The sequence below is a fragment of the Pelobates fuscus genome, chromosome 1 (genome assembly GCF_036172605.1).
Source record: "Pelobates fuscus isolate aPelFus1 chromosome 1, aPelFus1.pri, whole genome shotgun sequence".
Lineage (NCBI taxonomy): Eukaryota > Metazoa > Chordata > Amphibia > Anura > Pelobatidae > Pelobates > Pelobates fuscus.
The window spans coordinates 27,261,261-27,321,293 of NC_086317.1; the positions used below are offsets into that span (position 1 = coordinate 27,261,261).

At 41.5% G+C, this 60,033-nt stretch overlaps 1 protein-coding gene across 1 annotated transcript; it reads left to right on the top strand.

Annotated features, from left to right (window-relative positions):
• Positions 1-5,031: 5,031 nt before the first annotated feature.
• On the top strand, positions 5,032-48,652 carry PRDM15 (PR/SET domain 15). Its single transcript, XM_063447001.1, has 25 exons — positions 5,032-5,092; positions 12,622-12,670; positions 13,304-13,397; positions 13,777-13,930; positions 14,712-14,943; positions 15,417-15,542; positions 17,034-17,132; positions 17,721-17,957; positions 20,996-21,164; positions 24,321-24,502; positions 27,026-27,120; positions 27,416-27,503; positions 29,437-29,604; positions 30,855-30,949; positions 31,433-31,564; positions 32,651-32,785; positions 33,566-33,729; positions 34,438-34,517; positions 35,311-35,430; positions 36,682-36,813; positions 37,733-37,816; positions 38,838-39,013; positions 40,984-41,064; positions 43,247-43,447; positions 47,177-48,652. The coding sequence occupies exons 2-25, from the start codon at positions 12,634-12,636 to the stop codon at positions 47,684-47,686; spliced, it is 3,591 nt and encodes a 1,196-aa protein (XP_063303071.1). The 5' UTR covers positions 5,032-5,092; positions 12,622-12,633; the 3' UTR covers positions 47,687-48,652.
• The last annotated feature ends 11,381 nt before the right edge of the window (positions 48,653-60,033 follow it).

Here is a 60,033-nt window from a genome sequence, read left to right on the forward strand (position 1 = left end):
TCTGACTGTGCCACTAGCTCCTTGCGACGACCTCCCCCTGCTTCCAACTCGTCTCCTCCTCATCCTCTCTGTCTCCCCATCTGAACTTTCGCCCTGTTCTTCTTCTTGCCGAGCGGGCACCCACGTGACATCCATGGACGCATTGTCATCATCAACCGCTTCACTTGTATCTGACAACTCAGCAAAGGAAGCAGCAGCGGGTACAACATCATCATCATCACACCGTACGTCCATGTGTGTAATGCTGCATGCCTGAGACATATCCCTGTTATCTACATCCTCTGGCAATAATGGTTGCACATCACTCATTTCTTCAAACGGATGTGTAAATAACTCCTCTGACATACCAAGTGAAGCGGCTGTGGTGCTAGTGTTGGTGGTGGCGGCAGGCGGGTGAGTGGTATCTTGAGAGGTGCCCGAAGCTAAGCTGGAGGAGGATGGTGCGTCAAGGTTCCGAGCGGAAGCTGTAGAAGATTGGGTGTCCTGCGTTAGCCAGTCAACTATGTCCTCCGAACTTTTCAAGTTCAGGGTACGTGGCCTTTGAAAACTGGGCATTATTCTAGGGCCAAAGGGAATCACAGCACCACGACCACGATGGCCCCTGCGGGGTGGCCTGCCTCTGCCTGTCATTTTTTTTTTTATTAGTGGTACTATGCGTGCAAGCTACTGTGAGACCAGATATGAGTGGCACTGTGCAGTGGCAGAGGTTGGCAGAGTACACGCTGTAGGCCTGACACACCCGCTTGAAGACAAGTAACTGCTATTCAATCTATAACAGTGAAAAAAGTTTTTTGGTTTTAAATGCACGCTATTGTGACACCAGATATGAGTGGCAATGTGCACTGGCAGAGGTTGGCAGAGTACACGCTGTTGGCCTGACACACCCGCTTTAAGACAAGTAACTGCTATTCAATCTATAACAGTGAAAAAAGTTTTTTGTTTTTAAATGCACGCTATTGTGCCACCAGATATGAGTGGCACTGTGCACTGGCAGAGTACACGCTGTTGGCCTGACACACAGACGCTTGCAGACAACTAACTGCTATTCAATCTATAACAGTGAAAAAAGTTTTTTGTTTTTAAATGCACGCTATTGTGACACCAGATATGAGTGATGGCACTGGGCAAGTGGGCACAGTATCCACTGTGAGCCTGACACACAGACGCTTGCAGACAACTAACTGCTATTCAATCTATTACAGTGAAAAAAAAGTGTGTGGGTTTTTAAATGCACGCTATTGTGCTACCAGATATGAGTAGCACTGTGCACACTGGCAGAGTACACGCTGTTGGCCTGACACACAGACGCTTGCAGACAACTAACTACTAATTAATCTATTACAGTGAAAAAAATGTTTTTGTTTTTAAATGCAAGCTATTGTGACACCAGATATGAGTGGCACTGTGCACACTGGCAGAGTACACGCTGTTGGCCTGACACACAGACAACTAACTGCAGACAACTAACTGCTAATTAATCTATTACAGTGAAAAAAAATGTTTTGTTTTTAAATGCAAGCTATTGTGACACCAGATATGAGTGGTGGCACTGGGCAAGTGTGCACAGTATCCACTGTGAGCCTGACACAGAAGCTGGCAGGCAGGCAGGCAACTGCAATTAGATTACACAGGAAACAAAAGCAGACTGATGTTCTAGCCCTAAAAAGGGCTTTTTGGGGTGCTGTCCTTACAGCAGAGATCAGATGAGTCCTTCAGGACTGTAGTGGACACTGAATACACTAGCCTAGCTATACATTTCCCTATCAAATGAGCAGCAGCTACACTTTCCCTCCTCTATCTAAGAATGCAGCTTCAGAATGAATCTAAAATGGATGCTGTACAGGAGGTGGGAGGGTCTGGAAGGGAGGGTCTGCTGCTGATTGGCTGGAATGTGTCTGCTGACTGTGAGGCACAGGGTCCAATTTCAGTCAATGATGATGAATAGGGGGCGGATCGAAACGCGCATGTGTTCGCCTGCCGTGGCGAACGCGAACACGCTATGTTCGTCAGGAACTATTCGCCAGCGAACAGTTCGGTGCATCACTAATAGTGATATATTAATGAATGTAAGTGACAATTTTTAGTTTGCAAAATATCATCTTCATCGCAAATGTCTTTGTGGTGCAAGAAGGTCTTTGGTGCCAGCTTACCACAAGGGGTTAAACTATTAGTGAATGGTTTTAACACATTTTATATGAATGGGTAATGAGTTGCTACAGAAAGGATGAGAGCATCACTTTCATTAGTTCCTGTTTGAAACCTCAGATGAAGATAGTAGTGCTGACATGCTCCAGACTGAAGAATTTGGAGTTAATCCATTTGTTAATGGTTTCCAAACCAGTCATCAGGGCACTCCTACCAGTCCAGGATTTAGGGATTACCCAGTTGTGTCAAGATGTTTTTTCTTTTCTTTCTAAAAACACCTTAGACACAACTGGGCAATCCCTAAATCTTGGACTGCAAGGCGTGCCTTGAGGCCTGATTTGAAAAAGCACTAGTTTAACCCCTTGAAGTAAGCTGACACCCAGAACCTCCTTACATTTCATTGAAGTTATTATGGTCCCTTTAATTCTTAGTTCCATACTTTGAATTGTCTTTTTACTATACGTAGCTAGCTGTTAGTGACACAACCATCCTGCAACTCTACTTTAATTTAACCCCTTAAGGACACATGACATGTATGACATGTCATGATTCCCTTTTATTCCAGTTCGGTCCTTAAGGGGTTAAAGGGGCTCTGTCGGCATTGTAACTGCTTCATCTTAATTAAGAAGTTATAGTGTCTTGAGTTAACAGGCACCGTTCTTCCATTCAACATTTTATTGCTAAATGAGAGTCCCGAGCAGCTCGTTCTCTCTGTGCTACTTGGACTAATGAGAAAGCGTTAGACTGAGGATGTGGAATTTGAATCGTGCTAACGTCATCTCCATGGTTGGAACATGGACCACCAGGGTCCAGGAAAGTTACACTGGGTGGAGGGAGTGCAAAACAGAGCACCACACACCATCATACCTCCCAAGTGTCCCTAAAAGGGACAGTCTCTCAAACCCTGCCCATTGAGGTAGGTATGTCAGCACTTTTCCTGCCTTGTCCATCAGTGGTAGGTCTGGCAGCACCTTTCCTGCCCTGCCCATCAGTAGTGGGTCTGTCAGCACTAATAATGGCCTGCCCATCAGTGTTGGGTCTGGAAGCTCTTTTCCTGTCCTGTCCATCAGTGATGCGTCTGGTAGAACTATTCATGCCCTGTCCATCAGTTGTAGGTCTTCCAGCATTTTTCATCTCAAGCCCATACGTGGTGGGTCTGGCAGCACCTTTCCTGCCCTGCCCATCAGTGGTGGGTTTGGCAGCACTTTACCTTCTCTGCTCATCAGTGGTGGTTTTGGCAGCACTTTTCCTGCCCTGTCCATCAGTGGAGGGTCTGGCAGCACCTTTCCTGCCCTGTCTATTAGTGGTGGGTTTGGTAGCACCCTTCCTGCCCTGTCTATCAGTGGTGGGTCTGGCAGCACCTTTCCTGCCCTGTCCATCACTGGTGGGTCCGACAGCACCCTTCCTGCTCTGTCTATCAGTGGTGGGTCTGGCAGCACCTTTCCTGCCCTGTCTATCAGTGGTGGGTCTGGCAGCACCTTTCCTGCCCTGTCCATCAGTGGTGGGTCTGGCAGCACCTTTCCTGCCCTGTCTATCAGTGGTGGGTCTGGCAGCACCTTTCCTGCCCTGTCTATCGGTGGTGGGTCTGGCAGCACCTTTCCTGCCCTGTCTTTCAGTGGTGGGTCTGGCAGCACCCTTCCTGCCCTGTCTATCAGTGGTGGGTCTGGCAGCACCTTTCCTGCTCTATCAGTGGTGGGTCTGGCAGCACCTTCCCTGCCCTGTCTATCAGTGGTGGGTCTGGCAGCACCTTTCCTGCCCTGTCTATCAGTGGTGGGTCTGGCAGCACCTTTCCTGCCCTGTCCATCAGTGGTGGGTCTGGCAGCACCTTTCCTGCCCTGTCTATCAGTGGTGGGTCTGGCAGCACCTTTCCTGCCCTGTCTATCAGTGGTGGGTCTGGCAGCACCTTTCCTGCCCTGTCTTTCAGTGGTGGGTCTGGCAGCACCCTTCCTGCCCTGTCTATCAGTGGTGGGTCTGGCAGCACCTTTCCTGCTCTATCAGTGGTGGGTCTGGCAGCACCTTCCCTGCCCTGTCTATCAGTGGTGGGTCTGGCAGCCCCTTTCCTGCCCTGTCTATCAGTGGTGGGTCTGGCAGCACTTTTCCTACCCTGTCTATCAGTGGTGGGTCTGGCAGCACCTTTCCTGCCCTGTCCATCAGTGGAGGGTCTGGCAGCATCTTTCCTGCCCTGTCTATCAGTGGTGGGTCTGGCAGCACCTTTCCTGCCCTGTCTATCAGTGGTGGGTCTGGAAGCACCTTTCCTGCCCTGTCCATTAGTGGTGGGTCTGGTAGCACCTTTCCTGCCCTGTCCATCAGTGGTGGGTCTGGCAGCACCTTTCCTGCCCTGTCTATCAGTGGTGGGTCTGGCAGCCCCTTTCCTGCCCTGTCTATCAGCATGGTGGGTCTGGCAGCACCTTTTCTGCCCTGTCTATCAGCATGGTGGGTCAGGCAGCACCTTTCCTGCCCTGTCTATCAGCATGGTGGGTCTGGCAGCCCCTTCCCTGCCCTGTCTATCAGTGGTGGGTCTGGTAGCACCTTTCCTGCCCTGTCTATCAGCATGGTGGGTCTGACAGCACCTTTCCTGCCCTGTGCATCAGTGGAGGGTCTGGCAGCACCTTTCCTGCCCTGTCTATCAGTGGTGGGTCTGGAAGCACCTTTCCTGCACTGTCTATCAGCATGGTGGGTCTGGCAGCACCTATCAGCATGGTGTCAGGCTGAGTGCGAGCTGTAATACGGAGATTGGGCTCACTCACAGCAGTATGACCCAGGTCCCCGCCCACTGAATAGAACCCACTAATAATTCCCAGCCAGAGGATCCAGTCCTCAGCCTCATCGAACTACATCTCCCGGCAGGCTGTGCGCGCGGAGAGCGCCGTTTCCGGTCCTGCGTGATTTCCGGAGCGGATCGGAGCCGGAGCCGGGGTTCGGTGTCCGCCGGCGGGTGGCTGAGCAGGTAGCGGGGCCCGGGCGGTGAGGTGGCGGGCCGGGTCGGGGCGGGCCGGGTCGGGGCGGGCCGGGCGGGTGGGTGGCGGGGGAGGGCGGTGCGGGGCTGGCTGGGGCTGCGATCCGGCTCCCCCCGCTCCAGCTGCCAGGCCGATTGTTCCTTCCTGCAGGCAGCCGGGGGATCCAGGCAAAACCCGGCTGGCTCTCTGCTGGGGCCGGGGATCCCGGAGGAGCATGGCTCCATTAACCCCGCACTGCCCGGGCCACAGCGACCGGCACTCATAATAATAATAATACAGGGTGTATAATAATACAGGGTGTATAATAATAATAATAATAATAATACAGGGTGTATAATAATAATAATAATAATACAGGGTGTATAATAATACAGGGTGTATAATAATAATAATAATAATAATACAGGGTGTATAATAATACAGGGTGTATAATAATAATAATAATACAGGGTGTATAATAATAATACAGGGTGTATAATAATAATACAGCCCGGGCAATAATAATACAGGGTGTATAATAATAATACAGCCCGGGCAATAATAATACAGGGTGTATAATAATAATACAGCCCGGGCAATAATAATACAGGGTGTATAATAATACAGGGTGTATAATAATAATAATAATAATAATACAGGGTGTATAATAATACAGGGTGTATAATAATAATAATAATAATAATACAGGGTGTATAATAATACAGGGTGTATAATAATAATAATACAGGGTGTATAATAATAATAATACAGGGTGTATAATAATAATACAGCCCGGGCAATAATAATACAGGGTGTATAATAATAATACAGCCCGGGCAATAATAATACAGGGTGTATAATAATAATACAGCCCGGGCAATAATAATACAGGGTGTATAATAATAATACAGCCCGGGCAATAATAATACAGGGTGTATAATAATAATACAGCCCGGGCAATAATAATACAGGGTGTATAATAATAATACAGCCCGGGCATTAATAATACAGGGTGTATAATAATAATAATAATACAGCCCGGGCATTAATAATACAGGGTGTATAATAATAATACAGGGTGGGCAATAATAATAATACAGGCTGGACATCAATAATACAGGGTGTATAATAATAATACAGGCTGGGCATTAATAATACAGGGTGTATAATAATAATACAGGCTGGGCATTAATAATACAGGCTGGGCATTAATAATACAGGGTGTATAATAATAATAATACAGGCTGGGCAATAATAATAATACAGGCTGGGCATCAATAATACAGGGTGTATAATAATAATACAGGATGTATAATAATAATACAGCCCGGGCATTAATAATACAGGGTGTATAATAATAATACAGGGTGTATAATAATAATACAGGCTGGGCAATAATAATAATACAGGCTGGGCATCAATAATACAGGGTGTATAATAATAATACAGGATGTATAATAATAATACAGGCTGGGCATTAATAATACAGGGTGTATAATAATAATACAGGCTGGGCATCAATAATACAGGGTGTATAATAATAATACAGGATGTATAATAATAATACAGGCTGGGCATTAATAATACAGGGTGTATAATAATAATACAGGCTGGGCATCAATAATACAGGGTGTATAATAATAATACAGGGTGTATAATAATAATACAGGGTGTATAATAATAATACAGGGTGGGCAATAATAATAATACAGGCTGGGCATCAATAATACAGGGTGTATAATAATAATACAGGGTGTATAATAATAATACAGCCCGGGCACTAATAATACAGGGTGTATAATAATAATACAGGGTTAATTTAATGCAGAGTATAATAATACAAGGTGTACATCAATGGGTTAATTTAATACAGGGTGTATAATAATGGGTTAATTTAATACAGGGAGTACAGTATACATTAATAGGGGTATTTAATACAGGGTGCACATTAATGGAGGGTATTTAATACAGGGAGTATAGTATACATTAATGGGGGGATTTAATACAAGGAGTATAGTATACATTAATGGGAGTATTTAATACAGGGAGTATAGTATACATTAATGGGAGTATTTAATACAGGGAGTATAGTATACATTAATGGGGGGATTTAATACAAGGAGTATAGTATACATTAATGGGAGTATTTAATACAGGGAGTATAGTATACATTAATGGGAGTATTTAATACAGGGAGTATAGTATACATTAATGGGAGTATTTAATACAGGGAGTATAGTATACATTAATGGGAGTATTTAATACAGGGAGTATAGTATACATTAATGGGAGTATTTAATACAGGGAGTATAGTATACATTAATGGGAGTATTTAATACAAGGAGTATAGTATACATTAATGGGAGTATTTAATACAGGGAGTATAGTATACATTAATGGGGGGATTTAATACAGGGAGTATAGTATACATTAATGGGGGTATTTAATACAGGGAGTATAGTATACATTAATGGGAGTATTTAATACAGGGAGTATAGTATACATTAATGGGAGTATTTAATACAGGGAGTATAGTATACATTAATGGGAGTATTTAATACAGGGAGTATAGTATACATTAATGGGAGTATTTAATACAGGGAGTATAGTATACATTAATGGGGGGATTTAATACAGGGAGTATAGTATACATTAATGGGAGTATTTAATACAAGGAGTATAGTATACATTAATGGGAGTATTTAATACAGGGAGTATAGTATACATTAATGGGGGGATTTAATACAGGGAATATACTATACATTAATGGGGGTATTTAATACAGGGAGTATAGTATACATTAATGGGGGTATTTAATACAGGGAGTATAGTATACATTAATGGGAGTATTTAATACAGGGAGTATAGTATACATTAATGGGGGTATTTAATACAGGGAGTATAGTATACATTAATGGGGGGATTTAATACAGGGAGTATAGTATACATTAATGGGAGTATTTAATACAGGGAGTATAGTATACATTAATGGGGGGATTTAATACAGGGAGTATAGTATACATTAATGGGAGTATTTAATACAGGGAGTATAGTATACATTAATGGGAGTATTTAATACAGGGAGTATAGTATACATTAATGGGGGGATTTAATACAGGGAGTATAGTATACATTAATGGGAGTATTTAATACAAGGAGTATAGTATACATTAATGGGAGTATTTAATACAGGGAGTATAGTATACATTAATGGGGGGATTTAATACAGGGAATATACTATACATTAATGGGGGTATTTAATACAGGGAGTATAGTATACATTAATGGGGGTATTTAATACAGGGAGTATAGTATACATTAATGGGAGTATTTAATACAGGGAGTATAGTATACATTAATGGGGGTATTTAATACAGGGAGTATAGTATACATTAATGGGGGTATTTAATACAGGGAGTATAATATACATTAATGGGGGGATTTAATACAGGGAGTATAGTATACATTAATGGGAGTATTTAATACAGGGAGTATAATATACATTAATGGGAGTATTTAATACAGGGAGTATAGTATACATTAATGGGGGTATTTAATACAGGGAGTATAGTATACATTAATGGGGGTATTTAATACAGGGAGTATAGTATACATTAATGGGGGGATTTAATACAGGGAGTATAGTATACATTAATGGGAGTATTTAATACAGGGAGTATAGTATACATTAATGGGGGGATTTAATACAGGGAGTATAGTATACATTAATGGGAGTATTTAATACAGGGAGTATAGTATACATTAATGGGAGTATTTAATACAGGGAGTATAGTATACATTAATGGGGGGATTTAATACAGGGAGTATAGTATACATTAATGGGGGTATTTAATACAGGGAGTATAGTATACATTAATGGGAGTATTTAATACAGGGAGTATAGTATACATTAATGGGAGTATTTAATACAGGGAGTATAGTATACATTAATGGGAGTATTTAATACAGGGAGTATAGTATACATTAATGGGGGTATTTAATACAGGGAGTATAGTATACATTAATGGGAGTATTTAATACAGGGTGCACATTAATGGGAGTATTTAATACAGTGAGTTTGTATACATTAATGGGAGTATTTAATACAGGGTGCACATTAATGGGAGTATTTAATACAGGGTGCACATTAATGGGGGGCATTTAATATAGGGAGTATTTAATACTGGGGGGCATTTAATACAGTGAGTTTGTATACATTAATGGGGATATTTAATACAGGGTGCATAGTAATGGGGTGATTTAATACAGTAAGTAATGTATACATTAATGGGGGGTGTTTAATACAGGTTGCACAGTAATGGGGGCTACTAATACAGGGTGCATAGTGTACATTACATTTAATACAGAGTGTACATCAAAACGGGACATTTATTACATGGTGCACTGTGCCCATTAATGGGGGGCATTTAATAGAAGGTGCACAGATCATATTAATAGGGACAATTACTACAGGGTTCACTGTTCATAGTAATGGGGGCATCTAATAAAGGGTGCAGTGTATATCAATGGGGGCATTTTATACAGGGTATAGTATACATTAATGGGGGCATTACATTGAGGGTGCGTTGTGCGCATCAATGGAGGGTAATTTAAAGGTTTTGCAGTGTATATAAAGGGGGGTTAATAGATCGTGCTCATTAATGGGGGGAATTTAATAGGGGGTGTGTATGAGTTGGAAACATATATATATATATTTCTTTTTAATATTTTATTTGATTTTCAGTGTTACTGCAGTAATGTAGTTACAGAAGTACAATTGCAATATAATAGTAAAAAAAGAAACAATGCACAATAAATGATACAAGTTACAATACTAATTGCAATACAATTTTGATACTGCTTTTTAGACAAGTTTTCACCTGTTCAATGTCTGTGTACCTCTGTAGATGCTAGTATCTGTATAAACATGGGGGGAAAAACTGGGGGGGGGGGGGGGGGAGGTCAGTCACCTGTCCGTCTTCATCTATGTCCCTCCTCGTGAGGGTTATTTAGGAGTATTTAACCGTGCGGTCCACTCTTCCCACCTTTGCCATGCTGTTAACCAGTATTTTTTTGGGGTTCTGAGCTTTCGAGCTTCAGTTTCGTACTTCTTAGTTACGTGGTGCATGGCTAGGAACGTGGATCCCGTTGAGTTGGGAACATTTAATAGTGCATTGTGCACATTAATGCCGGTATTTAATAGGGGTGCATTATGGAGAAGTGTTCAAATGCGTTTCAGCTTGTATGAATATAACTATTCGTTTTAATCTACATTCAAGCAAATTGACCTGTCTGGTATTTGCCAGTGTAGTTTTATTAATGAATGATTTCACATGCATTTCATCATTTCACCTGAAATCTAATTCCTGAAAACATTGCCACCCCTCAGGGCACTCTGCATCAAATTTTGGAATGTATATTGCTGCACCACAAAAAGGTGTGTCGGTCCACCTGTTCTCGCGCCTCTGTTTAAAGACACATTCCAAGCACAATTATTACATCTTCTTTGAAGGGAGCTCTCCTATCTCAATGGATAGCACCTCTGTGCTTTGCTCTAGGGCACTCCATAACAAGTGTTGCCTTGTTGTATGTAGAATTCAAACGCTGCAGGTGGGAAATCCATTCCTTTATCTAATCCTGTTTATGGGGGATTCACCAAAGTATTAGAGTGACTAGTGGTTGATTTTCCATCTGCAACTTATAAATGCTACATATGAAAGGGCCACACATTCTATGTGTCTTCATCAATAAAGTCTCTTGGGATTTTTAAAATAAATATTACATAAATTTGTTTTGTTTGGGGAATCCGAGTACGACCCATAAACCATGCAGTAGTTTATGGGTCGTACTCGGATTCCCTGAACAAAACAAATCGAGAACTAGACTTGGCTGAAGACACCCAGCCAGGGATCACTAAAGAACAAATTTGTAGCAAGCACTATTTTCAGAATCCATTGGGCTTTTGACTGGAGTGACGTCCCTTAAGGACCAAACTTCTGGAATAAAAGGGAATCATGACATGTCACACATGTCATGTGTCCTTAAGGGGCTAAACACGGAACTTATCATCCTGTCACCATACAAGCTGTAACTCTTCTGGGTAGGCATTCCATTAGAACACTGCTACAGGGATTCTCTTCCAGTTAGGTACATGCACGTTATTGATTAGTTTTAGTTTGTAGTAGGTGCTTTATTCCAGATCAGTGGAAGACCATCTTACCAAGTTGGCATCACAGAGTCATTGATAAGGTTAGTTACTATGGTGAGAATTAAAAGTGAATTTTAAATTTAAGGTAAAACTAGCCAAACTGGAAAATTCTCTATGCCACCTATGCTGTCAGTTCGGCTACTCCGGCATTCTCTTTCACTTCTCACGTTCGTAAATAATCCTGCATGTATATCATTATATAGGTTTAAGGAACACTTGATATTTTACACCAAACATCGCTTATAATGTCTGATGGGAGCAGATGCCTTCTGTAGTGATGTATTGCAAATCCCTATGGAGATTCCCGCTGTCTGTTGTGATTTTCAATAGACCAACATCTTTAACTTTCATGTATGTTTAAGAGTTTAACAGTGACACAGCTTCTGCCAGGTTTATCTGCCACTAGCTGGTGATTTCCTGGAAGTGCGGGGTGTAGAAAAGGGAGAGCTTCAGGTATGTAGATCACCCCTCCACTATTCTTTTTGGCCAAAAAAACCCCACTTTTTTGGAGCTAAATGTTATCATTGTTGTCAGGTAGGTGCCCTGGCATCTGCCAGACCTGGTATCATCCGTCAGACTGCCAGGTGGTGAAGTATGTTTCATTACCTGAGAACCATGGCGATGAGGTTTTAATTAGTCAGGTGACACTTGGCATTGTGCGTGGTACCCATTCCCATAAATGTCCTGATACACAGGTTGAAACTCAACTCCTAAGCACCAAAACACCTAACTTAATCAAGCAGTTTTGGTGTGTTTTTTTTATCATATCCAGGCTGGTCAGTGGGCAGCCAGGTATTTGATAAAGATAAAATCTGTAAAAAGATGTATTAAGACAAAGTGTCCAGCACACCTGCCACAGAGCTAACTGAAGCGGAATATTGCTATCTGATTTTCAGGTTTATGTTTGTGGAGTGTTCCTTTAAAAAAAATGTATATACTTAATTAATATACATTTTGGTTTTTAGAGTGTCCCTTTAAACGAGAGATTTTTCAATAATGGAAACAACTTTGGACCTTGGTGAATAAACCCGCTACGAATAGCAAAATAATTGTTTTCTCCCTACGCAAAGAGACGCATGCATCCCAAGCTATCGGCTCAGTCTCCTTGTGTCACATGATTACATGTGAAAGGGCGATATTTTTTTGCGAGAATCAGCAGACGTTATTCTAACAATGTTCTGCGCCCTTCCTGCTTGTGACTTTAATTTAGATATTACCATTACATAACTATTTCTTGAGTGTGATGCAGTCAGTGTGTGTCTAGGTCAGTTAGGTGGGTTTACTCCCACTCAGAAAAAAGTTTGACCTTTTTTTTTTTTCCCCCATTTTCAGCACGTGGGAATAATGGCGCAAGAAGTAATGGATGAAGCTGTATTCATATGTAAGTATTTCAGTTCTACTGAGGAGGTGGGCCGCCAGGAATACTCGATATAAGAAAATATGTAATCTATTTAAACAAGGGGTTTAATCACTGCGCGGGGAACAAAGTTTTATATACCGTATGTTTTTTCATGAGTCCGATTAGTATAGAACAGGTTTCATTCGTGTACTGTTAAAACATGTATAATATTGTAAAGCACTGCGGAAGACGTTTAGCCCTATAAATGATAATAATAATCTGCTTTGTTCTCAATCAGAAACTTATCCCGTTACGGGAATCTTTTTTTTTTTTTTAATTGAATGAGTGTTTCTGCCACCTGGCAACCATAATGAAAGGGGGGTTCATTTCCTGAAAAAGGTTTGAAGAACTGACGAAGAAGTAATTGCAAGTTTTATGCAAAAATAAAGTATTGATAAAGTTTTCCTTCTGTATTTTGGCTTAAATATTGCAATTTCTTTCTCAGTTCACCATAGTAGTTTACTGAATTACAAAGTATCTTCTGCTAATTGAGACTGCACTATAGACCCAGACCTGTACACTAAGTATGTTGTGTTATCTTGTCTAGTAAAGTGATTACACTATTGTTACTTTTTCATGTTTCCGTTTAAGTTAATATTTTGGTTTTGTTTGCAGGGTGTGACGATTGTGGCCAGTATCACGACTCTGAATGTCCCGAGCTGGGGCCCGTAGTGACTGTACAGGACTCCTTTGTGTTAAGTAGAGCAAGGTGAGAAGGAGTTTGGGCCATCAATCATTCTCCTCATTCTAGATAAATACTGAATGTGGTGTATGGAATATAAAATGAAATGTCCACCCTTTGCATGACACCGCAATGAGAATCCAGTATTATTTAGATAAATAACAACTGTGGTCATGGAAGTGTGGTGATACACTCTCCTTCCTCACCTTATTTATGCTGAATTGATAAAATGAAACTTGTAATATGAATCTGCAAGTTTGGGGTTTGCTTTAGTGTCTTGCCAACCTGTACTGGATGCACCGTAGGTGGGAGTATTCCTGACCATGTGCATCCTCTTCCTGTATTGGATACCATAATGCTTTGCTATGAGCTTTCCGACGTGCCTAAAATTATACCTCATTCCTAGGTCCTCTCTTCCCACCAATCTGGAGATTAAGCAGTTGGAGGATGGCGCAGAAGGGGTGTTTGCCGTGACGCCACTTGTTAAACGCACCCAGTTTGGCCCATTTGAATGTAAGAGAGTTTCCCAACTAGACAAAGAACCAGCATTTTCACTGAAGGTAAAACGTTACTACTTGTATTACGCAGTGGCTTTTGTAAATCAAAAAGAAACATTTGTTTTAGACTCCCTTGACACATGTACAGACCACAACCGTACCTGCAACTCCAGGTCCACACAGGTGGAATAAAGATCTTTTTGTTATTTATTCAGGTGTTGCAGGTCTATTATTGATTTTGTGCATTTGGAGGAATATTCAGGGATACCTCCCGAAGCCAGTTGTTATAGAGTGCTACCTCCCCCACTTTGCATACATCCCAGTCAGGTCCGGGAGTTTCGCAATTTGTCTGAGGCAGCTGGTTGCAAATACAGTGCTCCTTCGGGAAAACAAAGCATGTTGTTATGGCAACACACCAGAGTAGCAAGTCTTGTATCGCATTTACCTGAAATGTAATTTTGGGTGGGCTATAACAAAGGCATGTGATGCTAACTGTGAAATCAGGTAATGTGTTATTTATGGATTTGTGATCTGAGCTTGTATACCCCATTTCCCACTGGGTTCATAGGGGACTGAGACTTTTTTTAAATTCCCCTCACACCCTCAAATATTTAGTTTGGAGCAGGTCCTCATTCTTACCTCAGAAAAGCTGTTTGTGTTGGTTTGTACTATTGCACTAGGCATTATCGACATTCAGAGAAGAAAACAGGACTTGAGGAATCTTGTGTTGCTACCTCTAATGTTCATTTATTTAAGTTCTTTACCAGAAAAAAAATTATATATATATTTTTTCTCATTGTAGGCATCATGCGATCCTCTCATTCTCTGCTCTTTTCCCACATAGGTCTTTCAGAAAGATGGGTTGACTGTGCTCTTTGATACCTCTAACGAGGATGAATGCAACTGGATGATGCTAGTGAGACCCGCCACAGACTTCATCCATCAGAACCTAACCGCCTTCCAACATGGCAGTGAAATATACTTTACTACATCTCGGGATATTGCTGCAGGCTCTGAGCTGCGTGTATGGTATGCAGCATTCTATGCAAGAAAGATGGAGAGACCTTTGTTAAAGGGTAAGCAAGTCTTGTAGATGTCCACCTGTAGAAGACATAGGAAGCCATTAATATGTCTTGTACACATTCACACACATAAGACATATAAGAAGCCATTGATATGTCTTGTAGATGTCCACCTCCATAAGACATAGGAAGCCAGAAATATATGTCTTGTAGATGTTCACCTACATAAAACATGAGAAGCAATAAATATGTAGAACTTGCAGAAGAGAAGGACCGAGTTGACATGATTTAAACAGAAAGGAACAAGTAGGTGAAACATAACATATTGTTGAGCGATGGTTCACTCCATAGGGTTAAAGGTCACCAATAGTGTGTGACCGTACGTAAATCTTCTAAAGCAAGGTATGGCAATTCAATTCAAGTTCCTGAGTATATCCGTCCGATTACTCTGCTGACTATAGGTTTTTATAGATGGATCTATGGGGCTCAGAGGGGATGTATCTAATTGTTTGCCTTGTACTCTGTAGAAGTGGGCTTCTTGGCAACCGAAACTGACAAAGAGGTGAACCCAACTTCCTCAAAGTCCAGCCATATGGCGGTAATGACACACAAAAAAATGAAAATGATCCGTGCTTCTGCTGCCTACACTTCAGGTATGCAAACCCTTGGGCATTATCCTCTTATGGCAATTCTAAAACTTGGTTCGCATTTAGAACAAAGAAACTTCCTTCTCCTTCATAAGAACAAGTTTGCAATAAAAGCCTTTTCCCTGCCACAAAGTTCTGCCAGTTTACTTTTGGAAGATTGGCATTATTCTAATAAAACTAAACACACTGGTTAATAGTTATAAAGGTTTTTTTTTTTGAAAGTCTGGGCTTTTTTCACCAACAACTTAAAGAGTATAAAAAGTTCTAAAATACATATACATGGGTGAAACAAGAATTATTTTAACGTCTAGAGTCACTAGATCAATCTATCTACGTAGTTAATTTGACAAGTTTCATACATTCCCAATTTGAGCAATAACGTTTTATAGAGCATTAGCAGAAGTTACCTTACTCTTAGCTGTTAGCTTTCTTATTCACTCTGAAGCTGCTGTAATTGATGTAGTGGTTTTTGTTTTTATGTTTTTGTAATGAATGTTCATCCATTGTACAGCGCTATGGAATCTGGTGGTGCTATATAAATAATAAAATAATAATGTAACAAGTCTAACAAAGCAACTTTGCACAGCGGGCAGCTGGTCAGTCATAGTTGCATATTTCTTTGATGCTCTTCCATAACTAACATTGTTTCAATGTGCACTTACATGATACAACCTGGTTTTTATTTATTTGTATGAAAGATGACCTGCCGTGACCCGTTGATAATAACTGAATACAGGTCTATGCGCAAGGAGTGTATTATTTATCAGAAAGACAAATGATTTATTGAATTGCTTTAGGAGCTAGTTACCCAATAACCAGTTCTGGTTTTACATGCTGCTTGTTGGTGCTACAGTTATACAACATTTACCTTTATCTAATTCACCTGTACCTCTGACTTCCTTTGTAATGAGTGGGGGGAAGCAGAATACACCTCCCCAATGCTGGTTTCTTTCATAGCATAGCAGCACATGAACTGAGTAAAGTCGTTCACTCAGTTTCTGTCTTCCTGGATGTACTCACTAAAGGAATAATTACTACAACAACAACAGAAAATGCTATGTAGTTGCAGTGACAGAGAGCAGAAGAAGGATGCAATATTTTATTTACAAGTCTCAAGTTATTTTACTTTAGGTATTTACCAAAATAATGATCTGATTTGATTTTGTTTCGAGTGGTTAAATAATTATTGTATTATAAAGGGAATGTATTAGATGTGTCAAATATATGACCTGTACAAATTCTGATGCGACCTTTTAAAAAAGGCACTATCCATTACTTTACTGTACAATCATATGATGGAATATTGTAAACTGCAGAGGTTATAAGGGAGAACCGTACTTGGAGTTCTGTATAGCTGTTGGGAGACATGTGGAAGGTCATATTCTACGGGAGTTGTCTGTCTCCAAATCAGTCGGTTTTGTGAGCTGTCCTAATGGTCAGACCTGCCGGAGAACTGTTTATTTATATTGTATCTGTTCTTTTGATTTCCTCCAAAAGTTTCATGCCAGGACAACAGTGACATCATCCATGTGGAAACCTGCGAGTGGACGTGTAAAGTGTGCAATGCAACATTCATCGAACCCAACCTTCTAACAGGTACAAGACCTATCATTCTGTCTCTAATTAAATGGTAGCTCATCACGCCTTTTAATGTGGGATAACATGTTTAGAACCCCGAGGCAGCGGACTGTTGGCTTCTTGTGGGTGACTGTTTAACCCCTTAAGGACACATGACGGAAATATTCCATCATGATTCCTTTTTATTCCAGAAGTTGTGTCCTTAAGGGGTGAATCTTAGGAGCCTGGATTCTATCTACAGAATCGCTATAACAGATATATTATATCTGAGATCCTACCGGACTATTGTCCTCTGTTTGTAAACCTGTAATGTTACTGGTATTGTTGGATAAAGTGTTGTATATTTTTATTATGTACCTTTTGGTATTTGCTAGAGATTTTATTTTTTAATGCTTCCCATGAAATTGTTACCTGTACGGTAACTAGTAGCTATCTTTTTTGTGTGTTGTAGTCAAACATTGGGTCTTAGTGTAGCAAACCTTACTCTGATAGGGTTAAAGGACTGGAAATGCATATTGTAACTATTAACTACTAGAACTCAATCGTTTTGAGCAGAGAAGTGGCAAAGCATATTGAGTTGTAACTGTACCGTTCATACCTTTGTAGAACATTTGTTAAGTCACCTTGAGCAAGCCAAAGGGATTTCAACGTCAGCGCATTGTGAGAGCTCTTACATGGAGAGTGAGCCGGTCGTTGTGAACTCAGATCCGGCAGTGATCAGCACCGGTATGGCCAGTAACATAGAACTGAAGAAGAAAACAAGGAAAGGTCGCAAGTCCAAAGCTGTGAAAGGAGACATACCATTAGTAATTGTGGAGGATGATAGCCCACCAGAAGAGAGAGGTAATTCATTAACCACAATCCAGTGTTTAAGAGCTCCCTTTAAACCTCTTGAAATAAAATCTGGAGAGTATGGAATTAGGACCAGCACGGCTTAGCTTAGACAGAGAGCTTCCGGTTGTCTGTCAAATGTATCGGAGGGAGAGAGTGATGCCCAGCAGACCCCAAAAAGGAAGTCACGTCATCATGAAATGGTTTGACTACTTGCAATGAGCGGTAATGTCAGGGCACTCCTGGGCACCATAATCACTACTGTGTGCGGGAGTAAATATGGTGTTTAAAGTGTTCCTTTAAAGGAGTTAAAGATCACCCATTCTCTGAAACTCTATCGTCAATTCTGCATGCTGTCAGGCAGGGCTGGAAAAGCATGTACTTCCAGGGTGAGAAATCAATAAGTTGATGATGAAATCATTAAGCTATAAACCCACCCTTTCTGCACATCCCTCCAACCTGTAGTATTTCTCTCTTCTTGCTTCCTATATAGTGCCGTACATGAGACCATGCGCACATCCAACTATTATAAAACTTTATTATATCCAGACTCGAAGAGCATCATGCATTCACTGCATGAAAATAATAATAATATTAATGCCTAGTGGGGCAATAACAAAAGTCTTGTTACCTGCCTTTTGCATTTTGGCATTTGGCCACTACACAATTCCCATAAACCTTTGTGGTTTGCTAAAGCTGATGAGGTTCAGCATGTTGTAGAACGCTAAATGAGCTCCCTACAGATGAGATTTGCAACAAATGCTTTAAAGGAACACTATAGTCACCTAAATTACTTTAGCTAAATAAAGCAGTTTTAGTGTATAGATCATTCCCCTGCAATTTCACTGCTCAATTCACTGTCATTTAGGAGTTAAATCATTTTGTTTCTGTTTATGCAGCCCTAGCCACACCTCCCCTGGCTATGATTGACAGAGCCTGCATGAAAAAAAAAACTGGTTTCACTTTCAAACAGATGTAATTTACCTTAAATAATTGTATCTCAATCTCTAAATTGAACTTGAATCACATACAGGAGGCTCTTGCAGGGTCTAGCAAGCTATTAACATAGCAGGGGATAAGAAAATCTTAATTAAATAGAACTTGCAATAAAGAAAGCCTAAATAGGGCTCTCTTTACAGGAAGGGTTTATGGAAGGCTGTGCAAGTCACATGCAGGGAGGTGTGACTAGGGTTCATAAACAAAGGGATTTAACTCCTAAATGGCAGAGGATTGAGCAGTGAGGCTGCAGGGGCATGTTCTATACACCAAAACCCTTTAATGGGACCCTGCACAACAAAATCCAAAAAAAAATTTGGAGATATAGCCCAAGTGAAAACATAAATGCTTTTAATGATAAAAAATATATATATTTAATCGGGATAAAACAGCTTGCAGATTTCTTGTCTGCAGCTTTTGCAAGCCCTCCCTGCCCAGACTTTCTCTGGCTGTCCAATCATAGACATCCCAATGCAGCTCAATGAGCCGTCTTTAGAAGGCAGGTACTCTGGGCAACTGCTGCCTCCTGAGTTTAGCTTCTCTGAGGTAGCCAAACCAGAAGGTAACAGGACCTGCTGTGTAACAGACAGAGGGTTGTAACCAGGTTAATTTATAAAAGTGTAAATTTCTATTAAAAGCTGCATTTAAAAAAAAAAACAACAACAATTGTTTGTAAAATGAAAAAAAGAAGAGGACACGCTCTTCACACAATAAACATTGTGTCCCTTTAAATGCGAGCATATTCCAAGCTGTGCCCAGCAGCCCACAGAACAGAGCAATCATGGTAATCTGGAAACCCTAATCAGCAGTAGCAGGTCAGGCTTAACTGTGCTCAGTGTTTTCAAATGGAATGCCTTTTTTCCCCATTTAAAGAAGAGTTAAGATAAATGTCTCATTAACCCTACCTTGTCCAGTTGATAATATGATATTTACTAAGCCTTCAATCCATTAAACACATTTCTGCATGTCCATAGAGCGAGGTTGAGGGCAGATTTTGGGAGAATTAAGATTAACACATTCGATGTGGGCTTTTATTTGGAAGATTGACCTGCATTCTTCATCTATTTCACAAAGCATATCTTTCATGAAATTCTATGCAGGTTTTAATTAATACCAATTATAGTGCGTCACATACTATCACTCATGTACACTGTGCCATCCATTCAGTAAATGTTCCAGATTCTGTTACATCCTGTTCTAAACAGAAAAAAAAAATGGCTTAAATTGGATATAAAAACAAAGCTAATTAAACAGATTTTAAAATGCGCCAAAGCCCTGATGGTGTAACTGTGGAAACTCGTGCAGTTTGGTCATAAAGGTACGCATTGTTGGACCTGCACATGTTTACACAAAGATTTCTCTGCTTGAAAAATTCTCCAGCTCATCCATTTTTGCATACGAACTGCAAATATATTAACAGTTTCTACAATTACAGAGACTATTTGGTTAATAATATACATTTTTATGGACCCCAGAGTTTTTAGAGCACTCACAGTAATATAACCTCTTTTGCTCGGTGCAGTGGTTATGTTGCTTAGAGTATTTGTGTCCCGGCACCTTGTTTTATAGCATAAAAACTCCACCGCAGCCACTTTATTGGGAATTAACACTGACAAATTATCAATGTCCTTTTTGCCCGTCCTGATTTACTGAGAGTACAGGGATCTAGCACTATCAACCTATCACTGCCATCTAGGTAGGAATTGGACGGACATTGATAATGGGGGAAATGTTATTTCCCTATAAAACGGCTGAGAACAGAGTGTTCTCTGGGTTCCAGGGAAAGCCCCTTTCTTTTGTCAAACCACTTCTGAGTCATATGACCTAAAACCAGGGCGAGTGTCTAGATACACCTGGCAGCATAATCCCTGCACTGAGAGACAATGGTTATGTTTGCTAGAGTGGCCCTTTAAGATACATTTTCTCAAATGTGTGTTCACAGGGTAAGAGGACTCTTTTTGATATGTTTAAACGTAACCTGTGGATGGGGGATGGAACACAGATGTTGCCTTTGTTGTTTCTGAACGGTCTGAATCTTGCTTCTTTTCACGTAGAACACAATCCCATCTTCTACAACCCAGTTTACCCAGAGAGAGTGGCTGAGATCGTCACAGAGATCCCACCAGATGAAGTTCCACTGTCACATGACTCCGAGGACAAGTTCATGGAGCTAATGCTGGGAAAAGTACCCAACAGCAGTAACAGCTTGACCTCTGTCACTAAGTAAGTTTAAAAGACATTTTCTACAGTTTTGTTTAGACCAGGGACGGAAAATTTACCAATCGTCAGTTGTTCTACCATTACAACACATGGGGTGTATAGTTTGGTTATCCCTTTAAGAGACCTTTTTTTTTTTTATTTGTTTGTTTTTGTTGCATCATGTTTGTTTTTGGTTTACCATAAAGTCCAGCATCACGGCTATCATGCTGGGTATTTACAAGGAAAAGTTAAAGGAACTTAACATGTATAGCTTGGAGGAAAGACAAGAAGGGGGGGATATGATAGAAACATTTAAATACATAAAGGGAATCAACACAGTAAAGGAGGAGACTATATTTAAAAGAAGAAAAACTACCACAACAAGAGGACATAGTCTTAAATTAGAGGGGCAAAGGTTTAAAAATAATTTAAGGAACAATTAGTTTACTGAGAGGGTAGTGGATGCATGGAATAGCCTTCCAGCTGAAGTGGTAGAGATTAACACAGTGAGCGAGTTTAAGCATGCGTGGGATGGGCATATGGCTATCCTAACTATAAGATTAGGCCAGGGACTCATGAAAGTATTTTTAAAAATTGGGCAGACTAGATGGGCCGAATGGTTCATATCTGCCGTCACATTCTATGTTTCTATGTATTAGCTGCACAAAAATATTCCTGGTGAACTATTTAAAGGTTAATTCTCTGAAAGTTTTCTGTGGCTTTTCACTCTTGGTGAATTACTAAGTGTGAATTAAGATATTATTTGTATGTTTATTTTATGCATTTGTTTAAAACATGCACAATTTTGTTTTGTTAGGTAGTTTCCTTAGAAACCTGCTACTCCTGTGTACTTGACCTCATCTCCCGTCTGCTATAAAACTTAAGGCATTAAGTGTTATCGGGGTCTAGATTTTATGTGATGAAGTGTTTTTGAGGAGACCGTAAAGTCAGCCATAGTAATAGCCATGACCGCTTTTAACTCTTCACAAATAATCACGTATATTATTAGGTTGATTACATTGCATGTCCAATAATATAAACAACACAAATCAAATACTGTACATCAAAATACCTGTCACTACTGATCGTGCGTAGCGGCTATTAACTGACTGCAAAATTTCACCAGTAGTGACAGCACGTTTGTGATTGCCTAATCAAAACCATTCTCCATTATTCTCTTTGGGAGCCTCTAACTGGTTCCCATTCCTGTCGCTACCGCTAACGCTCAAAGTGTAACAACCGCCTCTGCCCTAAAATTCACAGCTAAATCCCTTTTCATCCTGCAGGGGAAAAAAAGCCGTCAGCTATATGGCTTATACACTGAAACACCAAAGCATATTAAACCGTATCAAACTGCAATAAAATGAGAGAAATGGCCAGATACTTGTTATAGGACATACAATTATTTTTTATGTAAATAAAGTAGATGGGTCATATAAATGAACAATTCATATTTACCTCAAAACACCCGTAGATCTGTACCTGTCATAGAACAAAACCAACAATGTAATAAATTTTATACACTGTCACTATGTCCCTGTCTTCTGCTTTGGCTAATCATAGAGTAAAGTGTGCATGCTCATGGTGAGACATTTTGTTACCAGTAAGTTATGGTTGCTATGCTACTAACTTACACAGCATGTATCTCTGTGCTTTGCTGGCAAGTGGATAATCTGAGTGGTCGGTATCTTAGGAAGCAGGCATTACTGGCAATTACCTGTTAAAAATTGAAAAATACATGGTGGGAAACCTGTCTGTAATCAGTAGTTGCTGGTAAATAGCAACCTCTTATGGCAGCTATTTATTACATACAGGCAGGGCCAGATTAAAAACCCATTGGGTCTGGTGCTGACAATTATGATGAGCCTATTTACAGAATCTTATCGACAGAAAACACTAAAACAGTAATACCTCCCAAGCGTCATGGATCTGGCTGAGGTGCTGCTGGAGAGAAACTCACAGGATATAGCGATCAGAAAACACATACCCTATGCTAATCTCTTGCTTTCATCTTACAAGTAAATCCATTCCCCCTAACAGCAGTGTCCGGTGAAGCAGGATTTCGGTGGGCGGGGAAAAAGGATGGGCCACTGATGTGAATCACGTAACCAGAACCACCCAAAGGGACAAACATGCCCAAAAAGGGGACGTGTCTGCACGAACAATTAGATGGTCAGCCTGGTGTGAATGCACATGAGGCTGCCTGCCAATCATGCAGGATGACCAACCAAGGGCATACTGTGCAGACAGCACCCTGAGCTTGGCATTAATGAGTCTAATGATGCGCTAGCTCTATGCTTCCTAAGGACTGTCCCCTAGCACTCGTTGGTCCACTCCTCTCCTAACCTTCTTACTGGCAGGCAGAAGCTCCTGGTAGACAGTCTGGGACAGCGAAAGAAGTGTATTTAGTGAGTGTAGAAGAAAGGGAACATGCCACAGTGTTAGAGAGACTGAAGCCTTAAGTAAGAGCATTTGCAGTAAGTCAGCTTTACCTTAACTAATTTCATTGTCAATTGGTCTACACAAGTTGTGTTCCATTACATCCCTTTTAAGTTTCCCTACTTAACCAAGAGCACGTGGTTATTTTTTTTTTTTTTAAATAAATGGGCCAATTCCATAGGCATGGGCCTGGAGCTGTGGCTCCATCAGCCCCTATGTTAATCTGGCCCTGGAGACAGGGTTGTAAATGAGCCCCAGATGTCCAGTGTGCCCTGAAGTAGTCTTTATAATATAAATAGCCATGGAAGAAACAACCACTCAGGCATTATATTATGTAGAATTATTCAGCAATTCCAATCAAACAGTTTTTTAGCATTGAATAATATTAAAACAGACCTTTCATTCTCTATGGTTACATTATCTTCATTTAAAAAAAATTTGATTTATATTTGCTTTTGCTATTCTGATTTCAATCTGTTGTGTTAATGAAGGGGCAACGTTATAAATTGGGCTTTTCTTTCTGAAGTTTTTCGAAGGCTGACAAAATGTTTTGCAACTTCCAGTGCTGATTCGTTTATTATTTTTTTTCCTCTACCCAAAATGCATATCGCGAGCTGTTCATCAAGTTATGTAGAAGGGGATGCCAATTTATATATTGTAACGTTAAACCTTCCTGTGGATGTCTGGGCCGGTCATTGTACAAATCCCTGTTTTATTATTGTTTGTATTTTTCCCAAGCAGGTATGCTTTCCACCAGGGGAATAGCTCCTTGAAGAGGGCTGTGATGCTCTCAGGAAGTCGACATGGCATGAGACGGAAGTTTGTACGACAGCTCGGAGATCATAAGCGTATTTTCCAGTGCAACATTTGTACAAAGGTTTTCCGGAACAGCAGCAATCTGAGCAGACATGTCAGATCCCACGGTAGGATATTAAATGTATCCAAACCGAATTAATGTGGAATGTTTAAAGGGACACTATAGGAACCAAAACAACTTTAGCTGAATGAAGCTGTTTTGGTGCAATGATCAAGCACCAGCAGTCTCACTGCTCAATTCTGACATTTAGGAGTTTAATCACAAGTACATGTGCACAACCTTTCTAAATGCTTCCTGTGAAGTGAGATTTAATGTTTGTGCTTCCTTTATTGCAAATTCTGTTTAATTTAGAATACCTTATCTCCTGCACTGTTAATAGCCTTTTAGATCCTGCAGGAGCCTCCTGTATGTAATTAAAGTTTAATTTGCAGAACAGGAGATACAAACTTCTAAATTTTCTGATATAAAATGAATACATTTATTTCATGTAGGCTGTGTGAGTCACAGCCTGGGAAGGGCTGCATATACTGAAACAAAATCATCTTACTCCTAAATGGCAGAGAATTGAGCAGACTTCAGAGTCATGATTTATGTAGTAAAACTGATTAATTAAGTTGTTTTGGGGGTAGTCGAAGTAGTCTTTAAAGGGGTGGAGTAAGAAAATGCATGGACAACTTTTGCATTACTTTTCATATATGTGTCAAATGTAGCTTGCATGAGCTGATATCCCAGATAGTTAGTTTGATCCCATCCGATGTCTGTCTCTCTCTGACCATTTCCAATGTGATAATTACATGATTTTGCTATTACATGATGAAAAGTCATGATTTTATTAAAGACATGGAGGCGAGTATTGCATATCCATTTCTTTACTGTCCACCAATAGCAACAAAGAATACAAAACATAATGAAAAAATAATGTATACATAGTAACATAGCCACTCCCAGCCAAGTCCCAGCATAATAGCAGGCACCACCCTAATATCTTCCTCTTTCTTGAAGATGTGACACACCATAACAGAAAAAAAGTCCACAAACAGGAAACCAGCAGACCAATCCATCAGCAAACGAAAAACGTAGAAGTCCATAACTCTTAACACAAGACCCTTGAATCAAGAACGGGAGACCAATCTGGAACATCCACAGACCAGCTCCAACCAAGAAATGTTTTTCCTAGGTAGATGAAAAGAACATCCAACGGGTCCGGATCAGGCTGTGAAAACATAAAGAACAGGAGCCCAAGGGTTAAATCGGTGCTATAGACAAACATCAAGGCCAAAGAACTTACAGACAGTAATCTACATCCCAAAATGCAAAACAGCCAATCCCAGAACTCTAAATTGGTATAATCAAAACCAACATTTCATCAATACAATGCCCCACTTACCATACCAACAAGTCCAATCACTAATAACGAGCAACCAGGGTGGGAAAAACATAAAATTATATAGACTAACATATTTCCTATTGGGTGGGACAATACTCTCCCCCCGTGTCTTTAATAAAATCACTTTTCGTCATGTAATGGAAAAATCATGTAATTTTTATATTTACATAAGTTTAAAGCTTATCAACCACTGCAGAAAACACAAGTAATAGTTTAAAAATAAAATTCACGAAACATCGATTCCCATGACTAGTCGGCCATCCTCATAAGATCCTCCAAACGTGCACCCGATGCCATAATCGAGGAGACAGAGGCATCCCGAACAGAATGTGCTCCAAAACCGGAAATGCTGATACCAGCTTTATCTGAAACCCATTTCAACCATCGAGATAACGTAGCGCTTGCTACTGGAGCAAAAGTAGGTTGAAAAGACAAGAAAAGTTGGGGTGTAGCTGCAGAGCGATGTGGCCTGGTATGATCCTCATATTCACGTAAACACGCTACTGGACATAAGGCCGACGTCGAAGGGAAAGCTTGGTACGACACCGATTTAATAGAAGTCTTAGTACGCCTGGAAATATTGAAAGTCACACCCTCCGGGGTATATGATTTGGCATCGAAATCCAAAGCACGAACATCCGACACCGTTTTGCAAGAGATGAGGCACAAGAGACAAACCAATCTTGCCGACAATTGGCACAACGAGAGATCTTGGTTAGAAGGCCAGGCCATGACAAATGACATAACAACAGAGACATCCCAAGTAGATGAATAACGTGAAAAGCGGACGCAAAGAAGTCGACATACTAAAGGATGTTGGCCTGCGGGACATCCAGCAAAACCACGGTGGGCCGAAGATATAGCCGACCTGTATAAATTGATGGTACGGTTAACCCTGCCAGCTTCAAATAGAGAAGTGAGTAATTCCAGAATTGCTGTCACAGGAGCTTAAACAGAATCCATGTCCCTAGCCAGCCTGCTGTTATACTGGGATTTGGCTGGGAGTGGCCCATGTTACTATGTATATATTATTTTTTCATTATGTTTTGTATTCTCTGCTGCTATTGGTGGACGGTAAAGAAAGGGAAATGCAATAGGAGCCTCTGTGTCTTGCAATAAAATCTGGAATTAGTGGACAGAAATTTGAATTGATTTTAAATAATTTTGAAGTCACATAGGGGTAAAATATGCACCTCCTTTCTAACATTAAAAGAGTGTGTTTGTTTTTTGTTTTTCATGTAGGAGACAAACTCTTTAAATGTGAAGAATGTTCTAAACTGTTCAGTCGGAAAGAAAGCTTAAAGCAGCATGTGTCCTACAAACACAGCAGGAATGATGTAAGTCCCATATCAGGAGTAGGAACCTCCATCTCTAAGGATGTTGTAAACTACAGCCCCCATGATGTTCTGCAGTCCATAAGTGTAGTTCATAGCATTTGGAATCGAAGAAGTAATCTATCCCTATTCTAGATCACAGTTTCTGAACCTAAAGTCCTCCATTTCAGGAATTTAGAAAGTTTAATGTGATTTAGTAAAATCGTATTAATTTGTGGCCTGGTGAGTTTTTGTTTTTTTCCAGCAGACATTCTGTCTGGGTAAAGTGGTTTTCACTGATTTTCTAACTGACTTTCAGATCGATGGGGAGTACAGATATCGCTGCGCTACATGTGAAAAAGCCTTCAGAGTTGAGGCATTTCTGGAGTTCCACAACTGCAGAACAGGTTGGACTGAGTCATAAGAGACATAGTTAAGGGGAACAGTCACTGCTCTGGAAATTACACCATTGAAGAAACCACTAAACATCACCTATAACTTTATATATATATATAAAAAAAAACAGTTCAAATTCGTATCTTGTAATACCTTCTTTATTGGACTAACAGAATTTTTTAATGACCTCTACATCACTGGACTAATACGGCTACAATCTCTACTTGAACACTATGGAAGATATATATATATATATATATATATATATATATATATATATAAAATGTTGTCTTTTAAATTAATATTAAATATTTAGCGGTGGGAATCACAATCCAGTTAAGTAGAGGCACAGCCAGGGCACACAATGCAAATAAGAAAGCAAAATTGAAACATTGTTCACTTCTCTGCATGCTTTCTCTATGTCGACTGTCGGGTGTAAAGGACAGACCTTAAAGCACTTCGCAAATAAATATTTGTTAAATATAGAGTATTCATAATTATAACATTAAATAGCCGGAGAAGTGACAGTTACCCTTTAAGAAGAATGTGATTGGATGTGTTTAGATATAAATGGTGCAGTCGTCATGGAAACCTTTAGAATCTTTCTTCTAGGGATCGACTGATTATCGGTTTTACCAATATTATCGGCCGATATTCGTTATTTTCGGCAATATTGGTATCGGCCAATATAGATATCGATATTGCCGATAATACCTCATAGGACCGCCAGGCTCATTATAAGCCCAGTGGTCCGGAGGGAGGGGGGGGGGGGGGGCGCCCAGCAAGCCCAGCAAGCCCTTACTTACCTTCCCAGCAGCTCACTTCAGCTCCCTGTGTAAATCTCGTGAGTCCCGTGGCCGTCAGAGCGTTGCTGCGGGTTACCATGGCCACGCTCCGTGCGGCATGCAGACCGTGAGATTTACACAGGGAGCTGCTGGAAAGGTAAGTAAGAGCTTCCTGCGGGCCCCCACTGCTCAGTACAAGCCAAGTACTGAGCAGTACAAGCGACAAAAAAAAAATCAAACATAAATATTAAAAATAAAATTACAATAATTTTACACAAATTACATTTTACACAAATTACATCCCTTCAGAAACACACACACACACACTCTGCATTATACACACACACACACTCTGCATTATATATACACACACACACACACACACACACTCTGCATTCATTATATACACACACTACACAAACACACACTCTGCATTATACACACACACACACTCTGCATTCATTATATACACACACTACACAAACACACACACACTGCATTCATTATATAGACACACACTACACACACTGCATTCACTTTACGCACACTACACACACACTGCATTCACTTTACGCACACTACACACACACTGCAATCACTATACGCACACTACACAAACACACACTCTTCCTTCACTATGTATACACACTGCACAACCACTCACTGCATTCACTATATATACGCACACTACACAAACACACACACACTGTATTCACTATATATACACACTACACAAACACTCACTGCATTCACTATACACACTACAGAAACACACCCTGCCTTCATTATATACACACTACACAAATACACACTGCATCCATCAGACAAACACACACAGCTCCCGTGTCTAAACACACTGCATCCACTACGTGTGGCATGGGTATTTTGTGCATTTACCTTTAGAAATAGTCTATTTTTTCAAAATGGTAAATGTACAGAATATCGGGAAATTATCGGCCATCGGCCTGAAAGTTCACAGATTATCGGTATCGGCTCTAAAAAATCAATATCGGTCGATCCCTACTTTCTTCTGATTGTTTTAATTATTTAGAATGCCTGCTATCAATGGACATGAAGTTTGGAAGCATTGTAATTTTGACATGTCCATAGTGAGTGTACTGATGGCAGTATTTATAAATATCTGTGTTTTTATCATCAGATGACAAATCATTCCAGTGTGAAATGTGCTACAGATTCTTCTCGACCAACAGCAACCTGTCCAAGCACAAAAAGAAGCACGGAGAGAAGAAATTTGCCTGTGAGATCTGCAATAAGCTGTTTTATAGACGCGATGTGATGCTGGAGCATCATCGTCGCCATTTAGAGGGTGAGAAACCCTTTCAATTTTCACCTAAAGAAACAGCCGTGTACGGTGACAATGTTTTAATTTGGACACCAAGCACAGCGTAGTGACGATCACATGGGGCATCGAGAATAACATGAATAATACATATTGTGTATCCATCTGTGCTGGCTCCCATTTGCAATCTAAGCTGTTTTGTGTTTAACTTGTGTGTGTGTGTGTGTGTGTGTATACTTTTTTATGTGTGTGTGTATTTATTATAATTTTTTTCATTTCCTTCTATCACCAAACTCCCCTTTACGTTTGCTGAATTTATTTCACCTTCTGTTACTCACATGGTAATCACATCTTATAGCTCTGTCTGACACTCCCTTTTACCCCCTGTCTCTTCCAGTCTTACCCATCCATCACTGTCACTCTATCACCTCTTACCACTTACTCTATTACCATGTCCTCTTGTGCTATAGTAATGCATTGTCACTCTGTTGCAGAATTCACCCTCCCATATGTAGTCTCTCACATCACCATCCCCCAATCACAGCCAACTGCCTTAATGGAACCCTCCAAGCACCATAACCAATAACCTTGCACTACAGTGGTTATGGTGATAGGAATGCCCTGCTAGCCATGAAAGTAGTCAAACCATTGACTACTTGGGGTTCGCTGTGTGCAGGTCACTGCCACTGGTGGACGTTCTCTTCTCTGCAACGAGCCAAAGCAGTGACTTTGTTTTTTGTCCGAGAGAGATCATCTGATGTTTGCAGCCAATGAGCAGGCCAGGCACAGCGAGGTTTAGCTCTGGAGAGCCAACAGAAGACAGCTCCAGGCAGAAGTTTGCAGCTCTCCGTAGAGACAGTGGCCAGCGCCCAGCAGACCTGGGTGAGAAGGCAGACCGTTAACAGTTTAATTACCAACTTTGATGGAGAGGCGGGCGCTAGGGCATTCTTGGCACCATAACCACTACATGGAGCTGTTGTGGTTATTGTGTTTTTAGACTTCCTTCAACACTCACACAAAACTTAACACTGTCACGGTGAACCAACCCAAATCAAGACTGGGAGAAAACGGTGACAATGTGCAATGTACTCCATAGAGGCTAGCATGGATATAAAGGTTGACTCTGTCTCTGTGACTCAAGTCACCTGTTCAAGTTCTGTTAGCTTGTGTTTGTTATTGGACAAACCTTAGATGATATAATAACCACAATTAATATAGTGTAATTTCTGTATCCATTCCCTACATGCATCTTTGATTGCTGCTGATGTCATCTCCAGGAGTGAGACGCGTTAAACGGGAGAGCATGCACCAGAATGCAGATAATTCAATGAAGTATAAAAAGGAACCGTCTGCATGTCCTGTCTGTGGGAAGGTGAGTGCAATATTTCTAATAATGAGTGTATCATTGGGATTAGCAGATTTCACCTTTAATCACATATACATCTTTGTTTATCGCAGAATGAGCCATTTCTAGTTAATAGATTACATTTGCTGCTTCCAATCTTTATCGTGTCATCCTGACAATATATAATGATATGTAAGAGGTCATGTGGCCATACACCAAATGTATCCATGCAGCAAAACATGGCTAATGTCAGCACTGCAGATGGTCGGACAGTTTATCTACTGATTCCTGACCTACTAGTCTGCTCCTTAATGGTAATGGCTTCCACTTCCCCAGATGCTCAGCCAGACTGTAGGTGGCGTCCAGATACTTGTGGCTGAGATTGCAATAATTCTTGGCTGCACAATGGGGCGCTTCCTGGATATTTGTGACCTTACTATGGGACCCAGCCAGCCTTCAAGTATTTCTCTAATATATCACTCACCTGCACTTGTGTTTCTGTTCACACAGATGTTTTCCTGCAGAAGTAATATGAACAAACATCTCCTTACGCACGGAGACAAGAAATACACGTGTGAGATTTGCGGGCGGAAATTCTTTAGGGTGGATGTCTTGAGGGATCACATTCATATCCATTTCAAGGTATTGAAATTCTGCTCTGCATGCTCCCTAATTCTCACTTTTTCAATATTGACCGGCAGATCGGTTGATTGGATACACTGATTGAGTTTGGATAAATCCGGTGGCCATTCCGTTTAACACAAAACCTACAAATTGTAAATATTCTTATCGCAGGTGTGTCAGAGAACATGTTTCATCTTTCTTACTTTTCTCTGTTAGTAAATATAATAATTTAATTGTCTATGATTATCTCATCTGTTTTCTTCCTACGAAATCTAATGCACTCCTCCAATACAATCTTGGCTCTGTCCATATGCAGTCATTCCACAGAGTAAGGTGCGATTTGGAACATACGAACTGTGGTATTTGATAGTGAAACAACATTTATAGAAAAAGCAATGGCAATGATTTATACCACAAGCATAGCGGCACAGGTAAATGTTCCTTTGTGTGCTCGATTCATTAAATGACCAGCCGTTAACAGCACTGATTAATTTTTCAGACTTACTATATTATGGGTCATAGTCTACAAGGGCCATTACATGCATAGTATTCAGACCCTTCAGTTCTTCTTATAACACAGAGAGAATTGGCAGATTTCTGTTAAAGCAGTGAGTCTCTCAATGAGGTAAACAATCTCCATAGTATCTATATATATACACACACATATAAATGTTCTGACATAACCTCCACAGTGGGTCACCCTTTATATCTATGCTAGGCTCTATGGAGTACATTGCATTGTCACCGTTTTCTCCCAGTCTTGATTTGGGTTGGTCCACAGTCCTTGAGTCAAGTTCCACTATGAATCTGGCCAAGCTTATAAAAAATAAAAAGCATTTCGTAGTTGGGATACAATCCTACTGAGAGAATTGTAAAATTAGTCAACTACTCAGAATTGTAAAAGATCCATAATTGCTATTAGATCAAAAATGTACAACACAAGAATACATTCTTTTTTTATTATATATATTTGCTTATAGTGAATAATTGTTTGTAAAAGTTATGCATCGAAACTCCCCATTTAAAGATGAGACTATGACTGGTACTGAGAGAGCCAGTTGGCTGATATACGATGTTTCCTTACACTTTCTCTCCGTCTTCCAGGACATAGCCTTGATGAATGACCAGCAGCGAGAAGAGTTCATTGGGAAGATTGGCATCTCCTCTGAAGATAATGATGATAATTCTGATGGCAGCCTGGACTCAGAACTTCATAAGTACAGCTGCAAGAGGTGCCAGGTTTGTGCCAAAACCTAATTAGAGATTTGCCAATCCATTCATTGTTCGAAAGGGCATTGCAGTAAAGGACAATATTACATTTACTTTCATTTAAGTTAGTGCTCCGCTCATGTAGTCCTGAAATCTGTGTCCTTGTGCCTAAAAAAGGATGTGGTTTAAATATGAAAACATTTTAATTTTAAACCTAAAGCAGACGTGTCATATGAAATATGAATACATTAGTCAATTGAAATATTCAGTAAGTCCACTTTGTGTTAAAGGGTCAGTAGATATAGACATCATCCCTATAATGATCATCCTCCGTCATGCGCTTTGAGCACATTTTCTTATATGTTGCTGTTTGTGTTTTTTTTTTTTTTTTTTAATCCTACTACATTTTATAGAGAAGTAGGCTTTGGTGAGCTAAAACCTTTCTCGAGTCTGTTGAAGCTTGATAAAAAGTCCGTGTTTTTGGACAAATATTTCCACCACTGTCTGTTAGTGTTTGTGTTTAGTGCAGCCATAGCTGGAAATTGGACACCTCTAGTGTTGAGTTGAAGTCACTGATTCACAATTACCAAGTGCTGTGTCTGCACATATTACCGTGGAGACTCTGGGAAGCATCTCAATGACGGTCGTTTGGAAATATTGCTTTATGGGTAAAGTTCATACAGACTTGTCAGTGAGGAAAGGGGCCCAAGTGCTGATTGTTTTTTGTCTGTGACGGGTGTCGACTACAGTTACCAAACGTGCCTCAATTTGTACTTTAATCCTCATATCTCTGTCTCCGCTAATGACCAGATCTCTTTTGCGCGGGGGAAGGAATACCTGAAGCACATTATGGATGTTCATGCGGAGAACGGTTACGACTGCAGTATCTGTCACCGGCGATTTGCTCTCAAGGCTACCTATCATGCTCACATGGTGATCCACCGGGAGAACTTACCGGACCCAGAGGTGCAGAAGTAAGGGCCCACTGGCTCAAAAAACCTTGATGATCATACTGTTTCGAGATATTTGTTACTTCCTTTAGCAACACTACACTTTATTTCATAGTTTTAGTTTTGGTGACACTGGCTTAATTCAAACAACTGTAAGCTATATGTGAAAAACCACTGCATACATATTTAAACTGTAAAAACCTGACGGAACCACAGGTTTATTTTATCAGCAGGGGGAAATTGCCACCATATTCACCCTGCCAAATGCTGATATTTGTTCAGAGACAGGCAACGTGCCTTCCTGAGATGTTTGTGTTTTTCGTCCAATGATCATGTATGTATTGTCCTCTTCCAGGTACCATTCTCACAATGTTAACAGTTGATAGATAACTTGTGTCGGCCTGTGCCAGACAGTCATCTGACATGTAGTCTGAATCTTTATTTCTGACCATTCTATTTCCTTCATCAGTTAGGGCAAATGCCAAATGGTCGTTCTATCATTTCCGCCTCATGTGATAGATCATAGACTGCTAACAAGACACCCAACTTTGGTTGCTATGCATCTCCCATGATGGATCTCCAGCAAATAAACTGGAAAAGCATCATGGGGGTGTATTTCTTAAAAATATAACAGGTTCACATGTGAACTGTGCCTGAACTGTATCTTCTATGGCTGTCACCTCTATGTGTGGTCTCTGAATCATTGCACCACTTTAATGATTTTGTTTTTAGGTACATTCACCCGTGCGGTGATTGCGGCAGGATTTTCAACAGCATAGGAAACCTGGAGAGACACAAACTCATTCATTCAGGTATGTAATTTGTATCAACCTGCACAGCTTGCCTCCTTGGCAGAATATCCCAGCATTATTCACATTTTTATTTTTCGTCTTCATAACACCACATCTAAGCAGTAAAAACAATCATCGTATTGTTATGCTCACAGTTTCCTTATTTTGGTCCATTTGCTAATCATTTTTGGACAAGAGAATCACACTTCTATATGCTCTGGATATAGCCTGTAAAATAGGGTCTTCTCCCTTCCCTAGTAGATGCATAACCTGCTTATATGTTACTTTGTTATATTTTCTGCAGATGTCCAATCAGTCCCCGATCCTCTAACTTGAGTCTTCAATATGTCATCCAATGCATCATGGATGTTGTAGTCTTACAAAATTAGGAGCTCTGTGGGATACAATATAGTATTTATTGTTTTAGATCTTCACATGTTCATTACTTTGCATGAAATTATGCCATACTAACTACTTTTTTGGGGGGGTATAGTTTTTGTTTTTTAAAGTGTTGTGCCTCTCCTAGGCCCACTCATTTCTGGATAAATACGGTAGTTGCTTTCTATTTCAAATAAAAAGGGGATAAAAAAAACATACAAAGCAAAAACTGAATGTTCGAAACATGGAATGTTGGGAGTAAATGTATATTTTATTTATCGAAACATGAATTAAAACGTAAATTTTCGAAATTTGGTCATATTTTGTTTTCTATTATTGGAGAATTTGGACTACAGACAAAGAAGTCTTTCTTCCTGTCGATCGTCTCTGTATAATTATTAAAAAAAAAAAGAAAATATTATTTCAATTTCCATAGGTGTGAAAAGTCATGGCTGTGAACAGTGTGGAAAATCATTTGCCAGGAAGGACATGTTAAAGGAGCACATGAGAGTTCATGATAATATCCGAGAATATTTGTGTGCGGAATGCGGGAAAGGTACTTTGCAATTAAAGGAACACTCCAATGAAATTTTTTTGTAAATTTACTTTTTGTACAATTTAGTAGATATACCCACTCTAAAACTATGAATGCATTTAATTATGTACTTTCTCCTCTGGGGCATATTTTAAAACAGCTTACAAAACTGCTGATCTGTTATCTGAAGCCTTTGCAAGCCCTCCCCTTCTAACCCCGCCCAGATTTTCTGTGGTTGTCCAATCAGAGGCTCCCAATGTAGCTCAATGAGAAGTCTTTGCAAAACAGTTGCTCTGTGTAACTCCAATGAGATAAGCAACCAGCAAGTAACAGAATCAGTTTTCTTGTTGATAGCTGAAGGGGATTAAATTATAAAAGTGGTAAGTTATAAGTGTCCATTTCTATAGAATTTTTGTAAAATGAAAAAAAAAAAAGGTGGACACACACTTCGCACATAAAGAACTTCAGCAATCTGAAGTGCTTTATGTGTAGAATGTTCCTTTACAGTACTTGTCATAAACTCACGACTAGTAAGGGAGTTTCATCTGAATGCAATAAAGTATCTGGAGATTACTCACTGACAGTCAGTTCTGTTGAGTTAATCACCAGACTGGAAAATGTTGGCCAAAGATGCCGAGTTGGGGAAAAATACCTCCGTACTGAGACAATGAGGATTTTTTTTTTTTTCCTTCTAGTCTCATCACCTTTTTTATGTCATAACCGTCTATCGGAGTATGGAGGCACAATCTAGCCGCTGTTGGTGGGATCCTCCACTTCTCTTATTCCACTACAATTAATAAAGTAATGATATTCTTCAATAGCCTTTAATTAGATCATTTGATAAAATGGTGTTTATGGCCAGGTCATCGTTTGCAGGGAAAAAAAGTCTCTAAGAAGATTCCAAGAAAGTATTAATCACTATAAAATAATATAATAATAATAATAATAAATTAATTTACTCCAAATTTCAGGCCCTTTTATTCAGCATTTCCCCTTGTGTATGCGTGTTTTTCTTTTTTTTTATCCGAAGGAATTAATGGAACCTTTCAACGATCCTGTTGCCCAAAGCGTCTGGTTAATAGCAATTTCATATCAGCAGTGTCTAGACACAATAATTACCTCTACAAAATAAGTTCTGTTTATGTGACAGATGCACTTTGCTGGAAATCCATGGATCAGTTTGGATTAAGGCATCCGAGCCTTTCTTTATCTGCTGTTTAAACCTGCTATTCGCATTCCATTCAGTGATTTCGATACATTTTATTTTTGTAGGAATGAAAACGAAACACGCTTTACGCCACCATATGAAGTTGCACAAGGGGATCAAAGAGTATGAGTGCATGGAATGTCACCGCAAGTTCGCTCAGAAGGTTAATATGCTTAAACACTACAAAAGACACACAGGTGAGCTTTACATGGCTGGGACAGGAGATTTAAGTGCACAGGTTGTGTATACAGGGTCGTTCTATGGAAACGTCCAGCCAGTCAGCAGGAATATTCATTTAGTTTCCATGGTCATTATTTCACTTTTCGAACATTTCCCCAGAATTTCTCTTTCTGAATCACACTGACTATGTAATCCGCATGGGCAACAAGTGTATAGATGATATTTTAATTGAAAGTATGTAGTCGTATGTGGTTGTCACCATCAAAAAATCTCTGCAGCTTTTGTGAGAATACTAAAATCCCACAATAACTTAATAACGTCTACTCGCTTGTGCCTATACAGAGGGAATGTATACCATTTGCATATGAGACTAATTTTACCCATAACTGAAATGTAAAGCAAGTCTCTGCACAAGAGACACAGCATCCTTAGATGATTGTTTCAGCCTTTGATAGGCTTCGTAAGAACATCTAACCTTACAGAGGCTGTGAGAAAATGAACACAAGCCAGAACAAGGTGTAAGAGAACACTGATAATGGACACGAACTAAATAGTGTCTTATAATCCATACACAAACTCCTTGCTCGTTGCCCTTAGTGTATTAGCCATATTCATATGATGGGGCCCAAAGAAAGCTGAAATAATGGTCTGCGGTTTCTGCATTAAAGCAAGCTAATTGCGTTTTTGTATTGCCCATGTTCTCTCAATACTCAAACACCCTCATTGACCGTTGTTTGTAAGGCGAAGCCAATGCCTACACAGTGGGCGCATGTTATACAGGTCCCTACTACCATGACAAGCTCTGTCACAGTTTAACAAGCCACTGCTTAGTGTGTCATGTTTGTATGATTGTCCCAAAACTATTAGCTCTGACTTATTTGCTGCCTGGTCAATGCACAGGGCCCTGGAATAAATCCTGCTTCATTCTTTCTTCAGGAATCAAGGACTTCATGTGCGAGCTCTGTGGCAAGACATTCAGTGAGAAAAATACAATGGAGACCCACAAACTCATTCACACTGGTAAATTCATGTTCTTAATCTTCTGGCCATGATGGAGAGATGTACAAACCTGGGCGAGCGAGCTGGAAGAAGAGACGCGTGAACACACACAGAGTGGGGGGGTGCAGAAATACTCAGGGCAGAGGGACAACCAGGAAATGCTGCATAGAAGAATGGGAAAGGGGAGGAAAAAAAGATGGGTAGGACAGCAAGAAGAAGGAACATTGTAAATGCTGTGCAGGAGAGAAGGTGGGGGACATAGAAATACTGTGTGAGAGAGACAATGAATTGGGCAGAAGGGTTGCCTAGAAATGATCAGCACTGGGCAGGAGAGTAGGTGGAATGGGACATAGACATGGTGTGCAGGAAGCCCCAGGCAAGAGAGATGGAAAGCCAGAACTTGTGCTGAGGCAGTACGCGGCATGCTACATTGATGCGTGGCATATTAAGTTAATGAATGTCATGCCGATGTTTGCATTACAAAATGTGGGAAACAAGTGTCAGAAAGGAGGTCTCTGAATGTTATAGAACTACAAGTCTCATGATACCTTAGAATGTAGTTTTGAAATATTTGTTTATCTACCATTGTGGGCATCACTGAAGTAGAGGGTTCCTGAACTCATGGGTAGCAGAGATTGGAGGGGACATATAAACAATGCTTCACGTCCAAAGCAGCAGATAGATAATCAATAGATAGAATGACATCGGAAAAAAATAAACTGCTAAGGAGATTGAAAATTAAAATCTCAACAAGGCAGTCTTTAAACCACTATCTAAACAAAGCCATATGTAATGGCTGATTTCAGCATTTATCTGAATTAATAACTGCAAGGAAAATAATAAAACAGATAATTAAACAATAATGTTCTCCAATATAGGCCACATGTATGTACCATAATACATGTCTTGTAGCTTCACCAGCACTGGGTGTCAATGTGTTCCTTCATGTGGTGGAGGTCATGGTCTGGGTTGCGGCGTGTGGCCATGTTATTTGAATTTCGCTCTGTCACTCTTCTCTCTTTGTTTTTGGATCCCAATGAAGTGGGGAAGCAGTGGACATGCTCGGTGTGTGATAAAAAGTATGTGACGGAATATATGCTTCAGAAGCATGTCCAACTGACTCATGAAAAGGTGGAAGCGCAGAGCTGCCATATGTGTGGGACAAAGGTGTCAACCAGAGCATCGATGAGCCGCCACCTAAGACGCAAACACCCAGAGGTTAGTAACGTCGTAGAGGAACCACCCGCTCTGACCTGTTCATTTTGGGGAACTTGATTGCCTTCTAAAAAATGTTTCATTATTTTGTTATATTGCCCAAATTACATTAGCATTGCAATCATATTGCCTCTTTGGACATGCGTATGCTCACAGATTCATACATGCACACAGAGACGCGCATTAACACATGATGCCTTTTTATGCCTCCAACAGATGCCTTCGCATTGGCTAGCTATACAGTACATAATGCAGCTCTCTGAGTACTAGATGGGCTCACTAAGTACAGACAGACATCCCTTTGTGTTTTGTGTCCAGACATATACAAAGTGTTGCTTTTTTGAGCAAGTAGGATTTCCAGCACAGTACTGTATACTGAGAGCTATTTCTCTGTATACTGCAACCTGATTAATCACAGCTTTGTGACTAACCACTGCAGTTCGAGTTCTCTGACTGTGTTTAGGGCACAATTCACAAACATAATTAATCTCCAGATTTATTTGATTTGTAATTGTGCCACTTGTATTCACGATCTTGGGATTCGGGAACTTACCTTTGAAAATATGTATACTGGATTTTGTTAGGAAGGAGTTAATGGGGAACCTACATGCGGGAATTCACACCATTGAATAAAGCTTTGAAAATCACCTATAACTTGTGTTAACATTTTTACCATGTGATTCACCACGGTCATTTAAACGCAGATTAAAGATTTAGCAATGACACCACAATCCAAATCAATCGTGGCACAGCCAGGGCACTAATGAGACTACAGGGGGAGAAACAAACATTTCCTTAACATGTATTTTTAGAAATTGTCTACAACAAAAAAACTAATTTAGACACAGCACAGCAAGTGAATGATTAAAAGCAGCACTCCCGCCCCCAAGAAATGAGTATTTCATTAAGATAAAATCCTTACAAAATGCTCACACTGACTGTGTAAGTTCAACCCAGTCTAAATATATATTAAGATGAAGTAGGGACTAATTTGTATTTGTATATTTCTTACACTTGACAAACCTTCACAAAAGGTGGAGCTACATCCTGCAAGTTTTGTCATTTCTCCCGGCTGACTCTAGTAACAGCTGTATGGAAAAGACTCGCAGGATCCTTCATAGATCTTGTGCGAGAGTACAATGACATGGGCTCCTTGCAGATAAAGCTTCAGGAGCTGAAGAGCACTAGCAGGGAGACCATAAGGGACAGGTTGAAGTAAGTAAAACTCATCTTCTCCTACAGCCACTGGACACCCCGCTGAAAAGTTACTCTCAGGGGTTCTTTGCAAAATATGCAAAGACCCCAGACAGTGACAGAGCTGCTTTGAAATGTTATGCCAAGCATCATAACTACTACAACGTACTGTAATGATTATAATGTGAAGAGGACTCTTGGCCCATTTCCTACTAATTTTGTAAACAGGTTTGCAACAGGGTTCCTTAGTCTCGTTAGGCGCCCAGAGTGTTCTATGGCTGGGACGTGCATCCAACAGAGTTGCAGAAATTGGATGCCATTCATTAACTCCTCACATTGAACCAATGCATCTGATTCTCTATAGAGAAATATGCAAAGAATTTACATTAGCTTGTTTTAAGCTGGCTTAGGACGATGCCTCAATGGTGCAGCAAAGAGGTTAAACTCTGTCTTAATAGGGTTTCATAGCAAAGTGCTGGATTTACAGACTCTGAGTAACGTGACCTCTTCAAATCACTGAATTGGTCATGGAGCTTGGAGTAACACTTTTAGGTGCAAACCGGTGCTTCAAAGGACCAGCAGTGAGTTGGGATTTAGCATTTCTCATATTCCGTGGAGACATTAATAAATCTAGAAAATTGGTGAACCTACAAGGACTGATTTGAGGATTCCAATCCCCCTCCCCCCCCCTCCCAGGGAGTCTGTTCTATACACAAACGGCTAAACGTTAAATACTACCGACATTTTGCAAAGGTCTAACTTGATTGTCTCTTTTATAGGTCCTCTCTGTACGGATTGAAGATTTGGACGACCTTCACGAGCACTCAGTCATTGACGCAACTACAATAAGCATTGTACAGGTAGCCAAAGCAAGCATCTCCCGACACGGCCATTGTCCATAGTAATTGTAGTGTATTGATTCTGTGATTCTGTTCATTGTGTCTGTATGGATAGAGTTTATTGTGCCTGTGTGGTCCTTGTTCATTGTCGCAACAACAATAAGCCTTGTACAGGTAGCCAATGGCCAGCACGATTCTAGTATATTAATTCTGTGCGGTTCTAGTTTCTGGTGTTTGCGGTTTTCATTTGTTTTGTCTCTGTCATTCTAGTTTTTTTTTTTTGTGTCTGCCCTGTCTGTGCAGTTCTAGTTTATTGTGTCTGTGGTTTAAATTTGTTTCTGTGCCGGTGTAGTTAAATTTGTCTGCAGTGTTTGCGCTGTTCTACGTCATTGTGTGTCTGTGCAATTTTAGTTTATTTTGTCTTTGCTTTTCGAATTAAGTAACTCTAATTTATGATTTACCCGTATATACTCGAGTATATGACGATTTTTTTCTGCTGAAAAAGCCCCACTCGTCTTATACTCGAGTCAAGGTCTGTTACTTACATTGCCATAATACAGACCAGGACCGCCGGGCTTGTAATGAGCTCCTGCACAGCCCATCCACTGGACCACCAGGGAATAATATAGCCCCCCCCCCCTTAATATTAAAATAATAATTAAAAAAATAAATAATAAAAATGCTCACCCCCCACCAAGGTTACACACTCTGCATCACATACACAAACACACACTCTGCATTCATACACAAACACACACTCTGCATTCATATACACACACACACACACACACACACACTGCATTCATACACACACTGCATTCATACACACACACACTGCATTCATACACACACACACTGCATTCATACACAAACACACACTCTGCATTCATACACAAACACACACACTCACTGCATTCATACAAACACACACACTCTGCATTCATACACACACTGCATCATATACACACACACACACTCTGCATTCATTATATACACACACTGTAAATACATATTCAATTAATATAATTTTTTGGGGATCTAATTTTATTTAGAAATTTACCAGTAGCTGCTCTAGTCTTATACTCGAGTCCATAAGTTTCCCCAGTTTTTTGGGGTAAAATTAGGGGCCTCGGCTTATATTCGGGTCGGCTTATACTCGAGTATATACGGTACTTGTTCTGAGTGACTCTAATTGTATTTATTCTTTTTTCCTCTTTATGGTTGTTGTTGGTACATTAGATAAGGGGACTGATATTAGACTGGAAAAGTAGATATGATTATCTGAACTTATTGTTCCTGACTGCTGCCATCTTCTCCCTACTTATCTTCAGCTCCTGGTAGCTTCACCTGCCCGGCGTCTGTCACTGTGGTACTCTTACATATTCCATATATAGGACAACATGGGGGTATTTGGATCCTGTGAGAGCTTCCATAGATAATCTCAGTCTTTCCATAGATTCCATGTGTGCATTGCGTGAGATGCTTGTTTAACTGCATCATGGCAGGATGTGACTGCATTTGATGTTGCCAAAATTGGTTATTACGTGAGATAAAGTAGATATTTCCTTCATGTATAGCTTTTAATTAGGTTAATTAAAGTTAGTTTTTTGTAAAGAATCGACCACACAAACTCATAACCGTGCTTCTCAACTAAACACTAAGGGAGTTCAAAAATGTTAAAATCAGAATAATTCTTCAGCTGTACATCCGGCAGTGTAAACAAGAATATATGAATCTGCAAAACTACCTGATTCGCAACAAGTGTAATCCCATGTACAAAATAATAAAATAAATAATCTATCACACTTCATTCTAAAAAATCATTAGTTTTTCTCCCTGTATGCCAGGCTAAGAAAGCGTTTCTCTTCAATCAGCTTCACCCCTTAGTTGTGTATAATAACAGTGTGATCTTTGTTCATTATGTTAATTGTGGCTCTCGTCAATGTATAACATCTCCACACACGGGCACTTCCTCATTGCAGGAGGTCTTCCACTACTTCTATGTCCTCTCGTGGACCATCACCTAGGACATCTAAGAAGAAAAAATATCACCTGATAACAATATGTTTGTAGGTTACTAAAGGTTCAAGAAAACATATTATTTGTTAGGGTAACTCAGGAGAAAAACCGATGCGCTGGCATTGGTGTATAAATTTACATGGGAGAACATTTAAACGATGCTGTGATTTCTTTCCCTGTTTAGCCGGAGCTGGATGTGGGAGATGACGTGGAGTTGGATCAGGATAAACAGTTGCAGGTCAGAGTGCCCCACGCAGAGAAGGACAAGGGTAGAGAGGACGGCACGCATGGCCATGCCACGTATGTAGAATACCATCAGAAAGCCGCTGAATTTGCACGAAGCGTAGGGGATGAGGATGGGTCAGCTGTGGAGACACTACAACAGGTCAGATAATCTGAGCTTAAACTGTTATCAAAAACGTTACATTTCTATTTGGCGGTTTTCTTCTTCTTTTTTTTCTTTTCCTCAAACGTCAGATTCTTCAGTTTAATCAGACCTCAAATTGTTAATACATGCTGGAGGTGTGGAGTGCCAACTGTAAAGCCTAGAGAGGGGAAGCAAGAATGAGTACTTGTTTCCCTACCTTTAGACACCAAGAGATACCTTTATGCCGGCTTTCTCTAATCACCCCACTATGACTTTCTGTTTATGTCTCTGTATGTGTTTAACGTGATTTTACTATTTTGATGACGGAAAGTCCGAGACACAAAGGTTAATATTGATTTACCCTTTCTTTACTGAACAAGAGTAGCAACAAAAAAATAGACAAAGAAAAAATAATACAGGGATACCCTTAACAAATCCTGACCCTGTACCCATCATCCAGGGATACCCTCAACCAATCCTGACACAGTACTCATCTTACAGGGATATCCTCGACCAATCCTGACACAGTACCTATCTTACAGGGATATCCTCGACCAATCCTGACACAGTACCTATCTTACAGGGATATCCTCAACCAATCCTGACACAGTACCAATCTTACAGGGATATCCTCGACCAATCCTGACACAGTACCTATCTTACAGGGATATCCTCGACCAATCCTGACACAGTAGCAATCTTACAGGGATATCCTCGACCAATCCTGACACAGTACCAATCTTACAGGGATATCCTCGACCAATCCTGACACAGTACCCATCTTACAGGGATATCCTCGACCAATCCTGACACAGTACCCATCTTACAGGGATATCCTCGACCAATCCTAACACATTATCCATCATACAGAGATACCCTCAACCAATCCTGACACATTACCCATCATACAGAGATACCCTCAACCAATCCTGATGCAGTACTCATCTTACAGGGATACCCTCAACCAATCCTGACGCAGTACCCATCTTACAGGGATACCCTCAACCAACCCTGACACAGTACCCATCATTCAGGGATACTCTCAACCAATCCTGACACAGTACCCATCTTACAGGGATATCCTCGACCAATCCTGACACCGTACCCATCTTACAGGGATATCCTCGACCAATCCTGACACAGTACCAATCTTACAGGGATATCCTCGACCAATCCTGACACAGTACCTATCTTACAGGGATATCCTCGACCAATCCTGACACAGTACCCATCTTACAGGGATATCCTCGACCAATCCTGACACAGTACCCATCTTACAGGGATATCCTCGACCAATCCTGACACAGTACCCATCTTACAGGGATATCCTAGACCAATCCTGACACATTATCCATCATACAGAGATACCCTCAACCAATCCTGACACATTACCCATCATACAGAGATACCCTCAACCAATCCTGATGCAGTACTCATCTTACAGGGATACCCTCAACCAATCCTGACACAGTACTCATCTTACAGGGATACCCTCAACCAACCCTGACACAGTACCCATCATTCAGGGATACTCTCAACCAATCCTGACACAGTACCCATCTTACAGGGATATCCTCGACCAATCCTGACACAGTACCCATCTTACAGGGATATCCTCGACCAATCCTGACACATTATCCATCATACAGAGATACCCTCAACCAATCCTGACACAGTACTTATCTTACAGGGATACCCTCAACCAATCCTGACACAGTACTTATCTTACAGGGATACCCTCAACCAATCCTGACACAGTACTTATCTTACAGGGATACCCTCAACCAATCCTGACACAGTACTTATCTTACAGGGATACCCTCAACCTATCCTGACACAGTACTTATCTTACAGGGATACCCTCAACCAATCCTGACACAGTACCGATCTTACAGGGATACCCTTAACCAATCCTGACACAGTACCCATCATACAGGGATACCCTCAACCAATCCTGACACAGTACCCATCATTCAGGGATACTCTCAACCAATCCTGACACAGTACCCATCATACAGAGATACCCTCAACCAATCCTGACACAGTACCCATCATTCAGGGATACTCTCAACCAATCCTGACACAGTACCCAAGCACCATCCCCAATACTTCCTCGTTCTCAGCGAACAGATTAACAAAAGCCAAAAAAATCGACGTTCAGAAACTACTGTAACTCCAAACTCTCAGAACAGATCATGTCGAACAAGAACACAGAGATCCAGTAACACGATCCCCATAAACTACAAAACAACCACCAAAGGTGCTGAAGGAATAGCAGCGAACATAACCTCCAGACCAAATGTAGTTCCTGCCAAATCATACTGCAAAGCCGAAAGAAAATTCAAAGAGAGCGAACGGCATGGAATAACACAACAAAATAAATGCAACCATAAAGACAGCAGCAGTATACCCAAGCAAATTAAAATCACCACGCAGATCAACCAACAAGGCACAAACAATACAACAAAGCCATACAAATGTAACTATCCCACGCGAAAAGTGTATTCACCACAGAGCGATGTGAATAAAAACACATTCAAAGACAAAACAAAAGGAAAATGTAAAAAGTGAATGCATCTCTGGGAGGGACAATATTCGCATCTGTGTCTTTTATAAAATCATGACTTTCCGTCGTTGCGTACTAAAATCATGACATGGAGGCTCATATTGCAAGTTTAACCCCTTAAGGACCAAACTTCTGGAATAAAAGGGAATCATGACATGTCACACATGTCATGTGTCCTTAAGGGGTTAAACTTGAGTGATGACTGAAGAAAAAGCTGAGGATGAGAAGGCTGTCTATTGGCAATCGTACGTTGTCCGTATTCCTGTAAACACTGGACAGGACATAAGGAAGGAGAAGCAGGAAATGGTCAATAGGTGAGTGATCTGAAGATGTCTTGGTGTCAAACACCACCCCATCCTGGGTGATAGAGCGAGCCCCATACTCCAATGCCCGGACATCCAAATCCTTCTTCCATGAAATAAGGAAAAATAGGGTGAAAAGCTTAGCCGAAAGTTTCGGAAAAGGGGACTAGGCGTCGAATTAGAATAATCCACAATTCGTTTACAGCACAATGATACTTAACTGAACTGTGGAGAAGCAAAGAAAGAGGATGTACTAGGGATGCTGCTTGGTCTTATACAGGGTACTGTGTCAGGATTGATTGAAGTTATCCCAGTATGACTTTTTTTTTTCTATGTGTGTATTATTTAAGCAATATGAGCCTCCATGTCTTGTAATAAAATATGGATGAGGTTATAGTAAATAAATGGTTACATTTCATACTCTGTACCACTATGGGTGTCTTAGTAACACTGATAAGAAAGAGTAATGTTACTGATAAGGTAGAAGATTTATGTTTGTCTCATCTCTAGCTATCCCCCTTTGGATTGGTTGTTTAGGGGCTTCTCTTCCCTGTAGGAATGAGGTTCTAATTCCAATTGTTTCCAGCTTCCGCCATATTAGGAATGTCATCACAAGGTACTCAGTATTCTATTAGTGTATCTGGGAGAAACCCTGGGAAGTGAGGCAACCCTTCAGTCTAGGCGTAGCGTTTGGAGGCAGCGCAATAATTTTCATGGATCGTATTTTAGTATAAATCAGGAGTTGGCAATGCAAGGGCCTCTATGCTGTAGGTGATTATTGCCTCCTGTCAATGGATGTAGGTAGAGAATTATTAAAATTATAGTTTAGTAATTTGCCATTGTTCTTACAATTATTGACTGTGCTTATTTACATTGTAGGTGGTGGTCACCATCAGTGATGGGAATGTCACTGCTCCATCCTGTACAGTTGGACTTCCTAACATCACGGTCACTCCTATTACAACGACAGCCGGTGCTCAGTTTGCCAGCCTCCAGCCTGTAGCAGTTGGCCACTTGACTACTCAAGATCGGCAGCTGCAGCTTGACAGCTCCATCCTAACGGTTACCTTCGATGCGGTCAGTGGCAGTGCTGTGTTGCACAATCGTCCTGCCGAGTTGGCTATCACTTCCTCACAAGAACCATCCGGACCTCAGCCTGTGGCACATTTCATCAATCTGACCACCTTTGTAAATTCCATTGCTCCTTTAGGAGGTCAGATTGCTGCTGAAGGACCTCTCACATGGAGAGCAGTGCCCGCAGGGGAAACTCCACCACCACAAGAGGAAGAACACCCCTCGGATCATAGAGATGAGGGACGGCAGCCATCTCACACCCAACCGGGGCAAACTGCCCACACAGACTCTCAGGAGCAGATGTACACTTACTAACTTCCTGAATCCAAGAAGTGTTTTATTTTGAGCAGCTATTAAACTATTGACCACTGTAACTGGATAAGGAAATGCAACTACTCACCTATACACTTGAAGAACCAGCAAAGTTAAAACTTTACAGTGAGCAGTCTGGTTAAATAAACTTTAATAAGAAGGAATGACTATTTTTAATCGCCGAAGGATTGAGCAAGATACTATATGTAAATGCTTAGCACTGTCCTTTTGCATTAAGCCCAATAATGTACAGACAATGTTAAGAAAGCCTATTGAGATGCTGATCCTTCTGTAAAAATTCCTGGTATTGATGAAGTTGGTGACTGCTGGAAGGTCCTATCAGAACAAACGATAAATATGAAAAAAAAATAAGTGAAATAGTTTACATTTGCATTGTGAAACGCTTGTTTTCCATTATTGTGTAATGTATTGCGACTGGTTATCTCAAACCCTCTGCTTTTCACACTTGTGAGATCCATAAATATTAACCAAGTTGGACCTAGAGGGGAGAAGGGTTTCATGGATGGTAATATTATTTTGTTGTTGTTAAATACGGTGTCTGTTACAGAAAATGAACCTATATTATGTGCACTGAAAACCTTTTTATTTATGCCAAAGCCCCAAAGACAAACGGATAACAAAAATGTTCAAGTGGACCGGGCTTTATAAAGCGGTCCGAGGTTGAATAAGATCTTGCAACTGCCTATAGGCCCCAGTCCCTATCGCCTCAATAACTTCTCATCCACGGGGGACCCAGTCTGCTTTATAAATCACTGTGTTTATTGCAGGGAAGTCCTCAAATCAAATGAAGAAATAAAATAAAAAATGCTTCTTTAGAGAATGAACTCTCCCACCTTAGCGTTGGGTAATAAATTGACTCTATGGGTTAACAGAATGTCATGTGATCCTGGGTACAATGAAGGATATTGTTTTATTTGAATCACTAACATAAACATTCTAATACAGAGATTAATGTTCTGTGGGGGTTTATTCAGTAAAATATGAAGTGTGGCAAAATTCAAACCTATAATAGCCAACGTGCTGTTTAGTGGATAAACCACTCATGTCTTTACCATCATGCTGAGTATTATGGGGAATGTATCTTAGGGGTCATCACGCAAGAAAAATCCAATGCCTTTTGAGTAGAAAATGGCAGGTACTGTATTTGTGAGTTCTCACAAAAAATTGTCCGTGGCAAACAGTGCAAAGCACAGTTTAGGTAAACCATTTTTGTTTTGTTTTTATTTAATTTAACGTCTTGTCGTTCATGCACTTCTAGTCGTTTTCTCCCTGTACGATTTCTTGTACGTTTTTATTTTCTAGAAATGTTCTGTATGAGTATTACAGCATTAAGGGGGAGGCCTTGTCACATGTAATTTGCAAAACATGGCATAAAAAAAAAATTATTTGGACAATCATGTCTGTTATGTACTCTTCTTCAGTGGGTTTTTTTTCTTCTGATAATATATAAAGCTGCGGCAGATGTGGATGTTAAAATTGGTGTAATTTTGCCTGAGCCATATATGTTAAAACCAGATGAGTCTAAATACTTTGCTTCAAACCCCAACTGTATTAAAGGACCACTCTAGTGCCAGGAAAGCATACTCGTTTTCCTGGCACTAGAGTGCCCTGAGGGTGCCCCCACCCTCAGGGACCCCCTCCCGCCCGGCTCTGGAAAGGGGAAAGGGGTTAAATCTTACCTTTTTCCAGCGCTGGGCGGAGAGCTCTCCTCCTCCGATCCGCCTCTTCTCCTCCCCGTCGGCTGAATGCGCACGCGCGGCAAGAGCTGCGCGCGCATTCAGCCGGTCACATAGGAAAGCATTCATAATGCTTTCCTATGGACGCTTGCGTGCTCTCACTGTGATTTTCACGGTGAGAATCACGCAAGCGCCTCTAGCGGCTGTCAGTGAGACAGCCACTAGAGGAAATAGGGGAAGGCTTAACTAATTGATAAACATAGCAGTTTCTCTGAAACTGCTATGTTTATAAAAAAATTAGTTAACCCTAGCTGGACCTGGCACCCAGACCACTTCATTAAGCTGAAGTGGTCTGGGTGCCTAGAGTGGTCCTTTAAAGAGATTTTATAGTGCCAGGAATACAAAGCTGTTCTCCTGGTACCTCAGAATCCTACAGTGCCCCCCTCCCTCCCGTGGCGCTTAAGGGGTTAAAACCATTTCAGTCACTTACCCTCGACGCTGGGTCAGGCTCCGCCCACGCTCCTCGCATTAGGATTTCCCCATAGGAAAGAATTTAATCAAGTGGATGAATATTGCTTTCCTATGGGGAAAAATCAGTCGCTGGAAGTCCTCATGCAGAGCGTGAGGACGTCCAGCGTCAAGATAACTGACCAAAAGTCAGTTTCGATTCAGGAAGTCCCTCTAGTGGCAGTCTAGTAGAGAGCCACTAAAAACCCTCAGAGGTAATAATTGCAGTCTCTCAGAATTGAGCTGAAGTGGTCTAGGTGCCTACAGTGTCCCTTTAACCCCTTAAGGACACATAACATGTGTGACATGTCGTGATTCCCTTTTATTCCAGAAGTTTGGGCCTTAAGGGGTTAAATGCAATGTTTAGTTTAGGTTACAGTTGGTTATGCTGGGTGGGGGGTGGTATGATCTTAAATTCGGTTTATATGTAATATTTTATTTTATTTTGTATAAGCCCACCTTACATTTACCTTTATGGAACCTGCATACTTTGGCAACACTCACTTCCTGTAGCAAGAGACATTTTGTTTCTGCTGGAAGGTGGAGGCAGATCATGTCCGTATTTTCATCCAGGTGTTAACCTGCAAACTGTGCCTCCAGATACCTATATTTAAAATATCCTTGTTTGATTTTGGAGCGCTCTAAAAATACTAATTTGTCACAACTTGGAGTTGGGATGAATTGTATTCATTAAATTGTTAAATACTGCTAACACACTCTTGTGTTGTACCCCAACACACACAACAAAAGCAGAAAATATATATATATATAAATGAGTGGAGCTGTGTAGAAAAACGAGAATTTAGGTGATAAACCCAAAACAAATGAATTACACTGTGTAAAATAAGAGTTGTTATAATTATACTTAATGGTCAGTAGAAGGCCCCATCTCACAGCGTATATGCATAAACACAGATAATGGTGCAGACTGTTAGACTGAATGTATGTTCATAACATCATTGATTTAATATACAAACGTTCCCATAAAGATATATTTTATATAAGATATATTTAGGCTAAGGAAATCTAAGTTGTAAATTTTAGTCAAATTATGTTAAATGACAGCTCAAATGTTTTATCCAGTAAAGTGCAAATAAATGTATTCTATTAACATCAGTGAAAGTAAAAAGTAAACACACGGTCTCTTACAAAAGAGCGTGATGAGTACGCTCGGCATACGCCGTTACTCACTGCCAGTACATCTGATGGTGGTGCTGGAGTTGCTGGTTCAGGGTAGCTTTAGGGCCGGCATTATACCTTGAGCCAGCTCACTGCGTCCCGGGCACTAAAGCTACCTTGACCCAGCTCACTGTGTCCCGGGCACTAAAGCTACCTTGACCCAGCTCACTGCGTCCCGGGCACTAAAGCTACCTTGACCCAGCTCACTGCGTCCCGGGTACTAAAGCTACCTTGGGCCAGCTCACTGCTTCCAGGGACTAAAGCTACCTTGAGCCAGCTCACTGCATCCCGGGTACTAAAGCTACCTTGAGCCAGCTCACTGCTTCTGGGCACTAAAGCTACCTTGAGCCAGCTCACTGCGTCCCGGGCACTAAAGCTACCTTGAGCCAGCTCACTGCGTCCCGGGCACTAAAGCTACCTTGAGCCAGCTCACTGCGTCCTGGGCACTAAAGCTACCTTGAGCCAGCTCACTGCGTCCCGGGCACTAAAGCTACCTTGAGCCAACTCACTGCGTCCTGGGCACTAAAGCTACCTTGAGCCAGCTCACTGCGTCCCGGGCACTAAAGCTACCTTGACCCAGCTCACTGCGTCCCAGGCACTAGAGCTACCTTGAGCCAACTCAGTGCATCCCAGGCACTAAAGCTACCTTGAGCCAGCTCACTGCGTCCCGGGCACTAAAGCTACCTTGACCCAGCTCACTGTGTCCCGGGCACTAAAGCTACCTTGACCCAGCTCACTGCGTCCCGGGCACTAAAGCTACCTTGACCCAGCTCACTGCGTCCCGGGTACTAAAGCTACCTTGGGCCAGCTCACTGCTTCCAGGGACTAAAGCTACCTTGAGCCAGCTCACTGCATCCCGGGTACTAAAGCTACCTTGAGCCAGCTCACTGCTTCTGGGCACTAAAGCTACCTTGAGCCAGCTCACTGCGTCCCGGGCACTAAAGCTACCTTGAGCCAGCTCACTGCGTCCCGGGCACTAAAGCTACCTTGAGCCAGCTCACTGCGTCCTGGGCACTAAAGCTACCTTGAGCCAGCTCACTGCGTCCCGGGCACTAAAGCTACCTTGAGCCAACTCACTGCGTCCTGGGCACTAAAGCTACCTTGAGCCAGCTCACTGCGTCCCGGGCACTAAAGCTACCTTGACCCAGCTCACTGCGTCCCAGGCACTAGAGCTACCTTGAGCCAACTCAGTGCATCCCAGGCACTAAAGCTACCTTGACCCAGCTCACTGCTTCCTGGGACTAAAGCTACCTTGAGCCAGCTCACTGCTTCCTGGGACTAAAGCTACCTTGAGCCAGCTCACTGCGTCCCTGGCACTAAAGCTACCTTGAGCCAACTCAGTGCATCCCAGGCACTAAAGCTACCCCGAGCCAGCTCACTGCTTCCTGAGACTAAAGCTACCTTGAGCCAGCTCACTGCGTCCCGGGCACTAAAGCTACCTTGAGCCAGCTCACTGCGTCCCGGGCACTAAAGCTACCTTGAGCCAGCTCACTGCGTCCCGGGCACTAAAGCTACCTTGAGCCAGCTCACTGCGTCCCGGGCACTAAAGCTACCTTGACCCAGCTCACTGCGTTCCAGGCACTAGAGCTACCTTGAGCCAACTCAGTGCATCCCAGGCACTAAAGCTACCTTGAGCCATCTCACTGCGTCCCGGATACTAAAGCTGCCTTGAGCCAGCTCACTGCGTCCTGGGCACTAAAGCTACCTTGAGCCAGCTCACTGCTTCCTGGGACTAAAGCTACCTTGGGCCAGCTCACTGCGTTCCGGCACTAAAGCTACCTTGGGCCAGCTCACTGCGTCCCGGGCACTAAAGCTACCTTGAGCCAACTCAGTGCATCCCAGGCACTAAAGCTACCTCGAGCCAGCTCACTGCTTCCTGAGACTAAAGCTACCTTGAGCCAGCTCACTGCGTCCCGGGCACTAAAGCTACCTTGAGCCAGCTCACTGCGTCCCGGGCACTAAAGCTACCTTGAGCCAGCTCACTGCGTCCCGGGCACTAGAGCTACCTTGAGCCAACTCAGTGCATCCCAGGCACTAAAGCTACCTTGAGCCAGATCACTGCGTCCCGGGCACTAAAGCTACCTTGAGCCAGCTCACTGCTTCCTGGGACTAAAGCTACCTTGGGCCAGCTCACTGCGTTCCGGCACTAAAGCTACCTTGAGCCAGCTCACTGCGTTAGGGGCCCTAAAGCTACCTTGAGCCAGATCACTGCTTCCTGAGACTAAAGCTACCTTGAGCCAGCTCACTGCTTCCTGAGACTAAAGCTACCTTGAGCCAACTCACTGCATTCCGGCACTAAAGCTACCTTGAGCCAGCTCACTGCGTCCCAGGCACTAAAGCTACCTTGAGCCAGCTCACTGCGTCCCGGGTACTAAAGCTACCTTGACCCAGCTCACTGCGTTAGGGGCCCTAAAGCTACCTTGAGCCAGCTCACTGCTTCCTGAGACTAAAGCTACCTTGAGCCAGCTCACTGCTTCCTGAGACTAAAGCTACCTTGAGCCAACTCACTGCGTCCCAGGCACTAAAGCAACCTTGAGCCAGCTCACTGCGTCCCAGGCACTAAAGCTACCTTGACCCAGCTCACTGCGTCCCGGGCACTAAAGCTACCTTGACCCAGCTCACTGCGTCCCGGGTACTAAAGCTACCTTGAGCCAGCTCACTGCGTTAGGGGCCCTAAAGCTACCTTGAGCCAGCTCACTGCTTCCTGAGACTAAAGCTACCTTGAGCCAGCTCACTGCTTCCTGAGACTAAAGCTACCTTGAGCCAACTCACTGCGTCCCAGGCACTAAAGCTACCTTGAGCCAGCTCACTGCGTCCCAGGCACTAAAGCTACCTTGACCCAGCTCACTGCGTCCCGGGCACTAAAGCTACCTTGACCCAGCTCACTGCGTCCCGGGTACTAAAGCTACCTTGAGCCAGCTCACTGCGTTAGGGGCCCTAAAGCTACCTTGAGCCAGCTCACTGCTTCCTGAGACTAAAGCTACCTTGAGCCAGCTCACTGCTTCCTGAGACTAAAGCTACCTTGAGCCAACTCACTGCGTCCCAGGCACTAAAGCTACCTTGAGCCAGCTCACTGCGTCCCAGGCACTAAAGCTACCTTGACCCAGCTCACTGCGTCCCGGGTACTAAAGCTACCTTGACCCAGCTCACTGCGTCCCGGGCACTAAAGCTACCTTGACCCAGCTCACTGCGTCCTGGGCACTAAAGCTACCTTGAGCCAGCTCACTGCGTCCCGGGTACTAAAACTACCTTGAGCCAGCTCACTGGGTCCCGGCACAAAAGCTGTTTTCTTTTTACTATCACTGATGTTAATATAATACTGGATAAAATATTTGAACTGTCATTTAACATTATTTGACTAAAATTTCCAAATTCAGATTTCCTTAGCCTAAATATATGGGAATCATTGTATATTAAATCACTGATGGTTTTTAACATACATTTAGTCCAACAGTCTGCACTATTTTCTGGGTTTACATATTTTTTTTTGCACATACACTGTGAGATGTGTCGGTCTGGGGCCATCTACTGACCATTAAGTATAATTATAACAACTCTTATTTTACACAGTGTATTTCATTTGTTTTGGGTTTTTGTTGTTTTTCTACACTGCTCCACTCCTATATATATATATATATATATATATAATAAACAATACACAAGATCCAGCGCACTCTCCTATCTACTAAACAGCAACTTCAATGTTGACAGATTTTATTAGTTTTTAAAAGTTTTTTTTTAAAAACACCTAATCTAGGCAAAAAAAATAATGGTGATTTAGTTACATTATATGATCGTACATTGCATAAGCCTGCCACAACGTCAATGTACCCCATCTTTGGCAGGTCCTACTCTCACAGTCTAATGTCTGCTCTTATGAGATTAACCCACTCTTAGTTACCTATATTTATTGAATCTACTAATCGGTGGTCCACTTGAAATTGTAGCTGTCTGCTCGCACCTCCCACGCCTCCCCCCCTCTGTCAGTCCCTACATTGGCTTCCAGTTAGATTTAGGGCTCAATTTAAGATTCTGGTGCTTGTCCCTACATAATGCTGCTCCAAGCTACCTATCCTCCCTAATACACAAGTATGTCCTGTCGAGGCCCCTACGCTCTGCCGAAGACCTACGTCTTTCCTCTGTCCATACTCCCACATCTGATGCTCGCCTCCAAGACTTCTCCAGGGCTGCACCTTTTCTGTGGAACTCCCTTCCCTTCTCCGTTAGACTTTCATCCAGTCTCCACTCCTTCAAAAAAATCTTTGAAAACTCACTTCTTCAGGAAACCATTTAATTTAAACTGTTAGCAGGTTTTCATCCCCCACACCCCATGACTCCTCTCCTGCAACTGTCAAAAATAACCTACTAAGTTCTCAGTGAATACTTTTCTAGCAACCTATTTCTTTACCCCTACTTATACCCTCTTCGTCACTCTACCCCACTCCCTCTAGCATGTAAGCTCATTGAGCAGGGCCCTCCACCCCTCTGTTCCTGTGCGTCCAGTTGTCTAGTTACCATTACGTGTCTGTTAGTGCACCCATTGTACAGCGTTACGGAATTTGCTGGCGCTATATAAATAATAAAATAATAATAATGTGCGAAGACTGTGTCCTTTTTAAAAAAAAATTCTTCAGACAGCAGATCTGCATCTTTTGCAAGCTTTTTTTTTAATATACCTCCAAAGAAGAAATGCATAATTCATGTTTTCATTGTGGGATCACCTACTAAATTGTGATTTTTTTTTTTTTAAATGGGCAGTAAAGTGCCTAGTGCAAATGTCTGAACAAAAGGCCTATTCACATTAGCAGTGTTGGTTTACATTTTGCAATAAGCTGTCTGTTACCTTAATTTTGGCATTTAATAGATAAAGCTCTAGAGATAATAGGCTGTCTATGGTGACAATGTCTGGATCCTCTGGTAGTTACCGTTTTAGGTTACCATTAGGAGTGATGTAACAATATATTTTGGATAAGCACATAAAAAGTTTTTCTGGTTTAGACACTCACCTTGGGTATTTTTTTTAGTAAATCTCGATTCTAGTACAATGAATATCAAACAGGAAAACAAATTGAGCAAAAATAAAAACCAGATTGTGATTATTGCTCGTTGGAGAATGTTTCCAAATCATTGGCTTGTCTCCATTTTTCAGTTTGGAATTCAGTTAGTTATTAAATAAACTCCTATTAGAGCTCATTAAAAGTTAAACTCTCCCAATGTTCCATTTCTGTTTCCCTACTATGCCAATGTTCCATTTCTGTTTCCCTACTATGCCAATGTTCCATTTCTGTTTCCCTACTATGCCAATGTTCCATTTCTGTTTCCCTACTATGCCAATTGAAGTGGATGGGTAGTCTATATTACTGTGTTCCTTCACAGCCAAAGGGTTTATGTACTAAATGCCATGTTGTAATGAATTGGAGCTCACATAATATACAGCAGGGACATACAATTGTCACTAACAAATATTCATCCACTTTTTCAGGACAAAGAGCTCTTAGGGGTGTATTTACTAAAATGTAGTGTATTAAATACTGAATTGCAAAAATTAGGCTAATATAGCCAAGCCATTACTTGCAGAGTTGGAGAATTTTTCAAAATCCATTATTTTCTGCAAAATATTAAGATTAAGGTCTATTTTTAATTCAATTCTATGTGCGAAGAAGAGAGATTTGTACAGTCAATGGGATCTGAGACATGCCAATTGGGGTTTACAGTATTAGGATTCTTGGACCTTTATGTCAGTAGTACCTAAATTCTAACACTAGATGGTGCTGTAGGATTGTTTTAATTAGACTGTGTTATCTCTATAATTTCACCTCTGGATCAGAACCACACTATTCTGATGATTTTTCCAAAAGTATTTATTAATGTCTATTAAAAAGAGTGGGCTACATGAGGTTCAGTGGGTGCTCTCAGGAGGTGAATATTTCATGTAAGAGTGAAGTCCACTTTCCAGTGGTGGGGCCTGCCTCCACACCTCACTAAATCTTCACCATCTATCTCTGTGAATCCTTCCAAATAGCTGAACTATAGAACCAATCCAGTAAAGGATGGCAAGGGTCCGCTTCCTAGCTGGAACTGGGTAGGGGACTAGCTCGGTTCGCTCCCAGGGGCTGGACGGCACAAAGTTTACAGATGACCATCTCCCACTCTGGGAGATACCAACTGCACAACAATTACAAACAGTAAAACATTACATATATGGAGAACACTTAGGGGTACACACATGGAAAGCCTCGGGTCCCAGCTAGGAACCCTGCAAATAGTGGGGCTATCGGATGTACAGAGCCCGAGAAATCATTGTCCAAAGTCTGGGCTCGAGGCTCTGTACATCCCCTAAATTAGTTCCACAGCGTTGCTTGGTTTAGTCTGGTGAATTTTAACTTTGCGCCTAAACCAAGCAACAGCCAATCCAGAGAATGGGTGCAAACTAAATCACGCCAATCAGCGCTCGGGGAGAGGAGGCGTTCCGTCGGCCAATCCGGGGAAAGGGCGCAAAAATAAAATCACGCCAATCAGCGCTCAGGGAAGTGTTTTGCCTGCCAGTTCGGAGAAAGGGTGCAAACCAATTTGAATGGTAGCCCTTTGTCATGCCTTAACTATGGTATCCTCGTACTTCCTGGTTCCACGGAGCTTAGCCACACCCCTTTATGACACGGTCTCCCTATTTAATCCGACCGCACCAGCTGATCGACGCTGGATTATTGAACTACGTTCCGTACACACGAACCGGCTACAACATCGTTGTGAAAGCCCTCTGTTACCGGACCGGACTAGAAGACTTCAAGTTCCCTTCACCTCTCCTCTTCCACGACTAAAGCTGAACTCTCTCCTTTCAGGATAACCGCCTCTGAGGAGATCTCGGGAACCAGTGTTCTATGTGCCGGAAGCTAAGTAAAACCTCTGTGATAAGCGTTACCTTTCAAAGCTGTTATTTCCTGTCTTCAAAGTCCTTCGATAAAACAAAACCGTTACAGCTAACTTCAACTCATACTTTGTCTCAGTTAGCTGCATCAATATCGCTTCAGTTAAAGTCTATGGAACAGCTATTGTAACTTCTTATCACCTAATTCATTAATACTACTAAGAGACTCTTTCTGATTCAGTGTCTGCTAATTACTACCGTTTACTACTTAAAGCTACAGTGCCTTTAATTGTGGACTTCAGTTATCGTTTACTACTTAAAGCTACAGTGCCTGTAATTGTGGACTTCAGTTATCGTTTATTACTTAAAGCTACAGTGCCTATAATTGTGGACTTCAGTTATCGTTTACTACTTAAAGCTACAGTGCCTGTAATTGTGGACTTCAGTTATCGTTTACTACTTAAAGCTACAGTGCCTATAATTGTGGACTTCAGTTATCGTTTACTACTTAAAGCTACAGTGCCTGAAATTGTGGACTTCAGTTATCGTTTACTACTTAAAGCTACAGTGCCTATAATTGTGGACTTCAGTTATCGTTTACTACTTAAAGCTACAGTGCCTGTAATTGTGGACTTCAGTTATCGTTTACTACTTAAAGCTACAGTGCCTGTAATTGTGGACTTCAGTTATCGTTTATTAATTAAAGCTACAGTACCTGTGATTGGACTTAAAGTCAATACCTTTTACTTTTGATAATAAATATTCAAACTATAAGAAATCTGCAGTTGTGTTCCTTCATAACAAATGTTTAGACGTGACACCCTTCTATTGGCCCCCGGCGGATTTCCAGGCGTCCAGCGGGGACTCTGCGGCTGTAAAGCTGACTCACAGTTCAAGGGATTCTCTACTGGGCTTGCGTCTCTCTCTCCGGTGGATATCTCCACGCAGGTAGCACTGGAGAGAGTGCTCTTTGGGCAGCCCCTAGCCTGGACAGTGATTCAGCTCTTTTAGGACGGGTTAGGGCGATCCGAACCCCCAGTACCCCAAAAGTGTCCCCACCAACCTCAGGGACCCGTTCATGGAGTCCCGATGTGAAGACCCTGCAAGGGAAGCGTCTCCTTTCGGGATACGAATGCTCCCCCGGGGTGGCGTTTGTCTATACGAAATGGCGGCCACCCAGGGGAGCACTTATTAATTACTTCCCTTGCGGTTTCGCACTTACATTACATTGCATTACATTGCAGGTGCGAACGTTCTGATTGATTGGTGTGAACATTCTATGCGGTACTGGGGTGGTCCTCGTTCGGGAGATGAACGGGCTCCGTTCGTATGAGCGCTCTTCTGAAACGGGGAAACAGGCACAATACACAAAATACAAGTAGGAACACATAATACAAGGGAAAAAACACACGAATAAGCAGTGGGCATGATACTTAGTGACGGCAGTCTGTCACACACTACATCTATAGCCATCACTAGATTGCAAGGTTACTTTTTGCTGTGTGCAGTGTGTATCAGTACGTATATCATTCTGTGTCAATGCCTACTGATACACTTTGCCCGTTTATATTGGTCAGGTCATGTGCCATTCTCCTTATATTCATCTAAGTCAAATGCTCTCAGGTCCGGCCTTAGGCCATTAGGACCTCTGTCCACACCAAGTTGCCTACAAACAATCACACACACAGGCACAGGCAGACAGTCACACAAACAGTTACAAGCAGACAGTCAGACATGCTCAGTTACAGGCAGACAGTCACACACACAGTTACTGGCAGACAGTCACACATGCTCAGTTACAGGCAGACAGTCACACACAGTTACAGGCACACAATCACACACACAGTTACAGGCAGACAGTCACACACACAGTCACAAGCAGACAGTCACACATACTCCATTACAAGCAGACAGTCATACACACTTGGTTACAGGTATGCAGACACTCACACATACTGATAGGCACACACACACACACTCAGTTAAAGGCAGATAGCCACACATACAGGCACAGGCGCACACAACGGCACAGCTACAGCGACACACACAATTGGAGTCACACATAGTTACAGTCACACATAGGCAGACAGTCACACACACAG

Excerpts from the sequence above, each read along its gene's own strand:
- PRDM15 (XM_063447001.1), top strand. The coding sequence starts at position 12,634 with ATGGCGCAAGAAGTAATGGATGAAGCTGTATTCATAT. Across the intron at positions 29,605-30,854 it reads TCATCGTCGCCATTTAGAGG|GAGTGAGACGCGTTAAACGG; the intron begins GTGAGAAACCCT and ends TGTCATCTCCAG. Across the intron at positions 35,431-36,681 it reads GTGTGCGGAATGCGGGAAAG|GAATGAAAACGAAACACGCT; the intron begins GTACTTTGCAAT and ends TTATTTTTGTAG.